Genomic DNA, 72089 nt, shown 5'->3' on the forward strand with positions numbered 1-72089 from the left:
AAAATCCCTTTTTCAATATTAATTTTTGAATTGATAAACACTTTATTTTCCAATTCCTTTTTAAGTTAATCTTTTAGTTGAGAAACGTAAAATAGGAAGGGAGAGAATATTTTAATATATTTATGGATAAATTATTAATTATGTAAACCATGGTTTAATCTAAGGTAAAATTTGGGGAAAATGGAGAGGAGCCCAATCCAAGATGGAGCGAGTAGAATTTTCGGATTATTAAGTGGGCGTTTGGCCATAAGAATTATTCACTTTATTCCGGTTTTTTTTTTTCACTTTTTAGCGTTGGCTATAAGAATTCTGAATACAACTTGAAGTTGTATTCCGGAATTCCAAAAACAAAAAAAACTTGTTTTTCAAAAATTTTCACTTTTTTATAACTATATTTCAATAAAAACTACAATTTCAAAAACTATGGCAAAAAACAACTCCAACTCCAAAATTTCAAAAAAAGTGATTTTTTTTTGGGTATGTATGTACAAACAGGCCCTAAGGAAAAAAAGAAAAGAAAAAGTTTATTTAAAAAGAAGGCGCCATGGGCGTGGCCCGGGGGTTAGGGTTTATGAGTCAGCTCCCACTTCAAACACAAAGAAATAGAACAAAAAAAGAGCGGGAGACTCTACTCCGAAAATGTCTGTTGGTGCTCGTGAACTTACCGTTCTAGGTGAATTCAAGCCGTTCGGGTTGATTGCTGAAGCTCTTGATGGCAAACCCCCCTCAGATACTACTTGTGTGGATGATTATCGGTATTTCCTCTTCAGTCCTGAACTCACCAAACAAAGAGATGACCTCCATTTTCCGTCACCGTCAAGTGACCGCAGCGATCACGAGCTTTTCACCAGAGGAAATAGGTACACTTTTATAAATGAAATTACTCGCTCCCTCCGTCCCAGTTTATGTGATACTTGAGTCAATTTCACTAAACTTTGAAGCTAATATTGGATTAGATTAACTCAATATTTTCAGATTAAAGTTTATATATTTGAAAACTACATGAAAAATACTAGTATAAGTTGCAACTTTTCTCATATCACGAGCTTTTCATCAGTGCCAATAGGCACACTTTTATAATAAGATAATTACTTCCTCCGTCTCAATTTATATGATGCTTTTCGCTTTTCAAGAGTTAATTTGACTAAACTTTGAAGCTAAATTGGATTAGAATTATTTTAAGATTAAAATTTATATATTTGAAAACTACATGAAAAAGTACCATACGTTGCAACTTTTCTCATATCACGAACTTTTCATCGGAGGTATTTATCCGTTAAGAACTTCTATTTCTCTTATTCTCAGTCAGATATTTACAGAATTGGGCTAAAGAAAACAAGTACTGCAAATATCTCAATGTTTACTCTTTTAAGTGGGAGTTTGGACATAAAATGTGAAATTTGAAAGAAAGTTGAGAAATGGTATTTGAGAATTGGAGTTGTGTTTGGACATGAATACAACTTGGAAAAATGTTGAACTTTTGTGAGTGATTTGGAGTGAAAAATGTGAAAATAGGTATTTGGAGTTTTTTCCAATTCCGGAAAATTGTAAACAATTCTATGTCCAAAGATGATTCCAGAATAAAATTCCTGAAAAAAAGTGTAAATTATCCATGTCCAAATGGGCCCGAAGTATACCAAATTGCTATTAAGATAGTCAAAATTCCCAATTTCTTGTTCTGCGAATATCAACAAGGCTTACTTGTATTTCATAACATGATTACAGGATAATATGGAGCATAGGTTCGCGAGTTTATAAGAGGTTCACATCACCCTCCACAGTGATAAAGGTAACTTTGCAATTCCCTCTGCCATTAAGCATACACATGAACCTAGCTTAGAATATGGTTTTTCTAATATTGCCTCAACATTCAGCAAAAAGGTTTTGATTCTTCTATTGCCTTATTGAGTTTATGCAAGTTTTTTGGTATGTTTCGTCCTTTGACGTCTAAATCACGGAAATGCTATGTGCTTTTAAAGTTAGAACTGACATAGATACACCTAATCTTACGGTTACCAGTTTCAAAAAAATAAATAGATATACCTAATCTTGGAAAGATATTATTTTTGTCTCTTTTATGATTGATCAAATTTCCTTGATTTGTAGGTTGTACAGTTATCAAAGGCAAAAAGTTTAGAAAGGCGCAAATTACATCATTATTAAGAAATGTGCTAATGATGAAAAATTAAAAATATATACTTACTGTAGGAAACAAATAACAATAAACACATATAATAATTATTTGAACAAAAGAATTGGAAAAACAACTATAATCAAGTGAAATATATGAAGTAAAATCCACGCCAATCATGTCAAAAACCTGTCAGATTTCTGGTTACATGTAAAAATGCAGTTTTTAATTTTTTTTATTGACTGGATTTTTTATAAAAAATTCCTTACTTTTATTTCTAATAAGTTTTTTTTTTTTTATTATTAATGTTTTGTTAACAATTAATATATCATTTCCCAACTAGTTTTATTGTTTAGTTGCCACACCTCTTAAAAGCGGGTTTATGGGTGATGAGGCCCATGCCTTTATTCTAAAGCGCCACCTAAGCAAAGTGAAATGCCCAAATCCACCCTACTTCAGAGGTTAATTGTGTCTCAGCTGAGCGTAAGTAGCACTGATCGCTTGGTGAATCAGCAAACTAGCTCAAGTCTTAGCTGGATTAATTGAGAATAAATTTTGAGCCATGTGAATGAAAATGTTTGTATCTCATCTGCAACTATTAATATTCTTACTCAAGATGCATTGTCAATGCTCAAAAATATGTGAATGACTCACTTGCTTAGACTTTTGAGATGAATCTGTGCGGCTTGGGTTATAATTACATTTGCAGCTCTTCTGTATGGCTGATAGGTGGTTACACATAAACTTATGTGTCCTCGTAGAATTCTTCAATTTTATTCTCGTTCAATTCTTGTTCTGGCAGGTCGACCCACCTCCATTTTGGTTTTTTGCTTAGCTTATGGCATATCTCACGTATATGGAACTTGATTTACGATTTTCATTCATTACTTTGTTTTTTTTCTGATGAAGTTTCATTCATTAACTTTGTTGTAATCATTTGTCATGTGCATTCCTTCCAATTCTCTAGGAGGATGTATAATCAACTTTTAATGGTATTTTAGGCATGCTGGTGCCGGATGGGTGATACCTCAGACACTGTTCTGTGCATTCTACAAAGCGATAGTTTGTCAATTTATAACACTTCAGGTGATTGAACCAGTTTTACTGCTGCATATTCTATCTTAGTGGAGCTGCTTTCCACATATTGAGTAGTCTCATTGTATATAAAGTTTTTTCTTTGAATTACAAAGTTGATTCTTGTCCCATAAAAAATAAAGTTGATTTACTTGTCCCCGTGAAACCTTACACCAATTTTTTTCTTTATTTTCCTTCCTATTGTTTGTTTGTTTGTTTTTTTTTCTTTTTAGTTAAGGAAAATCCAAAGAACTTAGGCATTAAAAATTAGCATTTGAAATTTATTGAACACTAGAGTGGATAAGCGACTTGATTGAGTTTTCCAGTGAGGGAATTGATTGAGGTGCTCCTTTTTGGAGTTCTCATCATGTTCAAATACCACATGCTTTTGAATGTGTACCGGTGCGAGATTCGTGATTGGAGTTGATAGGCCTTGCCTTCTTTTATGGGTCATAATTGAAACATAGTGAAACAAATTGGTGTCGGCTCCCCCACAGGCATCTCTTTGGGATTTTTTTTTTTGTAAGGTAAATAATTTTAATAACAATTGGGGGAAACTCCAAATACAAGTCGTATACTAAAAGAAGTGAACCTACACCAAAATATGGTTCTCAACAAAAGAGATCCAATTCTCTATACAAATTGGGACCTCGTGAGTGCACCAAAAAGAGACGAGAGACAAAACACTACTCTGTATTTTTACATAGTGAAGCTCTAACCCTTCAAATGCCCTGCTATTCCTCTCTTTCCATATGACCCACATGATTGCTAAGGGGGCAACGCTCTAAGCCCTCGGGCTTTTCTTCCCCCGTCTAGAGTCCAACTTTGCAAAGCCTCCTTCACTGTACCTGGCATGGCCCATTGCATCCCAAACAAATTGAGGCCCGCCCTCCATAACCGGCTAGCCACCTTACAATGCCAAAGAAGATGGTCTACACTTTCGCCTGTACTTTTACACATGAAACACCAACTGAAATAGGTGATTCTCTTCTTTCTCAAGTTCTCAGCGGTTAAAATCACACCCCTTGCCGCCAACCATACAAAGAAACAAACCCTCCTCAGTGCTCTAGGGATCCAAATGGAGCCATGGGGTAAAGAACATTCCTCTCTTACTAGCAACCTCTTATAATAAGAGCTAACATAGAATAGACCATCTTTGCTCTCGCCATCTCCAAACATCCGCTAGGTTGTTTGGTGTGTCTAGCCCATACAACAACTCTATCAAATTGTGAAAAACTCTTCCATCTGCCAGTCATGAAGGTTCCTTTTGAATCTTAGATCCCAGTGAATAACACCCTCATGAGATCTACAAATTTGTTGGACTGTCAACTCTCCTTGACAAGAATTGCAGTATAAATTAGGAAAGGCTTCTTTCAACTCGATCTCCCTACACCACTTATGTGCCCGAAAACTGATCCTGCTTCCGTCCCCATCCTTGAAATATATATGTCCACAAAAATCTACTCACCCCTTCATGATACTCCTCCACAGTCCACACCCAAACGGAGTTACAATGTTTCTAGTCCTCCATCCACCATCCACTATGCCATACTTTTCCATTACCACCCCCTCCAGAAAGCGTTCACCTCCACCCCAAATCTCCAGATCCACTTTCCTAACAGAGCTTAATGAGAACATTATACATAAAGTTGGTTTGGAACTATAAGTGGAACTGGAGTTTAGTACATCAGAGGGCCAGATTTGGTATTTAGTGGATATTTGACCTATTGTTGGCTAAGAAATTAGTTTTCTTCTCTAAAGTTTTGTAGATAAGTCTTTCTGGTTTGGCGTTAATTGAATATAATGGGAGAAATCTGAGACGCTGAATGGGGATTTTTTGGCAGTTTAAAGAATAACTGAGTATAGAGGAGGCGAAAATAGGCTAATTTGCCTCTTAGAATTTCAATTACCAGACCCAAGTCAACCTTTTTTAGTATTTAAGTTTTCCTCTTTTTGTCCAAGTGAGTTCTTGTTGTTTTACCACTGCTATCGGTTGTTAGAGAAAACATTACAATCGTTTAGTCCTTTGCTTTGTAGGTGAAGTAACATCGGTTCCTCTTCCTCGTAGCATCACCTCCATATGGCCTCTTCCATGTGGTTTACTCCTCCAACAGGCACCTGAAGGGAGCTCGCCAGTGCATATCCAATTTTCGTCCTTGAGCCCGTTTTTAAGTGCTCGCGATACAATCCGTTCAAAAAGGGATGTTAGTCCTCAGCAGAATTATACTGCTGTACATGGTTTAGATACTACCAAGAGAGATGGGTCTTCAATGTCCTCACATCTGATATTAAAGGATCCACTGGAAGAACCTCAGGTTTACATGATGTTTTCTTTGGCCCCCCTCTGTCTCTATTGTTTTGCTTTGCTTTGCTTTGCTTTGTTTTATTGTCTATTCCTTTTCTGTTTCTGATCCTGGGTTTTGGTAATAATATACTGTAATCCATTTGTATTCCATTTGTCAGCTGAAGAGGTAGAATTTTCCTCCCAGCTTTCAATTTGAATTTGCTAGTGTACCTTTTTTATTGTGATTATCACAGCCAGCCTATATTGAGGAGAGGGGGAAATTAAACTATATTAAAGAATTTGATGAAAGGACCATCTGGACCGGAGATTGTGTCCCCTTGATGGCGTCATACAACAAAGGTTTTTCCTATTTATTTTAACTGTTAGATTGTCTCTTCTTTTCTGGTGGACGAAAGAGATAACAGAGTGCATTCGTTGTCTCTGCATTACTTTGCAGCTAAGCTTCAGCATTCTTTATGGGTTGTTGAAATCATCAACTCTAACATTGAAATGGGAAATTCTAGATTTCCTGATGTTCCCCTTGGAGTGCAGACGAAGCAATTTTCATTCCGGAGGATATGGCAAGGAAAGGGTTCACAAACAGCTGCTAGTAAGGTGTTGATTATAATTGATTCTTTTGTTGCTTGATGAAAAGAATGTCATGCTTCTTGCTTTTATTGGGAAATGAATTTAGTGAACCATGTATATACATTTTATAGTTCCAATTCGTGGTAAATAATATGTTTTCAGAGGACTGGAATTGAAGGTCCACAGTGAATCATAGCGATCTAATCTTGAGTACTAGTTGAAAAGCTAAGAACCTCAGCATCAGGTGATCAAGAAGAAGTGGCCACAATCTATTGTCACAATCTCATGATACCTGTTCTGACTTTGTATGATTCTAAGATTTATTATTAGAAAGCTACTAGGTATTGGTAACTATTACAACAATTTTTGACTTATGCTTCAAACTGATAAGGGTAACTTTTGACGTAGAACAGATGGAAGCTTTGGAAACGATCCTTGGGTGTCGTAGTTTGGCATATTATTCTGAATTAATAAAAAGGTCATTGATGTCTAACCAGACCCCACCTGTTGGAATATACTGGGTATGTTGTTGTTGTTGTGTCGTTGGTGTCTAAATAGAAGTTACTGTAGGTTTGATGAAAGCCTAGTTTGTCAAGAAATGTCATGGGGCCTGGTCCTGGCCAGGGAAACTTCGAAAACCTTGGTTTTCAAATCCTTAGTGGAGTCATTGAAAACTAGTCCATGACCTGTACCGTTTGTCACTAAACCGATGTAGTGGATCTTTCCCTCAGCTTCATCAAACTACTGCAGCCTTAGCATAATGCAATCTCAATTTTCACTCTTCTGCTTGATGGGGCATATCTCCAAGATGTGCACATTTCAGGGTTTTCTTCCTAGCGTCCTCACTCTGGTTGTATGTAGCATAATAACATAGGTGAACTACAGTATTTTGGCAACTAACTTCCATGTTTAAAATCATATCTACATGAACGATTTTATATATCTGTGTCCTTATATATGTGCCTGTCGTTTTTCTCAGGTATTTCTAGCAACTGATCACGATGCATCACCCATTATTTGCTTTCTACTCCAAGAGCAAAAAAAGCTGTTGTCTCTGCGGCTTCAGACTGTAGAAATAAATACCGAAGTTATCTATGATATTAAGCCTGACATGAGTTGGAGCATACCCGCAGTTGCTGCAACACCAGTTGTTGTTACTCGACCAGGGTTAGTTTTTACTATATATTTTGGTTTTCTGCAGCTATGTTACTACTTTGGTGTCTTGACTGCCAATTCTCATCTTCAGAGTTAAAGTGGGCGGACTTCCATTTGTGGACATTGTCGTGCTGACATCAGAAAACACTCTTCTTCTATATGTAAGTTTTATGGCTATCTTAAATAACTGGTCCTGCTAGTAGAAGAAAAATTCTAGGCCATGACTTGCATTCCTCTTGTTTTCCCCGTCAAAGTGGAGGACTTCCAGTTGATGCATCCTAAAAATTTTGCATCAGGAATATGTCTACCCTCTCTGTGTTTACTTTGCTACTGGCTGAACTCTGAAGATATTGGTGACTCTGCTTTGCAAAAGTTATTTCTTTGTATGCTAAACGCCAATGTTCTGTTATCTTCTCCACACAAATTCTTTGGTTGAAACATTAAACTTTTATGATATCTGGTATGTTTGCAGCAAACATTGTTTTGCTCTCTGAACTCCTTTTGTCCTTTTAAATTTTTGCATGACTTGTTAGGAATTGTGTAGCTTTTTTTATTTCTTTCTTGTTTACAGTTGGTATAACTTAATAATGTTCATCACTTCTGATGAAGAATTAAGATTAGGTGGGGCAGATGGATAATTGGCATTGTCAAATACATTGCAAGAGGTCATACAAGTAAAAAGCTTGAATTTGGATGAAAGGATATTTTCTTTTTTCATTCATTGCGTAAACGATACATATGAAGGAGCGATTACAAGCATGAGAACACTGAGGAGATAGATATAGCGGAAGTTTTCGGTAACTGCGGGTTTACACCAAGTATCTGCCTTGAGCGCTACTTCTTTACTCTAGTTACAGATGAGCTAACCAATAATAGATGTATGCTATTTGCAAATGATATTGTGTTAATCCATGAAATTCACAAAGGAGAAAACCAAAAGTTAGAATTATGGAAAACAATCATGTTAAGAGTTTTAGAATAAGTTGAAGTATGTAAGAGAGAAAATATGCACTACAAATTTAGCCACTGTAAGAAGAATGATGGTGAAGTTAGACTAGAGGGGTGTAGTATCTAAATGCAGACAATTCAGATTTGTAGGCCCAGTTTTTCAATCAATAACATGACAGAGTAGTCGAAATTTTGGTGTCTATATGTTTAGTCTTTTAGGAAAATGATGTGATAGATGATGTAACACATCTAATAAAAATAAGATGCTTGGAATGAAGGAGTCCAATGGGACGCTATGCAATATGCCGATACCTAACAGTGTAGGAACCCCTTCTTTGTTTTTTTTTTAAGGGATGGGTTCTAACTTTGTCTTGAAAAAGCACTAGCTTAGTGCTAGATTATTGATTATCAATAAAGTTCTTATTTACCTATTCAAAATAAAAAAGAATCTTAGTGGACTGAGTTACCCGGTACATATATTGTCGGAGAATGCAGGTACCCAGTGGATTCGTTGAGGTATGTACAAGGTGGTTTGAACACCACCTTTATATGAAAAAAGATGATGTAGATGTAAAATCACATGAAGGTAAATTGTTTCAAGAAAACATATAGTCTCTCGAAATTAAAGCAAATTTAGCTAAAAACAGAACATAGTTGAAGCGAAGGACCCATAAAGACGAATATGTTGCTTGGACTCTTCAAAAATATCAACGGCTGCGTGTTAGATCCTCCAAAGGTAGTGCATTTTTGGAAGATCCAACACGGGTGTGGCAACATATTTGGAGAGTCCGAGCAACATATCACGATCCTAACTAGCTAGTATTAAAAGCTTATTTGGATGGTTGTTACCATTGTTTCATAATGTATTGTTTTGTACTGTTGTTTTGTAAATACAATGCTTGTATAGTTTTTTGTGGTTTAATTGTGTCTTTATTGTTTGGTTTGACTGTGTCGTATTGTACATTTAACAGATGAGTTTACTAAAGTGCCCTTAATTGATTTAAATATTAGATTTTTCAACAGTTACTCATAAAAATAATCTAAGACGATCTCTTTATCCTAATTTATCTCCAATTATGCCTTGTAAAAATATTAAGTTATTAAATTCATATAGCTCCTAATGAAATTAATCAAAAACAAGATATTAATCTAAACAAAAATAATATGTGAACTCATTTCATAATTTATAACATAGATAATATTTCCTAACAACATGCATTATAACGCATACCATAGAATGGATAGTGTATTATTTTCAAAAACTGTATAATTCATATTGTCCATTATATCCTCAACAGTTATAAGAGAAATTCATAATGTTTTCCTCCATAAGTAAGGGCATAATGGGAAAAATAAGTAAGGTAACGATCAAATCACACTAAATCTGTTGTTACATAAAATGGGCCTTTTCAAGGTTATGTTAAAAAACAAATTTAACAATACAATAAAATGTTTGATACCAACAATACAATACAATACAATACAATACAATAAAATTTAATCACAATCAAACAAACGTTGTATTTGAAGTAACAACAGTAGGTAACAAATGTCCAAACAAGCTACAAGGCTTAGTTATTATTACAATTGCATTAAATCCATTGTTTGCTAGAAGCCTTTTGTTCTGGTTGAACTCGTATATCCATTTATGGATAAGTATGAGATTTAGAGAATTTATAGATTTGGAGAACCCCTAATTTGAATTAACATGCAAATTAGTATTTAGTATTGGAATGAAATAGACCTGAATAGAGTGCGATGGAGACAAATGATTATTCATATAGCTGATGCCCAACTAAATTATTGGGGCTTAAGTAATTGATGGATTGATATTCATTGAGTCATCTATTGGAACTCATCAATCAGATTCTTCTGTTGAAATTTGAGCTTAGAGTAAATTCATTCTCTTTTTTAATTTTACTTGGGTAGGGTCAATGTGGAGCAGCTTTAAAATGGGCGGAAAATAGGACATCTTTTGATTGTCCTTCTTTCTTTTTCCCCCTTCTCTTCCTGCCAGAATTTTACAAATCCGGGGCATGTAACACTTGTACTTGTTTAGTTATCCTCATATTTTCATGCTTGACATAGATAGTCATGGTATATTTTCCATGAAACACATTTTGGCTTCTTGAGGAAATTTCAACTTTGGCTTGCCACAATGTTCACATGGGTGTAGCCTGTAGGACATGACAAGGATATTGTAACATTTTAATCTCATACTGATCCAATGTGAGCATGTCCTTTTGTGGTTCTGTCGTTCTGATATACTTTATTGAACTCAGTATAGGAAATAGAACTCCTATGATCATCCACATTGTGATAAAGAATATTTAGACTTTTTCATTTTACTTTTTTTTTTTTAACCATTTCGAAATTTGGAAGTTTATTTTCTAAGTTTATGTGGAAAGATGTCATCATCTTTGCGCATCACTTTCACTTACAGGTAATGTTTGATTTCCTCATGAAATATGATATGTGAACTTTTAAAATTGCAGTGCGGGAAGCAATGCCTTTGTACGTTCAAGTTGTCTCACCTTGGCAAAGATCAGGTTTTGCATGATACTAGAATTGTTGGGTTAGCAGATGCTGTTGAGGAGCGTATCAATGTGATTGTGAACAGTGGACGGGTATGGTTGCTGACTTTATTTGGCTTTTGTATTTTAGGCTAAAGTAGTGTGTAGGTTCCTCATTGTAACTGTTGCATTCCGTTTTGTGACTGTTAACAGTCATGGGACAAACATCAGATGATGAGATTGTAAGTCTGTATCAGGTTTACCATGTTGTCTATAATTCTCTGAGCTTTAGATGACTAGGATGAGGCCACTTAATTTCTATATCACATAAAACAATGAAATTGTTTGTGCAAAAGATAAGTACTGAGAACTTCATGCTATTGAAAAAAAGGAGTAGAATGGTATATTTTCCGTTCTGATGGCTAACAAGCTACAGGGAGTCCTTTCTTATGAACCTTGGGCGTAACTCAACCCCAAAAGCTAGCTCTTGGGGTTGAGTTAGGCCCAGGTGCCATATTTTTACATGGTAATAGAGCCAGGTCATCCTTGTTTGGGCTCCCGGTCCACGCTCCAGTTGGGCCTGGGCGTGAGGGGGGGGGGGGGGGGGGGCGGTGTTAGAGTGGGTTAGCGTCCCACATTGGTTGGGGAATGAATTGGTGGTCTGCTTATATGGACCCGGGCAATCCTACCCTCATGAGCTAGCTTTTGGTTTACAAGTTATTATCCTCAATCTGTTATTTTGATAACCATATGTAGTCTGATATAGGTCTGTTGAGTTTCTGATCAGGATGGAATTACGATTCCCTGCTTTTTTTGGTACTTCAGATTTACCGATGTACTTGGCGACGCAATCCATCATCGTCCTTGGCAAATGATTGTATCACTGCAATGGCTGAGGGGCTGAACTCTACTTTGTATAATCACTTTCTTGTTCTCCTTTGGCGCAATGATGATCAAACATATCTGAGTGGGACAGATCTGACTGCTGATTCTGAGTGGGAATCCTTTCAAAGTGTAATAACGCGAATATGCAAAGAGTCTAGTCATACTTCTGAAAAGCTTTCAGATTCTGTTTCATGCTCTTCATGGGAGTTTCTTATTAACAGCAGATATCATAAGCAATACAGCAAAAGTTATCCTATATCTGGATTTTCAGAAACTTCAATTGATCAGCAGGGATTGTATTCACCCGGATCATCCAGGGATACCTCAGATAATGCTGGAAATTCGTTGTATGCTGAATTAGTGGCTGAGACCCTAGATACACTGCATACTGTATATGAAAGTTTGAAACTAGACAATCTCCGTAAACGGTAACTTCCCTATTCTTACATTTATTGTTTCATCAGCTCATTGGTCATGTTAAACCATCTCCTATGTTCATTTTTCATCTGGGCTAGTAACACTAGTTCTTTATGCCTCTTCACAAGTATTATTGCTACGGAACATTTTGCTCTCTCTGCAAAGAAAACAATTGAAGGGTAAAAGCATATTTCAAGTAAAAGGAGACCAAATCTGGAATTTAATATTTCATATTTACAGCCTACTACATATCCTCCGATGTTTATCAAAAACAATGTTGTTCTATCTGTGTTACCTGAAAAAAGAAGAGGCAGAGGGGAAGAAGAATCAATTCCAGCTTATCCTCTCACATTTGACCTTGGAGCTAATGTCTTCTAAATCTGACCGCACATCTATTGTTAAACTCAGCTTTGATGCCCTTTGTCTCTCCAACTATTGTACTTATACAGTGAGCCGTGATGCCCCTTCTCACTGCACATGTTGTAGATCTTTCTGTTTGTCCCATAAGAAATTACACGAACACCCTCTTGATATCCTTTTACACATTTAACTGAAATTTGGAGCCCTTCTTCAGGATGCATAAGATGGCAATAAATATTTGGTGGTGCCTTTATAGTATCAGACTGATGTCTGTGAAATATAATTCAACGGTGACCAATGTCAAGATGTTTGTATCATTATTTAAGTTGGATAGGATGTATACTGAGAAAGTTTTGAGCTCTTCTGCTGATTTAACTTTCTTTGTATCTTTAAACCACTTTTTTTGTAATGCTGATCTTGAATTGGAGAGGCTAATGGAGGACACAGTGGCTAGAGATTTAGCTTATCTGCCACCGGAGTTAAATTAGAAACTTGTAAATTATTAGCTCTGAGTAGAAATATTCTAATTTTGAAATTGCGTATGCTTTTTTCTCAATTTCATCATAGTTCTGGAGATACAGATTGACCAGATGCTATAGAAAGTGATCTGCATTGCTCTTGCAAATAACCAGGAAAAAAAAAAAGGGAAGATGGTGTCACATGACATAGGTTGTTTGGGGTTTCTGTTGGTGTTCTTTGGTTTTTTCATTTACTTTCAATGATTTGTTTGCTATCCAATAACCAGGTAGTCGTAAAAAGAAAAAAGAGAAGATGGCGTCACATGACATGAGTTGTTTGGGGTTTCTGTTGAAGTCCTTTGTTTTTTCATTTACTTCCAATTATTTGTTTGTTATCCATTAACCAGGTATTCGTAATAAGTAAAATTGCAAGAATATCTGGAGATGAGCTCTGTTTGCTGTAATATGATGTATTTGGCTGAACTTAGGAGGGCCTTCCATGAGGCCCTGATCCCTACCTGTATTGCGTACAGATAGCTAATGTTACCTCAGAGGATCCATAAGGGAAAAAAAGAAAAAAAAAAAAAGAAAGAAAAACAAATGAGCAAGTTGTGCATGAATTTATATCTTTTGGTCTCGTCGGCTTGCAACTCTAAGGTTGATATGTTGTCGGGGGTAATTTTGAATCAGAACTCGGGTTGTTTCAGTTAAAAACTTTGTTTAACATCATATGTTTGACTTTATAAGGCGTCTCCCTTTGCCAGGGTAGGGAGGTGAATGTCTCTGTTCTGGATAATTGAGTTTTTACTTTCTAGTGGATAAAGTATATCTTGCCAATAAATTGGCACTGTGTTTAGGACTTGGTGTTAACTGTTTGACATATATTTGTAGATTATTGAGCTTTTCTGTTTCATGTAAACAATTTTTTACTGAATTAACACATTGACCTTTGCAGTTTTCCTGATGTGACTGATTAAAACAAAGTTTTCTTGATGTGTTAGTAAAATTCTTTTGCATACTGTGGTTCCATAATCTCATGTTATTCACTTAATATACTTAACTTAATGCAGAGATATGGGTCTTCTGGTGGTTCTATTATGTGATATTGCAGCTTTCCTGCGCGAAGATTGCTACTTGGATCATTATATACGCGACTTTCCTTGCCTCTCAAAAGGCCATGAAGTATCTCTGATCTCATCCTCCAAGAGAATTCCTCCTAGTTTATTCAGGTGGCTTGAGTCCTGCTTGAAGCATGGGTGTAGTTCTACTAGTATTAGTTATCTCCCATCTTTGATCTTTAAAGATGGAAGTTCTGTTGTCAACTGGGGACGGAAAATTGTATCATTCTATAGCCTGTTATGCGGCGCTGAGCTTTTGGGAAAGAGGTTATCTTCTGGTATTTCTTGTGCTGTTGCGTCTGGATCGTTTAATACTCCGGAGGAACTAACTGTCTTGTCAATGGTTGGAGAAAGAGTAGGTCTGCAGCAGTTAGACTTGTTGCCTGCTGGAGTCTCTCTTCCTCTGCGAGATGTAAGTGAAGAGCTAAAAGAATTTTACATCCAAGGTTTCCCATCCAAAATAAGGAAGTGCAAAATTTAGATATTCTGATCTATTCACTTGAACACACAAATATGCCAATGGAAGGGTGTTAATGACATCTATGTACCCTTAATGGATGTACAATCTTCTCCTTTTAATTGCAGCAGTTCACGTTACAAAATTATACCCAGATGTTTCCATGCACTCAAGATCCTTTTTTTTAATTTTTTTTTATAGAAAAGGGCAGCCGGTGCACAAAGCATCCCGCCTTAGCAGGGTCCGGGGAAGGGCCGTACCCAAGGGGTGTGATGTAGACAGCCTACCCTAATGCAAGCATTAGTGGCTGCTTCCACGGCTCGAACCCGTGGCCTATAGGTCACACGGAGACAACTTACACGTTGCTTTTTTTTTATTTGACTTATTTTTTAATTAAAGAAGGGGTGATTTTGTTCTTGTGCAGGCATTGGATAAATGCCGTGACTCTCCTCCAATGGATTGGCCTGCTGCTGCATATGTTCTTCTCGGTCGGGAGGATTTGGCTTTCTCACGCTTAGCATATTCAAAAAAATCTGTGGAGCTTGAGCCCCATATGAGTGTAAATATGACATGTATGTCCACTCCTTACATGTTGAACCTGCATCCTGTGACGATTCCTTCCTCAATATCTGACACAATACAATCAGAGGATAACAAGCTAGAGGATGTAGATTCTGTTGAGGGATCTGTGGCTGATGGGATGGAGCATATTTTCAACTCTGGCATCCAGTTGCGGTATGGTCGTGATCTGAGATTGAATGAGGTAAGTTTTTAATATTGTGCATGCTGAAAATAGATGTTTGCAGGCACTGCTTTGCAGTAAATACAACCCTGCCTCACTTTTAAAAGAGCTAACCATGAGTTCCCACTTACCTGATTGTAAAGTCATACTAAAAGGCTCTCCAATTACTCTTGTCTGAAGAGTCAATCCACATCCATTTCGTTATGGAAACCTGACTGTCATGTCAGTTTTATTTATGATGAGCTTGACCTCTGTGTAGTATCCTAGTGCTTAATTTGTGATTACTCTTTACCAAACATATGCAGCTCCAATAATGATTTTTATATAAGAAGAAAATTGATCTTTCACAATCAAATCCTTTGCTCATTTTTTCAACATTCTTAAAGTCAAACCTGGAAAGTCTTAAGCAAAGCACCACATCGTAAACATTTATGGCTAGGATGTGAATTCTTTTTCCTTTGCCCCTATTATGTTTTGATAAAGGTAATGGTTTTATTAAAAGATGGGGAGAATACTGCATACAAAATGTGAACCGCGTAGAGAACCTTACAAGATGACATGATTCTCTATTCAAACAGCATCCGATCGTCAGTACTAACCGGAATTTCGAAGGTGCAAAAATATACTGAAAACAAAAGTAATCTTCTAAATATGTGCAAAAGAATCAAACTTCCTTCCGTTCCTTCCCCCTCTAGTGTCCAAATGACCGCTAGGAGTGCTGCCTCCGTGCTCTACTTCTTATGAGTTCCCATCCTGACATTAACACCTTTACTGTTCTTGACATTACCCATTGCTCTCTGAATCCAAACGGTTAAAGTAAGGAAGCTCTCTTTTTCCCGCTTCAGCAAGCTGTTTTAGAATGACTTGATAATGAAGACAATATCCTTTTGTCTTTCCCATGTTCACTAGTCTGTATCTGTGAGTTGTGTTTCTCGGATCCATCAAAAGTGCCGCCACTCATGTTGGATCCTCCAAAAATACGACATGGGTGCAGCAACGTTTTTGGAGGATCTGAGCAACATAGTCTGTGAGTAAAACCCTATGCTTGTAAAGGAGCTGAAGAAATCTGCTGAAATCCTCCCATCTCCAGTCCTAAGAGTTTCTTCTAAGGATCAAATCCCAGACTACCTCTCCCCCCCGTTATTTTCTCTACTTGTATGTAGGCTCGATATACTGTACATGGATGAAAAGGCTTCACATAACAGGGTATCCCTAATCCCTTCAACATCTTTGCTTCCAAATGTTGAGTCCTGCACATGCTTGAAAGTTGAAAGTGACATATCTATAGAAGTCATTCTTTGATAATGCACTTCTGAAGGGCCACCATTCGACGTTCCACAGGTATAACTACATCCAAATGTGTAGTCCCCCTTCAAAAGTATTACAGCTTACACTGCCTTCCTATTTCCACTAAATTACAACCAGTCAATAGCTGTTAAAATATTTACTGTTTGATCTAACATTTCCTGTTTACACCACAAATAGTAAATAGCTAAACAATTCATCTTCGTTTTCTGCATGCTGCTCTGCTTATCTTCAAAACATCTCTGATTTCTCTCCTTCCAAACTGTCCGCCATATGCTTGCTGGGACAATCTTCCATCTCTCCTCCTTCTTTGGTGCATTACCATCTTTGTTCCAACACTTCATTACTTCTTTTATACTTCCTGATTTCACCCAGTTCATTTTTTATCTTGAGAAAGAACTGCCACAACTGGTCTGTCACTTTGCAATGCAAAAAAAGATGGTTGACTGTCTCTGCTTGTTCCCCACATAAGTAACATCTAGAGCATAGGTGAAATCCTCTTCTGTTCAGGTTCTCATGAGTTAGCACTGCTTCTTTTGCCAAAAGCCAGGAAAAATAGTTTACCTTGTAAGGTATTTTGGTTTTCCGTATCATCCTCCAAGGCCATCTTGCCTCCTGATTTGTTTGTTGAACACAAGTCTCTGTATACAGATTTAACAGTAGAACTCCCTTTACTATCAGCTTTCCATTCCAAAGTATCCCTCTCACCTGTTAAATTGTTGAAATGTGCTACTGTGTTGTAAAAGGCTGCTATCCTTGGCATCTCCCAATCATTCAGATTCCTTCTTAGGTGTAGATTCCATCCTTGTCCTGTCCATATTTCAGCAGTTGTGGCTTGTTGAAGTTGGCATAAGGTGTAAAGATCTGGGTACATTTGCTTTAAAGGTTCTTGGCCACACCAACTGTCATCCCAAAAGGACACCTTCAAACCATTCCCCACTTTAAATCTTGCTCTAGCCAAAACTAAAGGCCATAGATTTCTGATAGATCTCCACAAACTGCAACCGTAAGGGGTTGTTACCACTTCAGTCATCCACTTATCCTCCATCCCATATTTGCAGTGACCACTTCCTTCCAAAGTGAGTTGTCAGCTGTTGCAAATTTCCACAACCATTTCATCAACAAGCTCTTGTTCTGTCTGGTCATGTCTCTGATTCCCACCCCTCCTACTTCCTTGTTGATTGTCAACTCCTCCCACTTAACTAGATGGAACTTCTTCTTGTATTCATTACCTTGCCAGAAAAAGTTTCTCCTTAGAGTATATATCCTTTTAACCACATTCACTGGTATAGGAAACACAAGCGTCATATAGGATGGGAGAGCATCTAGTACAATATTAACCCGTATCAATCTTCCCCCCAAAGACATGTATCGACTCTTCCAGTTTGTCAGTTTTTTTTTCCACATTTTTCTATCACCCCATTCCATATACCTTTAGACTTGCTTTTTGCTCCCAGAGGCATGCCCAAATATGTTGTTGGCAGTTCCCCAACCTTGCCTCCCAACTTCTCTGGTAAGGACACTAACTCTGTTACATCATTGATTGGATAGACAAAGCTCTTCCCCCAGTTAATATGTAGTCCTGATACAGCTTCAAAAATGATGAAAATGGCCCTTAGAATTAGCATGTGTTCTTCCACTGCTTCACAGAATACTAGGGTATCATCAGCATACTGCAGATGAGTTATCTCCAAATTATTTCCTGCCCTGTTTTCCACCTGGAAACCCCTTATCCAACCCCTCTCCTTTGCTGTGTGAATCAAATTACTCATCCCTTCCATTGCCAAGATGAAGAAAAAAGGGCATAAAAGATCCCCTTGTCTCGGTCCCCTCTGAGAGGGAAAAAAACCAGCAAGATTTTTATTGATCAAAACTGAGAATTTTACAGTACTGATACATTGCTTGATCCATTTAGTCCACCTGGTTCCAAATCCCATCTTCTGAAGCATGTTCACTAGAAAGTCCCAGTTTAGGTGATCGTAAGCTTTCTATATATCAAGCTTGCACAAAATGCGTGGCTTCTGACTTCTCTGTCTGGAATCTACACATTCATTTGCTATCAGTATTACATCCATTATCTGTCTGCCTTTAATGAAAGCCATTTGTTGTCTGTCCACCAGCCTGTGTATGACTTTGTTCAATCTTTCTGCCAAAAGCTTTGCAATGATCTTGTAAACCCCCCCCCCCCCCCCCCCCAAGCTAATTGGTCTGAAATCATTTAGCTCCACTGCACCCACTTTCTTAGGGATCAATGTCACAAAAGTAGCATTTATGCTCCTTTCAAACACTCCTTCCTCATAGAAGTTCTGAATTCCAGCAACTAAATCTGCTTTGATGATCTCCCAGCACTGTCTGAAAAAAGCCATAGAATAACCATCTGGAACTGGGGCTTTATCCCCTGCACATGCATTGATACTTTCCAGAATTTCATGTGGTTCAAATGGTGCCATCAGTATGGCATTGTCTTCTTCTCCAATTCTTGGAGAATTCCTCATGTCTAATTGAGGTCTCCATCCTTCTGTCTCCGTGTATAGCTTCTCATAGTAAGCTACAATCTCCTCTTTCACCATTCAACGTTATTATCTGACTTCCTTCAGCGCCTATTTCAGTTCCATATTCTTTTTCAATAACCTTCCTCCATAAAGCTTGGTCCTCCCTCCAAAATCTCCATAGCCACTTTCCTAATAAGGCCCTACTGAATACCCTCAAGTCCCTTATTCCCAGACCCTTCCCTTTATGGTTGAAGTGACCGTTTCCATTTGATTAAGTGTTACTTCTTTTCCTCTGCTCCTGGTGTTTACTTATCAGGTGTTGGACATTTCTGTGATTGCTGCTTTATTTATTATTGTTTGGGCTGCTGCTGGCCAGGGAAACTGAATAGGAACAAGTAGTTTTGTGATTTTGAGGGATAAAGCAGAACCTGCTTATTCAAAGTGGCAACTAGTGTTTGTTTTATTAAAAATGATGATGTTTTCTTCTGTCTGTGTATTTGGCTCCTGAACTTGTCATGCAGTCTGAATCAGTATCTTTTGGTCTGGTTGTCCTGTGGTCTTTTATGAAGCTTTGAAACTATAAATTACTGATGAGTATCCATGTATACTCCATCGTAGGTGAATTTTTGATCAATATTCTGGTGTGAAAATCATAGTATATACTTGATGATCCCATCCAGTCAATGACTTAGTAGACCATTAACTTCATTTCTCAGGCATACCTTATCTATGCATTTGCTAATTTCATCATGCAGTTCCTAGCACAGTCAAGTGCTGCACTTGTGTTATTTGCTTAAGCTTCTTTGTTATCACTAACAATGATTTTGACTCGTAGGTTAGACGTCTTCTATGCTCTGCTAGGCCTGTTGTTATTCAAACACCTGTTAATCCAACTGCGTCAGATCAGGACCTCCAACAGGTATACTGTTTCAATAATTTGGTATGTGCTACATGTTATTACCAGGACTAAAGAACACACTACCTGTTTTCCCCCATGCTATGTAATGATAAATATGTTTTTCCTTTAAAATGTCATGTGGTTCTTGTTCTCCTCTTCTAGTTGGTTTTCGACCACTGTTCACCTCTTGACCTTGCAACTTATATGTCCATACACCGTCATTGCTTGTTAAATTACTGATTTAGTAGTGTACTGTATATGCGTTCTTTGTAAACAGAATTTACTATAAGGGTACACATTAATTTGGTAGGTGTTGGAAAGCCAGCTAACTGATTGGGGAAGAAAAAAAAGAAAACAAACAAGTAAAGGCATTGCTAAGACACATTTTTTGCCGATGCTCTCCTTGGGATAGTGACATTGTCAAAGAACGTGGACACTGCACCGTGCACCCTACTTTTTTTACAGTTATGAGCTTTTATTGCAGCACCAAATGCCTCTTAAGGAGGAAATAAAAGCTTTGAACTGAAGCTGACTTGCCTGTAGTAAAGACAAATGTAGAACCTTGAATAGATTAACTAGAGAGACTGTACATTGTTACTGTAACATTGATGACCATATGCACATTGTATCCTTTACACCTCACATGTGGTTGCAACTCTACAAGTGTTTATCTGTCACATTGATTCTCTTTTTTTCTTTTCTTAGGCTCAATTATGGCAGCTTGCTCAAAGGACTACTGCCCTTCCCTTTGGCCGTGGTGCATTTACACTTGCTACAACCTGTACTCTCTTGACGGAGGTACCATCCTTTACTTTCTTCTACAATTGGAATAGATTAGCATAGTCTTTGATTGACAATTTAGCAGTTAGTCCTTGTGGTGTTTTAAAGAAGTTGTTTTAACGTCTGCAGGCACTCACGGTCCCCAAGCTTGTCTTGGCAGGTCGGTTGCCTGCACAGCAAAATGCAACGGTAGGTCTGGAAAAATTCCAGTGGACATCTAATTCTGTCTATGTATGTATTTCTTTTAAGTGGCAGTTCGGTCTTCAGATAATTGATTGGAGCCAGGTTGATTCCTTTTACTTACTGAATGTACACATGATTTTGGCGAATACTTTTTATCCTTGAAGTTTGTTCCTTTGCATGATGTTTAGTAGTTTTTCTGCCAAACTAATGTGGTACATTTTTTTCTGGCATTGCCCACATTTGTTTTTTGGATGACAAGGGAACCCGCAGCTGCTACCCTTCGGGTGTGCATAGGGTAAACCCCGCTCCTGTGCGCATTGCCCACATTTCAGCATTATGATATTTGTTGATTTTCTTTAGGCACTTGTGAGCAGTCCCCTAACCACCCATATACCCCTCCCCAGGTCCATGTCTACCTTGCAGCAGTTGTGTGTTTGTGAAGTTTTGCTGTGTAAGTCTTGCCTCTTGTGCTTGTTTAGGTTAACTTAGATCCAAATGTGAGGAATGTTCAAGAACTCAAATCTTGGCCTGAGTTTCACAATGCAGTTGCTGCTGGATTAAGGCTTGCTCCACCTCAGGTTCAGTTTTGCTCTTGAAATACTGTATCTATTTGCATGTGGCTTCATCCCGCTGTTGTTGTCCAGTGTCTTATTTAGATACTTCTCTAAGTTCGATTTGCTTACTTGATGCTATTTCTTCACGTTTTGATGCATCGTCATGTGCTTATGCAGGGAAAAATGTCAAGAACATGGATATTATATAACAAACCCGAAGAGCCCAGTGTTGTTCATGCTGGACTACTTCTTGCTTTGGGATTACATGGACATCTTCGCGTCTTAACTATAACTGATATATACCAATATTATTCTCAGGTTGTTTATTTCTTTCAGGACCGATCTTGTTTTAATCAAGTGCTTTCCCCTCCTTACTAAAATTACGATATTCTTTTCTTTCATATCAACGAACTTTACTCATCATTCTTCTATTTGTACTGCATATGTAACATATAATATTTCCTGCTCCTATGGGGAAAAAATGGAAAAGATTAATGTTAATAAAGCTACTAAAGTAATTGTTAGATACCGTTGACTTGCATTGAAGCTAGAACGTTGTGCAATTACGCAAAGTAGAATTTATTTGGATGATCATGAAGGTCGGAAGAATAATTACAGCCTACATAGTTGAAGCTCTCCCCTTGGTAAAATGAAAGATTTTTTTAGTGGCAATTAACTCGTGTCATGTTTGTCTGAGTGACTATACTCAGGTTTCAAAATCCTTTTGAGTATATTACAACTATAAGGTTGAGAGATTCGGTTAGCAGATATAGTAAAATAGGTGGAATTTAACGAATTATTAATCTATGAGACATATGCTTATTTTCTGCATCCGGTGATGTCATCCCTTGTAGGAACATGAAAGTACAACTGTTGGATTGATGCTTGGCCTTGCAGCATCATACAGGGGAACTATGCAGCCAGCAATCTCAAAGGTAAGGAATATTTCCTCATTTTCTCCATTGCCTATTCGATACTTGTCTTTCTTTGCTCCACCTTCTGTGAATATCAACTGCTGTAACGAAGAGTATTTATTTTCCTCTGGTCTCTGAATCATCTAATTAGGAGCTAGTTGCTTCGTGGCCTATGCATATTTTGATTACTAGATGGGAGTGCCCGTGCTATGCATGGGTGCCTGATGTACTTTTCCTATTTTAACACAGATTAGCATATACGTTTGTTGCACTTTAACATGTGCTTAATTAGGAGTAAGATGCCAAAATCTATTGTCATCAAGATTAATTTACACAAGAAAATGCTGCAAAATTTCTCCAATTCTCTCTTTGTTGCTTTAGCTGATGAAAGGCTTGATTAACTGTGCAAGACAAAAAGACACAATCAGCTCACAAGTATCTTTCGAAATAGTCCAATCTATATTATTGTTCAATTTAATTCATTTGCCTGAAATAAAAAAGACACAGTATACTACTGGATTGATAATTCCATACCTTTTTTAGTCAATTTCAAATTTGACCATCTAATATCATTTTATACCTTTTGTCACTGATATTGCAATTGGAATCTAGTAACGATAACTTTCAATCACTAATACTTTATCATATGTGTAATGCTTAAACATTAAAGATTGGATGTTCATTGTACAATTTTTCATAAGCAGCATCTTTAAATTATAAAAAAAAGTAGAATGAGAGTGCACACTAAAGAAAGGAACGAACTGTTTATTGGGTCAGCCAATGAATCACTTTCACTCCTATCAACTAATAAACGGGTTTTGTTTGTTTTCACCATTTATCATGTGAAGCAAACCAGCCATTGCCAAAATTTTATAATTTTGCAAGTCTACAGCTTCAAACGTATATACTCCTTGTTAGGATTTGAATCCCAAATCCGACCTTTGTAAGCAGGTTCCCAGGAAAGATTGGAGGGTCACAGCTGGACCACTTAAATACCAACCTCCTTAGACAGAACCTACTTACGTCGTGATGTAAGCGAAGAATAAATAACACACACAGATTTATAGTGGTTCACCCTCAATGTGAGAGCTACGTCCACGTTGCTGCTGCAGATCTTATTAAAGAAGAAATATTACAAGTGTTTACAACACTCAACCTCACAACCCCAATCCTAATTACACTCAAGAATTTTTACTAAAAATACTCTCAAAGACTTCTCTTACTTAAGCCTTTTCACTAAGAGTATTTCTCTTAGATTTTTCTCTCTATGGGATATGTTGTCTTCTTCAATTTTTGGTGTATCTAGCAAATGAGAAAGCTTCCCTATTTATAGGTATGAGATGAACCTATTGATGTCATTAGTGACTCAAGCAAGCACTTGACAATTTTCCAAAGACAAGGAAGATGTTTTCTTCCTCAAAATAAGGGAAGTGTTTTCTTCCTCAAAATAAGGGGATGGACCCAACAAATCTCCCACTTGAAGGCTAATTTTAATTAGTCTTCACACTTTGATCGATGCAGCAGCTCTTTCCTAGTTTCATACTTCGTGCAGGCCAACTGAAGCTGAACATAGCTTCAGTTGTCTATCGTCACTGCCTTTGTCAGCATGTCTGCTGGATTCTGACTCCCTGCGATCTTCTCAAGCACTAACGCTCCATCTTCCAAAGCTGATCTAATGAAATGGTACCGGAGTTGTATGTGCTTCGTTCGAGCATGGTAGACCGGGTTCTTTGCCAAATGAATGGCACTTTGGCTAGCACAATATAGCACACTTCCCTCGTGGCTAGCACAATATAGCACACAATATGTAGACCAAAATATCATCAATGAACACAATCACAAAATGGTCTAAGTATGGCTTGAATACTCTGTTCATGAGGTCCATAAATGCTGCGGGGGCATTAGTCAGCCCGAATGACATCACCAAAAATTCGAAGTGCCCATATCTTGTCCGAAAAGCTGTCTTTGAGATGTCCTCAGTCTTGATTCTCAGCTGATGATAACCTGATCTCAAGTCGATTTTGAAAAAATGAGTAGCACCCTGCAGTTGATCAAACAAATCATCAATACGAGGCAATGAATACTTATTCTTGATAGTCGCCTTGTTCAGTTGCCTGTAGTCAATGCACATTCTCATCGTGCCATCCTTCTTCTTCACAAATAACATAGTTGCACCCCAAGGCGATACACTAGGCCTAATGAACCCCTTATCAAGTAGCTCTTGGAGTTGAACCTTCAGTTCTCTCAACTCGGCGGGAGCCATACGGTATGGAGGAATAGAGATAGGTTGAGTCCCTGGAACTAAATCAATGCTGAACTCGATTTCTCTCATCGGGGGTAGGCCGGGTAAATCTTTAGGAAAAACATCCGCAAATTCGCGAACAACAGGAACACTATCAATAGTAACATTCTCCGCTCGAGTTTCATGAACGGTAGCAATAAAACCCAAACACCCATGATTAATCATTCGCCGTGCCTTTACATAAGATATTATTTTTCCTTGAGTCACAGGAGTCATGCCTTTCCACACTAAAGTTTCTCCAGGAAAATTTAAACGTATAAGCTTAGCATAGCAATCAACCGATGCATAACATGATGCCAACCAATCCATGCCCATAATCACATCGAAAGCGGACATCGGTAACACACATAGATCAACTACGGTGTCCCTGCCCTGAACAGATATCACACAATCTCTATAAACTCTATCCACTAATATACTTCCCCCCACTGGGGTTTCTACCACATACAGCACATTAATAGACTCAACTCCCCGTTCTAAGAATATAGCAAAAGAAGGAGATACATACGAATACGTAGAACCAGGATCAATAAGAGCATATGCACCATGAGACCCAATAGTAATAATACCTGTGACTACTGCATTAGATGCCTCGACATCCTGTCTGGTCATAGCAAAGAATCTCGGCGGTCCACCCCCCTCCCTGAGCAACCTGTGCACCCTGTCGACCCTGTCCACGAGCACCCTGTGGAGCGGTCCTAGCTGGCTGAATCTGACCCTGTGTAGCTGTAGTAGTTCCCTGCGGCTGTGTAGTAGCTCGACTAGCACCAGAATTTCCTTTATGACAGTATTTAGCAATATGCCCCCTTTCACCACAAGTAAAACAAGCCCCATCTGCCCCAAAGCAACGACCACTGTGATTTCTACCACAGTTAGAACACCTCGGATGATAACCTGACTGATATGAGCTATTACCCTTCCGTTGCATTTGCTGCTGGCCCTGTCTAGCGGAATAACCACCAGAAGACTGCACCACTGATTCTGACTGAGTAGATCTGGACTGCACACGATAAAAACCAATCTTGCCCCCAGATGGAACACCACTAAACCCACCTGTGTTACGTGGCTTTTGCTTTCACGCTCAACTTTGTCCATCTCTAGATAAGACTCGTAACGGAGAGCAGTGTCAACTACATCTGAATAGGTACCATATCGCACATCTCGTACCACAGGACCACGATAGCGATGCTCAAGTCCATCCACAAATCGTCTCACCTTCTCTCTCGGATCCTCTACCAAATAAGGTACATACCTGGATAAATCTGTAAACTTGGCCTCATATTCTGTAACGGTCATAGTTCCCTGCCGCAGATTATTGAACTGACGTCTCATGTCATCTTGCTTGCTTAATGGAATAAACCTGTCCTTAAACAGTGCTAAAAATTCTGACCAAGTAATAGGTGGTAACCCTACTTGTCTACCTCTCTGAATCGAAATCCACCAAGACTCTGCAGACCCTGAGAATAAGAAAGTGGCAAATTCCACACCACGAGTCTCCTTCAGCCCCAACGTAGTCAATATCTTTTCACAACGATCAATGAACTTCTGAGGTTCAATAGAATTAGGTGAAGCATCAAACTCTGGTGGCTTAAGATCCATGAAATTCTTAAACTCCTTAGATTGCCCTGCAGACTGGACAACCTGTTGAGGGGCCAACTGAGGTGTCTGATTAGCTGCAACATTCAACTGAACTTGAGCTTGTGCTTGTGAAGTGGCCTGAGGACCTGGAATTCCACCATGATTAGGTGCCAATGCCTCCAACACATTCAATAATCTGGTCACCACCTCTGCGGGCATAGCAATAGTAGGGGCGGCAGCTGGTGCCGGTGGATTGTTCTGAACCACTTGTTCCTGCACTTGCTCTGACGCAACTCGGGGCTGACTCCCATTCACAACTTCAGGCTGAGGAGTGGCCTGAGTCCTAGTCTGAGCTCTAGTCTGATGAGCACTAGCTTGGCTACCACCGCGGGTAGCACTCTGTCCAGCACCACGTTTTGCAGATGAAGATGCGCGTTTCTTAGCCATCTGCGAAATAAATATTACAAGGTTAAACTTGATTCAACTCACGCACGAACACGGAATGAAAGAAGAGAAAACTTCCTAGATGTCCAGTAGCCTCAAGGTCATAAGTATGGGCGCCTACATACCCATGAACAAGACTCTACTAAACACTGCTCCATGGACCCGGGACTTAAAGCCTAAGCTATGATACCAACTTTGTCACGTCCCAAAATACCCCCTAGACGTGACTGGCACCCAGCAAACACCACCCGCCAGGCGAACCATATATCATACTCTTAATCATTTACAAAAGCACTAAAAGAAAATAAGTGCAGGTCCAACAACGTTATTAATGATAAAAATGCGAAATAGTCGCCAATCAAATCCATAATCGATTTATGAAAATCAACCAACGCTAAGATAAAAAGAATCTCTAGCCCACATCCCACGCTAAGACCATGGAGCATCTAACAGAGTTACATGAGTTTGAGTGTCGGGCATGTAAACCCAAAATAAAAGAAATAACTAGAAATAAACCAGATAAAGCTGAAATGGCTGCCTCCACGAACAATGCGGTGGCTCATCTCAGCAACAGAATCCACTCACGAAGTCTTCAATTACCAGCCTCGTTCTCAACGACAGTATCTGCATGGACATGCAGGTAAGGAGTGAGTTATACATAAATATAACCCAGTAAGATCCTCGACCCGCCACTTCAAATACCCCTGGAACAAGTGTTAGAAAATACATACACACAACAAGCACAAAAATATTATGCACATGAATATATCATTATATAATAGCAACCAAGGTCCAAACCATTGCTTATCGAATATATTATATATCTCCACACCATTTACACTACGAACCGTCATAAGTGGCAGTTAAAGAATTAGTCAACACTATGAATCCACGGCAACATACACAATGCTAAGGGAAGCATACACAATGCTATAATCAAGAAGCATACACAATGCTAAGGGAAGCATACACAATCATGGCTCACAGCCGTATCACATTACGAAACAACTTATAAATAGAGTTTTAGAGTATTTGAAAATAAAGTATATGCGGCTGGCCTTAAGAACCACCGATTCTGCCAAGCACACGCTTGCCCCAACACATGGACCAGGCAGACAAAACATATTTTTAAAACGGATTTTGAAAAGCAAGTACCCAAAGCTTAAAGTCTCACTTACCTCAAATTCACAATTCAAGCACACTTCCCAAAAAAAAATCAAAACTGCGTTCTCGGGTCTCCGGATTGCCTCAAAATACACAAAAACGGATTTAGAATGGTCAAAACCCTTAGGGTAAACCACTTCTATATTTTTAGAGGCTTAAACGGTTAAAGTCAAATTTTAAAGGACGAAAACGCCCTCTGGTCAATGTGTTCAAAATCCGACAAGACTTATGTTTTCGGAAAGGCCTTAACGAGAGGATTCCAACGATATATAGAAGTCTAAAATCCGACGCTATTTGCCCTTTCAAATTAATGATTTTAGTTGAAGAACCCTAGAACTAAACTTTCTCAATTCCTCAAAATATCCCCATGTTTTCACCATAAAGATTCACCCATAATTATGTAATAAACTTAGATAGAAGATCAGAGGCATTACCTTGATGATTTGGGTTGAAAATCCTTATTTTTCTCCCCTCTTTTTCTTCCCTTCCTTCTACTGCGTTTTTTTTCTTGTTTCTGCTTCTATCGTTTCTGTTTTCTGTTTTCACGTCTGATGCATCAGACTTTTATTCCTTTTTCTCTTTATTTTCTTTTTCTTCTTTTTGTGGGCTTGGCCCACATCTCTTTTTCCCCCCTTTTTTATTAAAGGACCCTTTAATCCTCCTTTTCTTTTATTTTGTACCACTTAATTCTTCTATATATATATATTTTTTTTTTATTTCCTTCTTTTATTTAAATTACCAACTAAGCCTAAAAAAAAATATGGGTTATTACATTCTCGACCTTCAACTCCCTGCCTGCATTTGAGAAGCTTACTCGCTTTTGTTTTCCGAGAATGCAGCTCTCACACGTATGAAGGTCCACCGTCTTCAGCTCCGGAATTAAGCCATTTGTCACCAACAGCTTCATCCCCTTCTGGCTGATATGTCCCAGCTGACAATGCCACAAATCTGTCTTCTTTGTGTTGTCAACCACAGCAACAGTATCACGACAGCTAGTCGTCATGTAGAGAGTGCCAATCTTCTTTCCTCGGCCAACTACCATAGCACCTTTCGCCACCTTCCAAGACCCATTACCAAAGTTGAGATCATATCCCTCATCATCAAGCTGACCTACTGAGATCAGGTTTCGCATCAGCTTTGGAACATGTCTAACTTTTGTAATCTTCCACGAGGATCCATTTGACATCTTCAAATTAATGTCTCCCGTGCCAACAACGTCTAGCAGCTCTCCATCGGCTAAATAAACTTTGCCGAGATTCCCAGCCACGTAGTTTGTCATTATATCATGATGTGGGGTGGTATGAAAGGACGCTCCTGAGTCAAGCACCCAAGAGTCTATCGGGCTGTCAACCGATAGCAACAACGCATCGCCAATGTCTTCCGTAGCAGCGTTGATTCCAGCCCCCTTGTTGTCCTCCTTCTTTGGCGCCCTGCAGTTCTTCTTGAAGTGACCTGGTTTTCCACAGTTCCAACACTCAAGTGTTCGTCCTGGTCTGGATTGACCCCTGCCATTCCTTGACTTCGATCTGCCCTTATTTCGGTTGTAGTTTCTATCATAATTTCTGCTTCTGTTTTCAACATTAAAAGCAGAACTCGTCGATGCCTCTCCAGAATCTGTCCTGCGCACCTCAGCAAGGATACGATCCCTAACATTGTTGAACTTTAGTTTGTCACTGCCGACAGAATTACTAACCGCTGCTCTCATTGGCTCCCAGCTATTTGGTAGGGATGCCAACAAAATTAGAGCTTGTACTTCATCATCGAAATCAATTTTTACCGATGACAATTGATTTACAATGGTATTGAAATCATTTATGTGTGCAGCAACATGAGCATTTTCCATCATCTTTAGATGAAATAGTTTCTTCATGAGAAATACCTTATTATTTGCCGAAGGTTTCTCATACATATCAGACAATACCTTCATCATTTCTGCGGTGGTCTTCTCCTTTGCCACGTTGTGAGCAACGTTCTTCGACAGCGTTAGCCGAATGACTCCCAGAACTTGTCTGTCGAGGAGATCCCAATCTGCTTGCTTCATCTCCTCTGGTTTCGGACTCAGAGGTTCATGAAGCTTTCTGCCATATAAATAATCTTCAATTTACATTCTCCAGAACACAAAATCTGTACCATCGAATTTACCGATGCCGTGCGTCGTACCATCTTCGCCTCCCATCGTTTCTAAATCACAACACAACCTGTTGCTTTGATACCAGTTGTTAGGATTTGAATCCCAAATCCGACCTTTGTAAGCAGGTTCCCAGGAAAGATTGGAGGGTCACAGCTGGACCACTTAAATACCAACCTCCTTAGACAGAACCTAGTTACGTCGTGATGTAAGCGAAGAATAAATAGCACACACAGATTTATAGTGGTTCACCCTCAATGTGAGAGCTACGTCCACGTTGCTGCTGCAGATCTTATTAAAGAAGAAATATTACAAGTGTTTACAACACTCAACCTCACAACCCCAATCCCAATTACACTCAAGAATTTTTACTAAAAATTCTCTCAAAGACTTCTCTTACTTAAGCCTTTCACTAAGAGTATTTCTCTTAGATTTTTCTCTCTATGGATGTGTTGTCTTCTTCAATTTTTGGTGTATCTAGCAAATGAGAAAGCTTCCCTATTTATAGGTATGAGATGAACCTATTAATGTCATTAGTGACTCAAGCAAGCACTTGACAATTTTCCAAAGACAAGGAAGATGTTTTCTTCCTCAAAACAAGGGAAGTGTTTTCTTCCTCAAAATAAGGGGATGGACCCAACAAATCTCCCACTTGAAGGCTAATTTTAATTAGTCTTCACACTTTGATCGATGCAGCAACTCTTTCCTAGTTTCATACTTCGTGCAGGCCAACTGAAGCTGAACATAGCTTCAGTTTGTCTATCGTCACTGCCTTTGTCAGCATGTCAGCTGGATTCTGACTCCCTGCGATCTTCTCAAGCACTAACACTCCTAATCCTAAAACCTTATATTTATTCGTTTTTAGTTTACTTAACCCTAAACATTTCAAGACAAATTGTATGGCACCTGAAAGGTAACACATTACTTCCACAGTAGAAATCACTAAATTTTGAGCTCAATTATAGGATAGCATAATTTTCAATATCAGCTAAATTCATTTCGCTGGTAAAGTTCTCTCCTGAAGCTATGGGGGTTCCTTCCTGCAGTTATTAGGTCGTGTGCCTGTGAAGCCAGTACGTACCCACCAACTTCTTTCCAAGTTAACATAGCTAGATTCAACCCAAAAAAGATATAGTTACAATCTAAGTGATATGAAAATTTGTACTGAAATGTCAAGCTAAATATAACAGTGTTGTTAGACCATCACTCGTACAAAACCAGATTAACTATAAACTTAGAGCAGCGAGGACTTGCAAGCACGGTGGTACAAAGTCGTCATTTCCCTTCCACCACATAAATTTAGGGTTGAATGATATTTGCCTCCTTTCCAACAAGCAATAAGAAAATAGAGAGTGGACCCGACCAAATTTTTGACGTTGATGCCAGGGACTTCAAAGTAAACTGTTTATCTGGATTGGACTTTTACTTTTTGTCTATTTAAGTTTTTAGTTGCTATCTTGTTTTACACAGAATATGTACAAGAAGAATAACCAACAGACTTTTGTGGTGAAAAGACTACTTCATTATGTTATTGTGCTGCAAGATGATACTTATTGTAATATATTTTTAAGTATCAATTCCTAAATTATTTATTAAAAGGAATTATTCAGTGATGGTAAAAGATTTAGCGAAAACCTTAAAAAAAAGGATCTGTTGGAGGTGTTATTTTAAACTGCAAGTAATTTAAAAGTGCATACTCCATTTGCTAGACCTGCATAATACATAGTGCTTGACATATGCCAGCCACGAAGTTTAGAATCTGCGAGGTCGCGTGGATCAAAAGGTCAAGCTTTCATGCTTCTTGGAGTATAATGTTTTTATCTTAGCTCATTCTTAAACTTGAGGTGCACAAGCCTCATACTTACTACACACATCATATTTCTCATACTAATAGTCAGAAAATCTATCTCTTACAATAAGATTATCATGCAAAACTGCTCCTAGCTATTATCATAGTTGCTATCAATTATACCATCACATCATAAGAGAGATAATGATCAACATAACTAACAATCAGATCCAGCGTAATACAAATATAACTCAAGAATTGACTCACCTTCTACCTTCAATAGATTTCTCCAATGATTGGAAGTGAAGAACATGAAAACCTTCCGATAGAACATTTTTTACTAGGAGAAAGATTAACATTTTGAAATTTGTCAATACAAAGAATGTGAAGCATCTACCAGGAACTTGTATAAATACTCAAAATAGAGGACCTTGGGAGGATTTCTCAAAGAAAATCATGTCGCATCTTCAAGCTGTGAAAGCCAAGAAGTATAACTTCATAAAGAAACTTCTCACCGCATAAAATTATTCAGTAGGAAAAAACAATTAAAAGATGTTGGAAATAATTTTTAACCAGGAAATCCCTAACTTTTACAAAGTAAAAAGTGGCAACTGATAACAACATATCCAATTGCCCAAAAATATGACATCTTATCGATTTCTTCAAACATCACATTGAGTGCAAATATTGTTCTGGTGAGTGAAATTAGATACCCGGCAAACAAAAAGAGCATATCATAATATTGTAAACTCAAAAAATGCCAGCAAGAGAAATAATTTTTTTATGACCAAAACATTCAATGTGACACCAGTAAATATTGAGTACATGATGATAAGAAGGTGCCACCAAAACTTAAGGGCAAGTTCTACAAAGTGGTGGTTAGACCGACTATGTTGTATGGGGCGGAGTGTTGGCCAGTTAAGATCTCTCACGTACAAAAGATGAAAGTTGCTGAGATGAGAATGTTGAGATGGATGTGTGGCCACACCAGGAGTGACAGGATTAGGAATGAGCATATTCGGGATAAGGTGGGGGTGGCCTCGGTGGAAGACAAGATGCGAGAAGCGAGATTGAGATGGTTTGGGCATGTGAAGAGGAGAGACACAGATGCCCCAGTGCGGAGGTGTGAGAGGTTGGCCATGGATGGTTTCAGACGAGGTAGGGGTAGGCCGAAGAAGTATTGGGGAGAGGTAATTAGACACGACATGGCGCAATTACAGCTTACCGAGGACATGACCTTAGATAGGAGGGTTTGGAGGACCCAAATTAGGGTAGAAGGCTAGTAGATAGTCTCGTTATCCGTTCTTATTAGTAGTCGCAGTATCGCAATATAATTTCTTGTGCTCCGATTTATGCTATTATCTGCTATTTCCTATGCTTTGATTATCCTGTGGTATCTGTGTCGATTGCATTATTTTATTTTATATTATTGCTTTTCCATGTCGCTTTGATTTTCCTAGCCTTATCTGACTTTTTTTTATGCTTTTATGCTTTTCTTGAGCCGAGGGTCTTTCGGAAACAGCCATCCTACCTTGGTAGGAGTAAGGTCTGCGTACACTCTACCCTCCCCAGACCCCACGATGTGGGATTTCACTGGGTTGTTGTTGTTGAAGCAGAAGAAAAAGATGAACAAACAAAATTTCAACAAAATGCAATGAATTTTCCTACCTTGGTAACTACTGCTCCGGAATCAAACCTTTGGAAGGTTTAAATATAACATATTGATACTTCACTTGGAAGTAAACCAGTTCCGCCAGGAATTACAATTTTACCAACGGTTTTAATTCCTGTTATGATGTATCAATTGCTCGGTCCAACTCTTAGATGAAATTTTGACTGAATGCCTAAAACCCCAATTTCAATATAAGGTAAAAGAAATTACCTACATGCAACAATGTAGATCAGCACGGGGTGCTTCGCCCCCCCTCCGTGCGTCTCCCTCCCGTCCCCGGCGTGCGTGCAGGAGGACCTGTGCTTCTTTTGAAACAAAAATGATTCTCGGCAACGGATATCTCAGCTCTCGCATCTATGAAGAACGTAGCGAAATGCGATACTTGGTGTGAATTGCAGAATCCCGTGAACCATCGAAGTAAGCAAAATCAAACCAAGTACAAAGAAAGAGGTGAATAAAGAAATAGAAAATGAAGAAGAAGTGGAGAAAACCCAAGTAAATGAATGAAGAAGCAATGAGAAGGCTGGAGCAAATAATGAAGTGGAAGCGTCGGTGATCGTGGGTTTGATAAATGGACAAAAAGACAATATTACCCTTGGTCGTCCAAGAGACTCCCACTTATTATGTAGTTACATGTAGTGTTTAGGAGTTGTCAAAATCTGTATGCACATGTCTGATTGCTGTTTTTTATCTTTTGTCTTTTATAGTTTGGTGGTTGGGGGTGGGGTTTTTTTTTTTTTTTGGGGGGGGGGGGGGGAGGGAGTGGAATAAATAGAAGGTTGTAGTTGATATGAGTCTCGTGGAAATAAGTCAATAACCTATGCTAATGGTCAAATTAGGCATTGGGCCTACACCCCAAAAGCTAGCTCAAAGGGAGGAGGATTGCCAAAAACCTTATAAGGAGCCCAGGATTCTCATCCGTCACCGATGTGGTATTTCTCTTCACTAATGGGTTTAACAGAAGTACTGCATGAAGTTCTTGATTGTACAATGGATCTTAATACCCCTATTAACTTTCAACTTGCTTTGGCCCTAGGCCCTATTATTGTTGAGATATTCTGTAAAAGCATCCTTACACTTCATTTGTTGTTCTCCACAACATGTAACTATCTGCTGCCAGATTGTTTACTTTTGGAAGCGTAGGAGGATAACAGAAGCGAAGCCTTGGCGTAACTGGTAAAGTTTTGCCATGTGACCAGGAGGTTACGGTTCGAGCTGTGTAAACAACGTCTTGCAAAAATGCAGGGTAACGCTACGTACAATAGACCCTTGTGGTCCGGCCCTTCCCCAGATCCCGCACATACCGGGAGCTTAGTGCACCGGGCTGCCCTTTTTTTAAGCGTAGGAGGATAACTCTTAATAATTTGACGAGTACAGTGCCTCTTAATATCTTCAGATATAAAGTTGCAGAATTGTAGTTGCTAAACTGAGTTAGTGTAGCTTTGATTCTCGTATCTCTACACATTTTCCGGTTTGAGCACTCCAAATCTGCCCTTTTCAGTTACTGAATGATAATATCTACTTAACAATCAGCACTGGTATTCAAAGGTCCCTTATTGTTGTGTGCATTATTAATTTAGTAAACTATTATCTAGTTGCAGTTTATTGATTTGTCATTAGATGTGTTTTTCTCCTTTTCCTTCTAATGAATCAAGAATTTATTGTGATCTCCATGCAGTCTCTCTATGTTCATATACCATCCCGTCATCCATCTTCCTTTCCGGAATTGGAATTGCCAACCCTGTTGCAGGTAATTGCAGTATACATTGTGAATCTGTAAAAAGGTTAAATTCTTGTAGAAAATTGGTCTTCTCTATGGATTTATCTTTTATTTGCAGTTCATATGGTCATTAAACTTTTACTTCTGTTCTATTAAGACTTCAATGTAGGTGACGAATTTGAGAAAGAAGAAGAAAAGACTTCTGTGTATTTCAGTTTGTGTTTACATCCATTGAGCACGGTTATTTATACAAAAGGTCCTATGACTAATCTAGGAAAGGAAATCAACTACAGTAATTACGCAAATTAATTAGAATAAAGATCTCCTACAACCAAGCTAGTAAACAATAGGCCTGTTTGACGAAGTGCTGTACTGATCCTTACCTCTTAATTTTATCATTTTCGTCTGGATAATTTCCTCTTTGTCCCCTGGCAATTTTCTTGCTATGTCAACATGCTTGTTAGCAAATCAGAGGAGGCAATACGTTCAAATCTGCCATGATATCCTTACTCCGATATGATTCTGTTCTTGTTTCTTTTTCCACTTATTATCCTCTAGAAGAGTTAATGGTCTGTGTTTGACTCCTCCATGTACTTGCGTGAAAGTGATGTTTGCTTTATTGTTTCTTTTTGGTAAATAATCCGCGTCCTTAATGAAGTATCTTTGTGTTGAAAATGATTGTTCTTGCGATTGGATTGCTTTTCAGTCAGCAGCTCTCCTATCTGTTGGGCTTCTATACGAAGGATCGGCACATCCCCAAACAATGCAAATTCTTCTGGTACTTTCTCTAAATCTTGGAGGTCTATACTCATCTGGAGTTTTCTTGGATCATCTGTTGATTAAGGGTTGAATAGCACGTTGTATTATTGGGTAGTTCGTCTCGACATGTTAAGATGTGTACAAGTGTTCACCTTGTTCAAATATATGAAAACTTGAGTTCTTATGTCTGGTGCATGACTGAGTTTCTGCTTTTACTGAAAGCTAACTGGAGTAGTGGGATAATTCATCTAAAATAAATTTGTTCCCCTGGAAGTTTGGTGTAGGGAAATAGCAGATTTATTTGTATCTACTTGTTAGTTCTGGCATTAAAGTGAAAGCATTAAGTGATTTTAGATAGTCCAGACTAGTGCTTGCAAAATAGATAAAATATTAGAGTATCCGTCCTACTTGCCCAGTTAAAAACGGGTTTGGATCAATTCGTATAACCCACTGTATAAAATGGATTATAATACAGACTGCGAGCGATACCGGCCAAGGAGAGAATGGTGAGTTGCATTTATTTATCCATTTAGCGCCCCTACACCCTTGTAAATGCCGCCTCCATGTGTTCTTTCCTCTTTTGTCTTTATTACTGTTGTAAAATGTAAAGGGAGCTGAGAAATGGTTACATGAAGAACCAAAAGGGTATGGCGGAGAAATAGATAGGTCGGAAGAAGACCAATTTTTTTGTTAGAACTTAGTGTATCCTAAGAATTTTTAGTAGCTTCTCAGCATATAGTTTTATTTTTAAATGAAAATATCAACATTTCAATAGATGGGATCAATCCAACAGTTGACAATTTAACCTTTAATAATAAGTCGATTTTATTTCAATGGACAGAGAAAATAACTCAAATCCTAGATTATTGCTTCTGGAAAAAAATATCTATGTGATTACACTCAAATATTTTTATGCATTTGTTTTCACAAGAGATGCACTCAAAATTTTGATCTTGTAAAAATCATGGATAGAAGTACGTCATGCAACCAAATTTGAACCGTCTGAATATGGGTGGGTCGGATACTTTATACGTTTTTAATAACACATTTTTAACCCGCTCATATCCGATCCGACCCGTCCATTTGTTAACACTAGTCCATACTGATCTTGCTTGCATGCAAGAAGCGATGGTTTCATGTCTGGCCAAAATTGTAAGATAGTGTTAATTCAAGTTTTATTCATGCTTTTCATGAATTCAACCACTGATAACCGGTTTGCAGGGTGAAATAGGTCGTAGAAGTGGAGGAGATAATGTACTTGAAAGGGAGGGATATGCAGTTGCAGCTGGGTTTTCACTTGGATTGGTTGCCTTGGGTATGATTGAAAGGTCATATACATTATTATGGCTTACGTCTGTTTCTAAGTTTTTTTTTTTTTTTTTTTTAAATGAAGGTCGTGGAGAAGATGCTCCTGGCTTCGTTGACTCTTTGGTTGATCGGTTATTCCAGTACATTGGCGGAAAGGAGCCTCAAAACGTAGATGCTTGCAGAATTTGCCTCCTGTTTTATGCGATAAGATTCCAAAATTATGATTTATGACTGAAGTGTTGTTCTCATTTTTTGAATAAATTCTTTAAACTGATCTTCAGGAGACGTTCCCTCTTTTTGTTCCATCTATTGATGAACATAATCGGAGTGCAGGACAGGTCAGGTCGTCTTGTCACTCCACAGATATTATATTACTGCTATTCTTATCTGACTTAAAGATAAAGTACCAATCATCCGAAACTGTACCATTTCTCTTGCAGATAATGGACGGCACTGCAGTCAATGTTGATGTTACTGCACCTGGAGCCACCATTGCCCTTGCTCTTATGTTTTTGAAGGTAATTTTATACATAATATTACTTCTTCTTTAGAGATAACCTCCTAGACAACTATCTTCTAATCATTAATGTTGCTCCCAACCCATTGCAGACAGAGTCAGAGTTGGTCTATTCTAGGTTATCTGTCCCTCAGACACATTTTGATCTACACTATGTTCGACCTGATTTTATAATGCTCCGTGTCATTGCTCGGAATTTGATAATGTGGAGCAGGTAAAACATGCTCCCAACACTTTTCAATCAGCAATGACATTTATAAGTTGCTTCTCAGGTTTAACTATGGTTTAATTTCTTCTAGAGTTCATGCATCTGAAGAATGGATTCAATCTCAAATTCCGGAGGTTATTCAGAATGGTGTTAAAGGCCTTGGTGATACCATGCGTGACACAGATGAGATAAATGCTGATGCATTTGTTCAGGCGTATGTTCACATAGTGGTTGGAGCCTGCATTTCTCTTGGTAAGCCTAAGTTCTAAAAGACAGCTATTGCCTCTTGCCTGTTGAAATTTAACTTCTAGTTAAGTTGCTATGTAATACTTTCTTCCATTTTATGCTAGACATGAAATTTTGGATATCCAACAGTTTCACTAACTTATATACATAACAATATGCTTTAAATGGTTTTGAATTGTGAATTTAAATGCATTACCACCAATGGAATCAGTAGTATTTAGAATTCAAATGCAGTACCAACGATGGGTTTGATACTATCTTCTACCATTGGAGTCATAATATGCGAGTCAAAAATAGCTCTTCATCACCTTTCCTTTCAAAATTTAAAATGTGTCAAGTAATGTGAGTGGAGAGTTCATATAAATCACTGCTAAGGGAGGTTGCATTGAATTTGATGAGGGAGGGCAGATCAGCTATCACAGATGTCAAAAATAATGTTAATTATTGATGAGCAGAAAAATAGCTCGGTCCCAATTTGATTTGTGAATGGACCTTGAGCCTAACATCTGCATTAGAGTTCAACAGAAACTGTTAGGGGAGACTGAATGTGTATTATTTTTAACTACTTGGAGGACTATCAAGTATCAATGCTCCATTTTATATTTGAGGGACGCATTGAGTCAATGCACAAAACTTAACGGACTATGTTGATCCTCTACACAGACAAACTCAGAGAAAAGACCCAGCTGCCCTTAGTGGTTTGCACCAGAAGAAGGATTTAGTGCAGCATGCTAAGTCTTTTGCGTCATGTAGCCTTAAATTTTCCGCTTCTGATTCTGAAGCTTACCGGGTCATACTAGAGGTTGCGGAAGCTCTTCTTTTTCTTCATTAAAGCAGTCTCTTCTACGGCGTGTTAATCTTACCGCGCCATGGCGACGGGATCTGGTACTGCACCAGATTGCAATTCCCCTCTCTTTTTTTTTTAATGACATGTAAAACAGATCTAGACCGTATTTTTTTCTTTCATGATGTGTTGCCAAATTTATTCGAATTCCAAGAGCTCTGATTGAATCGTATTGATATACCAATTCGATCTGAGCTCTCTTAGTAATAATGCTCGTTGAAATCAGTTTTTATTTTCAATTTTTAATTGAACTTTGGATACTATTGTTTCTTTTCCCCTTTTTTGTCTTCTATTTCTAGGAACACTATTTTGAGAAATTGTGGAGAAGTTACTTCTTGTCTTAGCTGTTTGCAAAGTTCTTTGGAAGGGGAGAAAAGAACAAAGAGTAGAACCTGTTGAAGTGTATGATCATTTCACTTAATTCAAGACGATGAAAGTGAACAAGGAAAAAAGAAGTTGGTTGCAGACAATGATCAGTAAACTAGGAAGAGGTTTGTTAGAGTCTCTCATTGGTGTAGAATGGGGTTGTTTGCCTCCTTTTGTGGTCATGGACAATCTTCACTTCAAGAGCTAGCTTTTGTGGTTTAGTTAGGCTCAAGGTCCATTTCTTCACATGGTATCAGAGGCAGAGCCATCTTAATTCTTGGTTTACCCGATGTTGGATCCCTATATTTTGTTATCCATGCTCTAGATGTCCAATCCTAGGTGTGGGAGTGGGGAGTGGGTGTGTGTTTTAGAGCCCACATTGGTGTGGGTGGGGATGGTTTGCCTCCTTATATGGTTTTGGGCAATCCTCACTTCATGAGCTAGCTTTTGGGGTTGAGTTAAGCCTAATGTGCATGTCTTCGCAAGGTTCACCTCCATTGATGGCTTCCTTTTGTGTTGTCTTTAGCACTATCCTCAGAAAGGTTCATCAGTAATCTACAAGTCATTTAACAGATCGAGACGAGAATGAGATGCTAACTATGAGGTTTTTTTGCGCTAGATTTGCTTGGACTGAATGTTGGCAGAACACTGACAATTGTTGTTTCGAGCTTAACACCGTCTCTTCAATTATGAAATGCCATATGAAATGCAGTTTTGATATCGAAAGATGCTTAATTCATGCCATATGAAATGTATCAGATTCCGGGCATATTCTTAGAGACTTAGTTGTCTTTTAGAGAGCTTTTTATGTTTATTACATTACTCCCTCCGGAGCAAAAAAAGAGTCCACTTAGCCATTGCACACCCCTTGAGAAAATACTAACTCCTAGACAAAAATTTGGTAATTTGACTAAACTACCCCTAATTAAATAGACATTGGGATTTGATCATATAATTCTTAATAGGGGCAAATCTGGAAAACAAGTTTAATTCTTTCTTGATTTGATACGTGGACACATTTTTTGACCCAAGAAAAAAAGGCTAAGTGGACACTTTTTTTGATCCGGAGGGAGTAATAAACTTCTAGGCCTGAGGTGAATTGCATTTGATTCCTCATCAGATCTGTTGGATGTTGTATTTTTGGTTATGCTTAATTTGCAAGCTATAACTCTGGCAGGGTTAAGATATGCTGGTAGTAGAGATGGCAGTTTACAGGAGCTGCTCTACAAATACGCCCTATACTTCCTTAATGAGGTCTGTCCTTCACCGTAGTGTGCTGATTCATATTTATAATGCTGTGACAGGTTTACTTTAACCATGCAGATAAAACCTGTATCTGTCTCAAGTGGACATGCATTTCCAAAAGGACTATCTAGATATATTGATCGTGGCTCATTGGAGACATGTCTTTACCTAATTGTTCTCTCTCTATGTGTGGTAGGTATTCAAATTGGTTAAGTTTATCATTAGGCTTCTATTCAAATCCTACTTGTGCAGGTTATGGCGGGGTCTGGACACCTACAAACATTCAAGCTGTTAAAATATTTGCGTGGTCGAAATTCGGCAGATGGGCACTTGAGCTTCGGTAATCAGATGGCTGTAAGTATATTGTCATTTTACCACGAGTTCTTGAATTACATGATTATTCCAGTGGTTGCTTAGTCCCACGAGAGATCAGTCTGTGATCCACCAGCAAAATACTGTGGATTAATCATCAAATTTCCAATAAAAGGAAAGATACCATAAACCATTTCTTTCATCAACCAATAAATAATAGCTAGGACATGTTCATTTTAGATCCGCAAGCATCTGATAATAGGTCATTGGTAAATCTGCTGTCTGTACTTGATCGTTCAAATTATTTGCATTATGATGCAGAAGATATTGTGGATTCAATTTGTAGTTTCTTCTATGACCATCTTTCTCATGCATTGTCCTGAAAATTGTTTCAGGTAAGCTTAGCCATCGGTTTCTTGTTTATTGGGGGTGGAATGCAGACTTTTTCGACTAGCAAAAGTTCTATTGCTGCTTTACTAATAACACTATATCCACGATTGCCGACTGGACCTAATGACAATCGGTGCCACCTTCAGGTAAATGAATGCATAAGTGAAATAGTTCAGTAAAGTAATATAACTCAGGTTTGTAGTGTACCCACAAACCAATGTATGAGATAGCCGTCTTCATCAAGGTCAAATGGAATCTATTTCTACTGCCTATGCTTTGTCCGTCCAAAATTTTCTTTCACTGACCTGATATATAGATCAGTTCCATTTGATGTGGTGTGCATATTAGGTGTTTTTTAATTGAGAAAAAGAAAAAAGGTAAATGGGGTATTTCCTATTAAGAACCGCGAAAAAAGCTTAGCAGGATGATTTTGAAGTTAGATGCTGTCTAAGTGAGTGCGTATGAGAGGCTTGTTGTTACTGAGTAGATATTGGGAATACTGGATGTCCCTTAACACTGGAAGTAGTCTAGTAGTTGACACTTGCTAGACAACTTTTCTCATGGGATTTCTGTAGATCTGCCAAATGTAGGAGTACCTATTAAGAATGTTGTAACTTTTATAGAGGACTGACAGTTGAAATGAGAGAGAGAATCATTGCTTCTGCAAGAGCTATTCAAATGAGGGAAAACACGAAAGGCAAACTAATACTACCTGCTTTTGACAAACTCATGACACAATCACCTTAAATAACAAGGACTTATTTGAGGGGGACAAATGAGTTATTAGGCTATGTGAACATTCAACTGAAGAGTGCACATGAATGCACCTGCTATGGAAGGAGTTGTCTCTTGTTTGACATATTCAGCTACCATGTGATGCAAAGGAGAGGACACATGTAGCTATCTACTAAGACGTGTGATGTGACGTAAAGTCGGTTGAGAGGTGGTAAGTTCAAATATGAAAAATGCCATGGAACAACTAGACACCGGCAACTTGCTCATGGTATTGATCTGAAAGGTAGTGTTGTACGATATGGTGCCTATTAGTCTAGTTGGAACCATCTACAAAATAATTTCTAAGGTGCTTTCTAATAGACTTAAGAGAGTATTGGATGAGACTGTTTCTTCTTCGCAAAATGCTTTTGTCGAAGGAAGACAGATCTAGATGCAGCTTTGGTGGCTAATGAAGTGGTAGATTCGAGGAAGAAACAAGGTGTACTGGGTGTTTTGTGCAAGTTAGATCTTGAGAAGGCTTATGATCATGTAAATTGGAAGTTCATTGATTTCGTTATGTTGAAGATCGAAGATGGGTTTTGGGGAGAAATGGAGAAAGTGGATGAGCTTTTGCATCTCATATGTGAGATACTCAGTGTTGATGAATGGTAATCTGTGTGGTTTCTTTGGTAGTTCGAGGGGTTTGAGCCAGGGAGATCCTTTATCACCTATGCTTTTTATTTTAGTGATCGAAGCTTAGAGCAGGATGATGGACAGAACTGTTGTAGGCGGACTTATCAAGGGGTTCAAGGCTGCGATAGGGGGTGGCGGCATGATGTCAGTCACCCATCTCTTATTTGCTGATGATACTTTAGTGTTCTATGATGCAGATGAGATCCAGTTGGACTACTTTGGACAAGTGTTGGCTTGGTTCCAGGTGGTATCAGGGCTTAAAATCAACCTCTAAAAATGCGAGATCATACCTGTCGGTGCGGTGGTCAACATTGACTTGCTTGCCGAAGTTTTGCATTGTAGGGTAGGGGCTCTACCTACTACCTACCTTGGGTTACCTTTGGGCTCGGCATACAAGGATCTTGGAGTGTGGAATGCGGTCATTCAGAGGGTAGAGAAGAGGTTAGCAGGTTGGCAGAAGAGATACTTGTCCAAAGGAGGGAAAGAATTACTTATCAAGAGCACTTTATCGAGATTCCTACATATTACATGTCCCTTTTCAGTGCACCCACCATTGTCATAGGAAAGTTGGAAAGGTTACAAAGAAACTTTCTTTGGGATGCGGCGGATGGTGCTAAGAAGTTTCACTTAGTGCGATGGGAGACTGTGACTTCTCCTAAACGGAGGGGAGGACTTGGGGTTAAAGACTTGAAGGTGTTCAACAGAGCACTTTTGGGCAAATGGTTGTGGAGATTCCGGATGGAGGAGAAGCTTCGTGCAGAGAAAGGGGGAGGGGGGGGGGTGATAGCGGATAAATATGGAGTTATGGAAGGGGGCTGGAGAACAAATGTGGTTATTATGCCTTTTGGGTGTGGTGTGTGGAGGAATATAATGAAGGGTTGGGAAGCCTTTAATGACAACATTGTTTTTAAGGTTAGGGATGGGAGTAGAGTTATTGGGGTCAAAAGTGGTGTGGAGATGTGGTGCTAAAGGATGATTTCTCGGTTTTGTATAGGGTCTCTTGCCAAAGGGAATTGTCTGTTCACAATTTAGGGGAACACAAGGGGATGGGACTTTTTGAGATTTGAGGTTCAGGAGACATTTCTAAGATTGGGAGGTGACCGAACTTCAGAGATTACTAGCTTTACTTCACAAGCAATGCCAGTCGACTGACCCGATGCTTTGAGTGGGGAGTTGGGGAATAATAAAGTAAACCCGATGCTTTGAGTTGGGAGTTGGGGAATGATAAAGTGTTCTCTGTCAAGTCCTTCTTTGAGAAGCTTCTGTCTAGGGCGGAAGATTATCTTTCCGTTTGATTCGGTATGAATACATTAGGTACCGAGGAAGGTGTGTTTCTTCTCGTGGTTAGCTACTAGAGGGGTGATTTGACGGCGGAGAATCTTAGGAAACAAAAGGTTCTTTGCATAAGTTGGTGTTTTCTTTGTAAGGAGACATGTGAGGATGTGGGTCATGTTTTGTTCCATTGTAAGGTAGCCACGAGGTTATGGTGGGATATCATTAGGTGGTTTGGCGTTTCCCGGGCTATGCCAAGATCCATGAAGGAGTTGATGTTCAGCTGGAAGAGTGGAGCTAGGAGAAGAAGGCACAATACCTGGAGTGCTACTCTTGCTTTAATGTGGGTCGTTTGGAAAGAAAAATAGGAGAGCTTTTGGAGGGGTAGAGATGAGCTTAGCTCAATTAAGGAGTAGTCCCCGATCCCTTATTTTCTTTTGGTGCACCCATGCAGTTCCTGTTTGTTTAGAGGATTGGGTGTCTTTTGGAGAGAAGCATAATTTGTAGGTCCTCCCGTTTTGGTATACTTCTTGTGTATGGCCAAGTTGGCCTTGTAATTTTCAATGAAACCTTTTACCTGATCAAAATAAAATAAAATGGTGGATTGACTCTGATTTGAAGTTCACTTATCTCGAAATCACCTTTCTGGATATGATTGATTGATACTACTAATGCAGAAATTGAAATTGTTCAACATCTTGGTTTCCCTGTTTCAAATTGTCTGGTTATTGACTATTTCCTTTTCCCCATTTATGGAATATCTCTTTGCAAACTCTAATGATCTTACTTTCTTTGATCTCATTAGATGTCTTCGATTTTGCTAATATTCTAAGTAAACATCTTACACTATCGTTGTATTTGCTTCTTCCCATTCCATTGCCTGTGATTTATCAGTAAATACTTTTATAATATAAATTTGCATCAGTACAGGCTTTTCGGCATTTGTATGTTCTTGCAACAGAAGCTCGTTGGGTTCAGACAGTTGATGTGGACAGTGGTTTACCTGTCTATTGTCCATTAGAAGTTACTGTTCGGGAGACAGAACACTATGCAGAAACGAGTTTTTATGAGGTCACCCCGTGTATTCTTCCAGAACGTGCTGTTGTAAGTTCTGGTCTTCTGTACAAGCAAATTATGCTGTACTTTTAAGATTATTGGACACATGAAACATTAGGTCAAGCCAGTTTTTTTCTCTTTTGGCATTATAGTTGAAGGCTGTTCGTGTCTGCGGTCCTCGATACTGGTCACAAGTCATCAATCACACTCCAGAGGGTAAAGTTGACATTGGTTTTCGCTTCATCTAGTTGGACATTGAGGCTGAATACTTATCTTGTTCAATATTATCTGCAACTCTTTTACAGAAAAACCATGGAGCTCAGGGGACAAGAGTGATGCGCTTAGTTCTGGTATCCTCTATGTCAAGAGAAAGGTTGGAGCGTGTTCCTATGTGGATGATCCTGCAGGGTGTCAGTCACTGCTGTCACGAGCAATGCACAAGGTTAGTTCTCATTTACCCAAAAAAAAAAAAAATCAACTCTTTTTTGTCTAGTTGTTACATCAAATTTTGTTTGCTTTTATCATAGGTGTTCGGTTTGACACGTTTAAGAGCTGCAGCCGCGAGTAGAGATTGTCGAGATGGTGACATGGTAGATCAGTTGATCAGTACTTTCTCGTCTAACCCAAGCTTAATTTCGTTTGCCCAGCTCTGCTGTGACCCTAACTGGAATAGCAGGCAAGTTTCCGTATATTCATTGCTGATTCTTAAGTCAATACTCTAGCGATTATTTTCCTGATTCAGTATCTAGTCATTGTTGTGTTTTTATTTCCTTTTTTCTTAGTTCCGAATTCTGACATTTTTGACTGACGGAGTCATACACATGGATCCCACAATTAAAAAAAAATGAATATCATAAAGCATGAAACTAGAAATTGATCTTTTTTTTTTATGACAAACTCAGTTTAACACTTTTCTTATTGAACTTCATGTGAATGTAATGTTTAATAAACCAAGAAAGCTACTTAAAATTAAGTAGTGGGAAAAAGAAATTTTCCAAGCAGAAAATATTTCTTTTTCCTACTACTTGAATTTAAGTACCAGTTTCAAAAAAAAAATAAAAAATCCTAGAAGACTTGGTTACAAAATAAATCACCCTAGAAAACTGTGATTGAAGAAATTCTTGTTCTGTCTCATTCCGACAAACAGTTATCAATCCTGATCCATCCTGGCTGTTGAAGTGTTGGAGCTGGATATGTAGTCTAAGGCTTGCCTGGCTTGTATTACTGTTATAAAGCAGGATAGGAGCGAAAAGGCTAATTTTTGGAAGCTGGACTTCGGTCACTCCTATGGATTCTTCTTTACGTCATGAATCCTGTAAAAGATGCTTCTTGGCTATGTTGCTTGGAGTCCCCAAAAATGTTGCCACCCCTGTTGGATTATCCAAAAATGCACTACTTTTGGGGAATCCCACACGCACCCGTCGACATTTCTGAAGAGTCCGAGCAGCAGCTTCTTGGTCTTCTAACTAAGGGTGTTCATTGTTTGGCTTGAGTCGATTTTCTCTTAAAGAAAACCAAACCAATTAAGTCGGTTTTTCAAATATTAGAACCAAACCAAACCAAACCAACTTAGTCGGGTTTCTGTTGGTTCAGTTTTTGTCGGGGTTTTAGGGTTTTTATCGGTATTTTTTTTTCAAAAATAAATATGTGACATACATTAACAAACACATAATCCAATTACTATAGTCCAACATAACACTACTATGCCAATTATTCTTGATGATAATAGAATTAAACAATGATGAATAATTAAGGACTCAATTAAAGACAATTTACTTTTAATATGAAATAAATTCTTTGATTTATCAAAATAAGACTATAAATCACACTAGAATGTAAAGGCAAAGAAACAAAATTACTGTAAATTGTAAATGCAAAGAACTAGACTAGAGAACAAGAATGCAAAAGATTAAAGATGTACCATGCAAACTTTTAATATGAAAATATAAATATGTGTAATTATACTTTTTAAATAGGTAACATATAGTCGGTTTGATTTGGCTTTTTTCGGTAGTATTTGTCGGTTTTTAAAATTAAAAATCAAAACAAAATTGTATCGGGTTTTTTCTTTCGGTTTGATTTGGTTTGATTTTCGGGTTTGCGTGAATACCCCTACTTCTAACTCCTCAAATGGTGAGCAGGGATTGCCTGGTTGCGTCTATCTGCCAACAATATCAATATTTTGCTTTTGTCATTGTTCATGATAACCGTTGTATTTTGTCATTATTATGTACAGCTAGAATATTAGTCATTAGTATGTACAGCTAGAATATTTCCTAGAATATTATGTACAGCTAGAATATCTCCTAGAATAAGGTAAGTCTCTTGTATATATTGATGACAGAACATCATAATTAATCAAGGAATTGATTTCCTACAAAATACAACGGTTATCAGTTCATCATGCACTGCATCATTTGTTTTCCTTATTGACTGATGTAATGGTCCTTTTAGTTGTCTTTTTTTGTTTGAGTGAATGGAGACAATGCATGGCATTTTTTTTTTCAAAAAAAAAAAAAAAGGGATGGGTTGGGGTAGGGGAAATTGGAAGCTGTAATATGTTTTTTTTTTTTTTTTTTTTTTTTTTTAACAATTTCACTGTCATATTTGTTTCTGTGCTAATTGCCCGTGACTTGATAAAAGAGGATGTGTTCTTAGTTGGTTGCAATTACTCTATGACCATTCCTAAAATTTTATGATGAAGTTGAGTAATTTTGTTCTGCCCTATATCCTCACTTATTCCTGATGCTTGGTTTTCCTTCTGTTAGTGTGGAAAAGGAACAGCTGTAATCTAGACTTGATATATCTGCATATTTCATGTAATTGTTTTATTTATCTCGGTGAAGTATGATTTTTTTGTTCAAATGTAAGTTGCTATCCACTGCGTACTGTGTCTGTTTTCTACTTCTCCATCCGATTTTCTTTCTAAAAACTGTTCACTGTTTTCAAGATTCCACTTCACATGACTTTGCTTTTGGGTTGAATTGCGCCAAATTATTGTCCAAGTGTAAGAGCTTACGATAATATTATGAGAGATCTAAAGTGTTCCACTTCACTTTCCCGAATAAATAATGTCAAAGTTCTATGCGCCCATTTTTTAACCCTCTTAGAGCAATCCATTTATTAACCTCTAACTCAGTATCACTAGCTAATGGTTCCCTTTCGAATCGTAACGTTCAATTTGAAAAGCAGGGACTATTTACATGAAATTGCAAGTAACCAACTAAATTATATAGCAAGATTGTGTGAAAGATTTGCTTTTGATGATGTGAATGTAGCAAATTGCGTGAAGTCCTATCAAACTTGATTAATGGATAATAAAAGACTAGCCTCCAAGATGTGAATGTAGCAAGATTGTCTAACGTCCTGCTGAAATCTTGTCTTCTTATTGTAATCATGAGTTGATAGTAAAGACTGTATTGCACGTTTGCAGATCTGACATTGACTTCCAAGAATTTTGCTTACAAGTATTATTTGAGTGTGTAAGCAAGGACAGGCCAGCCCTATTACAGGTGATGATTCGTCATGCAAATGTTTTTTAACCTTTATACTTCAAAAAAAAAAAAAAAAGAACTCTTAAATGGCGGACAATAGATGCTACATCTTTGAGCCATGCTGTTGTGTAGTTACTGTTAAGTTCCCACATCGGTTGGGGATGAGGTCCTTGGTCTCCTTTTTCTTTTGATAAGGTAAATAATTTTATTAACCATTGGTGAAACCCCGTATACAAGCCGTATACCAAAAGAAGATAACCTACATCAAATATGGTTCTCAACAAAAGAGATCCAATCCTCTATACAAATAGAGACCTCGACAGTACACCAAAAAGAAACTAGAGGCAAGACACTACTTTGCATCTTTACAAAATCTTGTTCCACCCCTTCAAAAATCTTCCTATTTCTCTCTTTCCAAATGACCCACATGATCACAGCGAATTTATATGTCAAATAAAACTAGGTATTTTATGTGTATATTTTCTAAAATTGGCATAATATTAACAACTGACACCCATGCTACAAGAGTGCTAAATGGTGGACTTGGTTGAAGGTTGAGTTGTTTTACCTAGAGAACTAGGGATCGATTCCCACTAAATACAATTTTTCCTTCTTTTTTTTTTAGTGGTGCACCCATGTTCTAGAAATTCTAGATTCGTCTTTGCACAGGATTGCTAAAGGGGCAAACCTCCATGCCCTTCGGCTTATCTTCCCCCTCCCATGAGACCAACTTTGCAAAGCCTCCTTTATTGTGCCTGGCCTCACCCATTGCGTCCCAAACAAATTGAGGGGCACCCTTCGTAACCGACTAGCCACCTTGCAGTGCAATTGGAGATGAGCTACACTTTTGCCTGCACTTTTACACATAAAACACCAACTAACATAGACAATCCTCTTCTTCCTCAGATTATCTGCTATTAAGATCACACCTCTTGCCGCCTGCCAACAAAAAAACATACCTTCCTCGATGCTCTAGGGATCCAAATAGAATTAAGAGAGAAGATACATTCCCCTCTCACGAATAGCCTCTTAAAAAAAGAGCTAACAGTGAATAAACCATCTCCGCATGCCTGCCAGCTCCAAACATCTGATAAGCTGTTAGGTGTGACTAGCCTAGCCATACAATAACTCACACACATTGTGAAGTTCTTCCATCTCTCAATCCTGAAGATTTATTCTGAATCTTAAGTCCCAATGAACAAGCCCCTCGAGACACCTACATATTTGTTGGATTGTTATCTCTCTTTGGCATGTAACGCGATATATGTTAGGGAAGGCTTCCCTCAACTCGTTCTCCCCACACAACTTATGAGCCCAAAAGCTAATCCTACTTCCATCCCCAACCTTAAAGAATACATGTCCGCAAAAGTTTTCCCACCCCTTACATAATACCCCTCCACAACCCACACCCAAACGGAATTATAATGTTTCTAGTCCTCCATCTCCCTTTCATTATCCCATACTTTTCCACTACCCCACCCCTCCACAGAGCATTCTCCTCCACTCCAAATCTCCAAATCCACTTTCCTAACAAAGGTTTATTAAATATTTTGAGGTCTTTCACTTCGAGACCTCCCCATCCTTTTGAAGATGTGACAACTCTGCAATTCACAAGATGATGATGCTTCCTAATGCCCCAATCGTTTAGGTCACCGGATTATTTGTTGATTGACATTCTTTCTTTATCCAGAAACATCTTGACATAGAACTTCACCTTGATTCATTTCCAACATATACAAGCCATCATGCACTCTACCACTGCCAATCCTCTTCTCTGTTTGAAGATTTTGAAATGATCAGGAAAGAACTCAATTGATGCAGTTTAGAGCTTTGGTGGTGGCGCCGACTGATAAAAGGTTAACTGGAAACTGAGGACATGAAGTACAAAAGATAGCTTAATATTGGGAGCGCATAAAACAGAACCTGTTTCAGCTATTGGGGAAAGAGAACCATCGGCTATTCTAACATTGTATGTTTTTAGACACGGAGAGTAGTTAAGAAGTTCTTTAGATGAGCCTGTCATGTGGCTATTCGCAACAGAATCACTAATCCATGAATTAAGATGAGCAGTAAAAGCAGTACCTGACTTCACCAAATTAGATGTTGCACCGGAGGAAGAGTCAAGTTGAGACAAAAAGGACTTGAGATGCTTGAGTTCACTAGGAGAAAAAAATTCAACTGAGGTTGTATCCTTAGATCACTCTATTGTCTTTGACAAATTTGTGTGAGCTCTCATTGAGTAGGCTCATTTTCCTCCACGACCTCTAGAGGGTCGATTATGTAACTTCTAGAAAGTTTCCTTGGTATGTCGCAGCTTCGCACAATAATCACAACATAAGTGATCTTTATCATAATTGGTAGCGTTGATCGCTTTAGGTGCTCACGAGGATCACTAGTATTCAATCCAGACTTCTCAAGTTGTGTAATCACTAGCAGTCAACCCAGACTTATCTATTGGTGTTGTTAGAGCATAACCTCCTGCTTTCTTCCCGCTGGACATAAGAATAGGCTTCCTCAACAAAAAGAAAAGGGGTTTTACCAAGTACTTGAACCCTTATTTGGTCAATTCATTGTTCAAATGGCCAAGAAATCATGGATCCGCTCCTTTTCAACCAGTGTCTGGAACTTTACTGCATCCTTAGTACAATCTGCTTGGAAGTCTTGATAATAATCTAGCTCTTGCCACAAACTACTCAATTCAGAAAAATACCGAGAAATTGACATTTCACCCTGCTTTGTGCCATGAACTTTGTTATGGATCTCAAAGTTCTGAGCATCATTCCCCAAGTGTGAGTAGGTGAGCTCAGCAATAGATATTGTCTGGTAACCTGTGGTTGCATATAGTTGATAAGCCATGACACGACAAGTGAATTCTCTGAGTCGCACTAGTTGTAGTTGGGATCAGAGGAAGCTAGTTTTTTCTTATCCCCATTCATGTACCCCTGCTACTTTTTAGCTTTGATAAATAATAAACTGGATCTAGACCAAGCAAGATAGTAGCACTAGGGCGGGGCATAAAACACCGAAAACCGAATTCCGAATTACCGAACCGAACCGGGGATTTCGGTATTTCGGCATTCGGTATTTCGGTTTTCGGTAATAAAATTTTAAAAAATCGGTATTCGATTTTGGTATTTGGTATTCGGTTCGGTAATTCGGTATTTACCGAATATCGAAATAGTTATTAAATAGAGGGCCATTAAATTAATAGTCCAGCCCATCTGCCCATCAACCCATGCGTCAATTGCAAGTTAGCAACAATACTCATCAGTTTAGAACATATTGTGGAAATTTGACCCAATCTTTCAAGAACGAAACACCACCGCCTCTGTATACAAAACAATTAGACAAATCTCTCACACCCACCTCTCTCACAAGTCACACCAACACCAGTGACCACCCACCGGCCACCCTCACCGCTTCTCTCCCTTACCATCTAGCTCTATTGTCGAAATATATATTCCTCTGAAATCAAGCAATCAATTTTCAAGGTATTGTAACTTGTCACCTTTTTTGTATTCCTTAAGTAGATATTTTTATTTCAGTTGCTTTTAAATGATTTTAGTTCCCTTGGCTTGTCCAATATTTGTGAGTATATTAGTATAATGAATATAGTTCTGCTGTGTATGGTATGAATGGAAAGGACATTGTGGAGTGTCTACCGAATTGGTTTAATGCAATTTAAGTACACATATCCTAAAGGATATTATTCACTTCTTTGCTCTTTTTCTTTGTAACGTTCAGTTGATGTGATTTCATGGGCTTCATTGATTTGGGAATTTTGATCATTTCTTAGTTTTTTCCTTGACTGAAGTTCACCAATTCTTGAAGGGATTTGTTGTATCATTTTTCTTCTAGCATATCTTCTATCTATGCTTGTTATCTAACCATTGATGTAATACAGTGAACTCGACTTAATATGGTATTACCGAATACCGTACCGAACCGAAGTTTGATTTACCGATTACCGAACCGAAGTTTGAAAGTTCGGTATCTGGTATCTACTTGCAATTACCGATTACCGAATTATCGAACCCGAACTTTAAAAATACCGAACCGAATACCGAACGCCCACCCCTAAGTAGCACTACTATCAAGTTTGTGGATTAGTTTTTGACATGGTGGCAAGAAAACGGCTAGAACAAAGGAAAGCCAGAGAAAAACTTTACAGCGGCTCAATAGTGCTGGTGAGGGGAACTCTATCTCCTAAAAAGGCACGAGCTCTGATACTGTGCAGACTTTGAGAAGAGAGATTTTATTAATTCTCAAGTGTATCTATACAGCCAATTACAGAGGTATTTATACACAAAACCGAAGCCTAACTAGGAAATATACAATTAAGGAAACAGAATAAAATCTCTATAATTCTGGAAACTAATTCAGATAAGAATCTGCCTAATTAGGATTTGTTACCTGACCATATCAGAATCATATCAAAATAAGATCAGGATCTGATTAAACCTGAACAGAATCAGATTTATCAACAATATTTGATGCCTTGGCTGAATCCCTCTTCAAGGAGCTCCAAAGCCCTTCCAACTTTCTCTAGAATTTCTCTTTCCCTGATTGCCTGGTATTTATAGCACAGGTTGCCTCATAATGATGCTCGCAAAGCAGGGCCCTTGGATCTGCCTTGGGGAGTTATCTCACGATCTCCCTGCAACACGCCAAACTTTCATGTCCCCTGTAAACTCTTCTCTTGCCCAGGCCTCACCTTCTCGTGACGAGCTCCAACCACAAGCTCACTTGGGTGACCGAGGCCAGAGTCTTGCGATGGGCTCGTAATGGCTGTAACTCTCCCGTCTCATGTTCTTGGTAGGGGCACCTCTTGTGACCCTAGGAGATCCCAAGAGAGCCTATAGCTTGCCCTCTTTTTTTTTTTTGATTAAGCACCGGGTGTCCGGGTCTCTTTGAGCCCCGACTAATCCCGGGGGTGCATAGGCCCTCGGCAAGGAGTTTCCCGCAAGTGCACCACGGGTAATTCAGGGTTTTACCCCAGTCCGATGGCCCTCAGAAATTGTTTGCACCCAGTGGGTTTCGAACTTGAGACCTTGAAAGGGAGCAAACCCCAAGGCTCAAGCCAATCACCACCAGGCCTATAGCTTGCCCTCTTTTCTAACGTCACATTTTTATCCTTCCTTGATCTTTTATCAATCTAAACCACTTCCAAATCATAAAATGCATATATTATCATTTCACCACCTTCATGTGAGTTCGTTAACATTTAATCGCTGCTAGGGTTGTGATTCGTCAAAATTGATGTTTAAAATTTACGGGTCTTTATAGTTGCTTCTCGTGAAGGTTATGTTGCTTGTTTCTCGTGAAGGTTATGTTGCTTGTTCTCCTTGTTCAGAAGCTTATGTTAGTATTTGGAGACAGTCATATAAAATTTGGAACTCTGCAGGTTTATCTATCATTATACACAACTATTGGTTCCATGGTCGATCGGGTTACTAGAAGTTCCAGCAATTTACAGGACACACTATTCATCTCAAGTTTGAAGGTATCTGTTGTTTGCTTTGTACCTGAGTAGCTGGCTGTACCTATGTATTTTTTTAAAAGTGATCTTGTTTGAGACTCAATTCCTTTTTTAACTACCTGGTTAGTGCGTTTAGAACATTTAAAATTTTATTTGAAAGAACTGAAGGGTTTCTTCTCCTTACTTGATCCTGGTCTTGTTTTATACTCGAAATTTGATTGGACTATTTGTATAGTGCTTTGGTGCATGCTTTCTTTGTATACATGTCTGCTGTAGACCATCCAAATGCTCTTTGAAACAAGTGATGAGAAGTCTCCACAACATAAATCAAGTAGGGAGGTCAGTGTAATTTTTAAACTAGAAGTTAGTGTATCTGATATTGCTGAACTGGCGGGGAGCTAGCTATGGTTTCTCTAAAAGTTAATATGATCAGTATCAGAGACATCTATTTATTTATTTTCAACTTTATTTATGAGCCAATTATTTTTCCATTTGCTAAGCACATGAAAGTATAATGATGGCAGATAGCGTTGAGATTTCTGTGCAGGTGTTTTACGTGTTGAATTATACGCTTCTGTGTAGATTAGGATGATAAATTGTTTGGTTACATGCGTGAAGTAATATATCTGGGAGTTGCAGAGTATGTGGGCTTAGATATAGTACCAAAACCTGATGACCATTAATGAAAAATTAACATTTCTAACATCATAAAGCCCTAATACCATCTTTAACTTTATTATTTCCTCTTTATGAAATATAACTTATCTAACATAAAAAAAGTCAATAAGACGGATGATTATTTTCTTCTTTCCTAAAAAGACCGATGATTCTATTGTGGCAAGTTTAGATCCTACCCTTGGTTGATGACCGTTAGTGTTTCTAACACTGTAAAGACCTAATACATTCTTCAAGTTTATCATATCGTCCTTGTGAAAACTGTAAAACTTATCTAACATAAGTCAATTAGAGAGGATTTATTGTGGCAAGAATAGATCATACCTTTAGCAAAATGTTGTCAAGCAATGTCACCTAATTAACTAGTGATAGTTACTTGCCTTATGTTATATTTCCCTTTTTCAAAGAACAAACTCCTGACTGTGTTGGATCAAAATCTATTTGAAAATATTCTTAAAAATGAATGCCTGTTGCTCTTAACCTGGTGCTGGTTTCCTGATCGCACATATGCTTTACTGAAGCTGAGCGATAATTAATCTATATGCCTTTCCTGCTAAACTGCATATTACTTTTAATTACTGTGCTCGGTAATGTATCCTTAATTGATTATTGTATTCCATTCTTTGCGTACAGATAGCACTGGCCTACAATAATGGTTTGCTAAGTAAAAGATCAACAAGTTCAAAGGAGGGAATCGTGCAAGCAACTTTTCTTGGTTCAGTCCAGAAGCGGGTTGAGGAGATTCTTAGTTCATCTCTCGAATTTCAGAAGGATTTCTCTACGTACATGAAATCTGGAAGATGGCCGCCTGAAGATTATGCAACAAGGGCCACAACTCTTCTTTCTTGGTATGTACAATGGTACAATGTGCCATCACCATTCGAAGTTAAAAGAGCTTTGGACAAAATCAAGGCAATTAGCACATCCTCTTCAGTCCCTCTGTTACATTTGGTGTTCCCGACGACTGATGTTACTGGCCTCAATGAGATCAACAGAGTAGGGTTTTGCTCCCGGGGATAAGCTTAGGATATAATCTCCAAATTTTATTGTTGTTGTATCTTGTAAGTCTATTCTTAATTATTAATTTATAACGCTAGTATTGAGTTAGAAGAGGATAATTAAGATTTCATTCTTGTAGGATATGGCGACTTTCATAATAATAAAAAATTTCAATATCTAGAAAATATACATTTCCATGCAGCTCAAAGTTTTATACTCCCTCCGTCCCAATGTAAGTGTCTTTATTTTTTTCTTGGTCTTTCCCAAAAGTCTTTCTATATTTAAGATCACAAGATTTTAAAGAACTACGCACTTTTTCAATTTAAGATCATACGATTCAAAAGTCTCCTTTCGTTTTTTAAACTTTGTGCTCAAATCAAACTAAGTCATTTAAACTGAGACGGAGGGAGTATAAGCTTTCTTGAAATATAGACAAAGGGACATACAGGTGAATGCAACTGAGTTTTGGAGAAATTGAACTGCACAATAATCAATTGTCTGTCGGAAATAGTCTCCTTATAGTCTGCATATGCTTTACCCTTCTCAGATCTCACATTGTGGGACTTCACTGGGTATGTTGTTGTAATTCGTAAATCAATTTGGGAAAAGGATACAGTGTGATTGCAAGTAGGGGTGTCAATTGTTTTCAAAACACTGACGTAACCGACCGAATCGTACCGTATCGAATTGATTTTAGGTTTCCTTTAATAAAATCGACGGTTTTTTTTATAAAAATTTATAACTGTACCGAATAATTGGGTTGGTTTTAAATTTTATAAAAATAAATTGAAAAAATACCGAACCGTACCGAATACATTTATATGTGTGAAATATATTCTATATATTAGATTTAAATATAATAAATATTAAAATTTTCGTCTTGAGTTCGGGATGATGAAATAATTAACACTTAAAGTTCCAACTCTAAAACCTATTATACTACTCCTATTGACATTAAATTAGTTTTAGCGTTTCGAATAGTAACTAGCTACTCTTATTGGATACTTAATCTTAGTAGTCTCAGTTCTTGAGTCTCATCTTGATTGATTTTTGCCCCCTGGGGCGATATAAATTATACTTTTTGTCTTTGCTTAAATAGTGAGATCAATCTTTATTCTTGTTGTCTTTCATGTTTTCTTGATTCATCACCTTTTAAACAATAAAAATGTCTAGAACTTTAGCCAAAGTCCTTTTGAAGTATGCATGATATTGACTCTTTAACTTTTACTAGTGACTATGACATTATGTTGCTTTGTTTTAAAAAAAAATCAAAAATTAATCGAACCGTACTGATACCGAAGAAAAACCGAGATGATGGGGCAGTTTCGAAAAGTCTAATTCTGATTCTACAAAGTGAAATAGTCTATTTTTGATTCTACAAAGTGAAATAACCGAAAAATTAGTATGATATAAATTTTATAAAATAACCGTCCGAACCGTACCATTGACACCCCTAATTGCTAGCAATTTAAATGGGAAATTATACAAATACAAGATTTTAAAAAGTAATTTCAAAAGTTACAACTACCTTCAGAAAATTACATATATACAATTTATGTCATTTTAAACTTTTAACTATATTATATACAACCTTTCATATTCCTAGATTATCTCCTAATTAAATACTGTCACGCCCCGAATCTGGACCTGGACGTAACACGGCACCCGGTACCTGACTACATGTGACCGAGCGAACCAATTGGCTGACTGAATCAATATGTGGTATCATAACATACTGAATGCGGAAAATAAACTAACACATGCTGATATACTGAAAGTCTAAATGATACATAATCAAAGTGCGGAAAAACTAATACAAGTCTGAAGCATAACTGATACAACCCAAGTTGCATCAAGGCCTTTCACAAGGAGCCAAGCTCGTGAACTTCAAGCAATGTGTTACACCTCGTAGTTTCGTCCGTTGAGATTCGTTAGGCATTAGTTATCCTAATCGTGGAAATGGGAGTTACCTTAGGCTATATGAGATTACATGTTCTCATATTATGGTTATGGGGGTTTAAGCCCATGAAATGAGCTATGGAAGGATTTAAGAACAAACAAATAAAGGAATTGAGTTGGTGGGAACTTTGGTAAAACTTGGCAAAATTTTCGGACAAAATTTTGGTCCAAATTGGTGGGGGCATATCTCCTAAAATATTATGATTTTTGGTGTGTTCTTTTGTCCAAATTGAATTTCATCGAGTCTAGTTTCCAACGCAACAAACCGCTCGTCAATGTGACGTCTGAGTAAAAAGTTATGGCCATTCTACGATAGACTGTCTGAGCAAAAAATTTCTGCGGACCATTTGATGGCCCGCAGGAATTTTGACGCCCCGCAGAAAATTCTGTGGTCCGTCAAATGGACACAGCCCAGCGTCAAATGGTCACAGTGACCCATATTTGACTGGGCAGTTCTACGGACCATTTTGACGGCCTGTAGGAATTTATACGGCCCGTCAAAATGGGCGCAGAATTGCCCGACGGGAGTTTAAGTTCCACTTTATAAAATTCTTTCCACTTTATTTGGACATATTATTTTACCAAACCAGATCCAAAGGCTCTCTAAAAACCCTCTCTTCCACTCCATAAACTAATCCAAGCCAAAATCCAAGAGAGATTAAATATCAATAAGCAAGAATCAAGATATCCATGTGCTAGAGGTCTTGCTAGGGTTAATAAACTCCAAAAATTCTTTGGATATTGAAGCTAGGGTTTTCATATAAGTTGATAGCTTGATCCAAATCTCATTCTTATGAGATAAAATGTTAGTTTTCATGCTTATTACATATTATCAAGAATGTTTATTTGTTGAACAATTGGGTAGAAGGAAAAAGTGGAAGATAAGTTCTAAATGTAGTTCTTATGAGGTTTTTGAGTAGTAAGCTAACTTGAGTTATGATTCTTAGTATAATATGGGTATAATATTGCTATGGAAAGTAATAATGGTGATAAAGACGGATTATATGAAAATGTGCTAAAATGGGTATGAAGTTGCTAGCATAAGTTGAACACAAGGATGAATTTTGAAGGCTAAATCGAATGTGAATACTTGATTATGATATTGTGGATATTATTGTGGTTGTTGGGAGTTATTTTGTGATATGGTGGAAGTTGACGAAATAGAGGAAATGCTGCCCAATTTTCATTAGGTCATGAATTATTCTAGTTTGAATTTAGGAGTATCATTAAGGCTTAACCATGTTATGAATCCTTCCAAATGTAGATTATTCAAGCTTCAACGGGGAACGTTAAATAGTTAAGGAGACAAAGAGGTATGTAAGGCTAACCCTTCTTTCATTAAGGCATGGTTCCCTTGCTATATGTATCCTTTCATGAGTTCCATAATGTCTTCCAAATGACTCTATCTCTAAGGTTTCCAAAGCTAATGATTCTCGATACGTTCACAATTCTATTGCCTCTTTTATATAATAGTTGATCCTCTAAGGATAAATATAACAAAAATGATGATGTCAATGATGACGATGATACTCATGAACTCCTATGTATACGGATTTAAGTATGTATGACTACTATATAACACCGAGCTTATATGGCCGGGTATGGCACCTATCGCGTGCACACCACTGCAGTTGGGTACGAATAACACTGAGCTTTGGTAGGGCCAGGTATGTATGACGCCGAGCCTTGTCATGGCCGAGTATGTGAAACCACCGAACCTTCATGGTCAGGTACGCTATGGGTACGAATATGTATATGAATATGGATGCGAATATGTATATGAATATGGATACGGATATGGATATTTGTATATGTATATATGTATGTACACGAGCACGCACTAGAAATGGAAGGTCCCTATGAAAGACAAGTAAGTAATTATGACGATGGCTCTACTACTCCCTGATTCCCCCATCCTATGCTATTTCTTGTGCTGTCTTTTATGCTCATATTATGATGTTGATTATGCTTTACATACTCATTACATTATTCGTACTGACGTCCTTTTGTTTGTGGACGCTGCGTCATGCCCGCAGGTGGACAGGGAGACAGGACTGATCCATAGACTTCTCACTCAGGGACTACATAGAGAAGCTCTATTTCATTCCGGAGCTACAACTTTTGGTATTATTATTTTGTGTACATACCCATGGGAAAGACGGGGTCCTGTCCCGCCTATACGATGTGACATACTCTCCTTAGAGACTCGTAGACAGTTGTATTTGATTAGATGTCCTTAGCCTTGTCAGCTCATATTTTGTATGTCATTTTGATAGCCTCGTCGGCTTGTGTATATGGATATGGGAATTATTATTGATGATGATATAAATGTGTTGTTGCCCAACGAGATTAACACTATTGATGCATATAAATTATAAGTAAGACATGTGGCTCACCTAGATGTGAATATGAGAGTACGATAAGAGGTGTCCGGGTGGGTTAGCACCGGGTACCTATCATGGTCCTCCGGTTGGGTCGTGACACAATGCAAGGGTTATTCATGAAGAGGGACGTACTTGAGTACACTCTAGAGCCCTCCCGAGGATTCCAAGTGTTGATGATTGCATGGGAGGACGGATTGGAGAAGAGTGTTGAAGATGGCTATGCTTGCAATGAGGCTATTACTTAAAGGCTAGCATTTTCAAGTTTCATTCACGAGGAAGACTAACCAAACAAGGCCCTTACTTCATTAAGGGTATAATTGTAATAGCTTAGTTGTCTTCCTTAGCTTTCTAGTATAAATAACTTGTCTAAACATTTCCTAGGGTAGATTTTGATGCATATTGAAATTACTAAACTCATTGAGAGTAGAGAGCTTGTGAAGCTTTTGATTGTGAACCTTGTAGAGAGGATTGGTTGCTTGGGATCACAAGTTCCTTGAGGTCATCCTAAGGGTTTGGTGCTCTATTTGATTACAATTTGAAGGTCTTAGTTATTATAGAACTTTGGTTGTCAAATTGTGTCTTTAGTTGTGTCAATCTAGTTATCCTTTGTTTTCCTTGTCATTTTCTTGTCCTTGTTATTTCCTTTATTATATCATTTGGTATCAAAGCCTAATTTAGGTTTGTTCCAACAAATCTAACCTTGGGATTTGATTCTTACAAAAAAAAAAAAGAAAAATCGAAAATTAAAACCCCAAAAATTTCGTGTTGTTTTTTTGATTCTAGTGTTAGATCCGAGTTTCTTAGTGTATTAGGGTTTCAAATATTGAGTTTCAAGTCATTTGAGTCATTTTTGAGTTTTTCACCATTAAAGGACCTTGAAGGTTGAAGAACTCAAAGTGGGTTTTGTAGTAGAACTCGATATTGAAGTTTGAAAGTTATTGGGTGGTGTTTCCCTAGTGAAGAAGGTTTAGAATCCGAAATTTGGGACAAAAAGGAGTTGAGATTTTAAAAGTTCTTGGTGTTCTTGAAGATCTTCAAATCTTCAAGAGGAAGAAGAAGGCAAAGAAGGTGTTTGATCCCAAAAATCTTCAAGTCAAAGGTTGAAAAGTGTTTGTGGGCCAAAGAGAAAAAAAGGGGAAATCAGAAAATTCAGTCCACTTTCCAACCCCACAAAAAAATGCCACGTCATCGATGACCTCAGCTATGCGCAACAAAAAAAAGGCCTGCACGCGCGTGCACTTCAGTTCAAAGAGTGCATTTCAACATTTAGAAAAAATTTCTAAGTGTTGGACCAAAAATCACCCCAAAATTTTTCTAAGTGTCCAAAACTTCTCCAATTTTTTTCTAAGTGTTTCTCCACTTCTTATCTACTTTCTTTGATTCTCTAAAGCTAATTAACAACTAGTAATTGTTCTTACTTGATTTTTAATTAGTTCTTGAGTCCCATTTCTTTTCGTACCAATTCTCTTCATTCTTTTCTCTTTTAACTTCGTCGAAACTTCTTGATTCAAGTCCGCTAGTTTGAATTGAGTCGTTCATTATTCTAAGTTAAACAAGAATCTATTCCGGCCAAGAGTAGAACTTGAATCCCTTGTGACTAATCGGCATTAACAAGAACACAATCATTAGCCGAAACAATTTGTGAGGCAATTCAAAAGTGTGCTTACTTGAGAGTTTGTGAGTTGTTTATCATTAACTTAATGTGTTTGCTTGTTTTGTGTGTGTTTTAATAGGTACCATGGCGAATGAAGATGAAACTCCAACTCCCACCCGGGGAGTAACACTTGATGATTTGGACAACATGATAGCCACCTTGGCTAATCGAATGGGAAATGTGGAGGGAGAGATAGGGTCTTTAAGGGGAAGTGTGAGGGAATTGTCATCCTCACCACAAATTCACTATCAAGGAAACACAAGTGGCTTGCCTCGAGCCACTTCGCTTACCTTGTCCCCCGGAACTATCCAACAATTTTACAACCATACTCCTCAAACCACCAACACCTTAAGCAATACCCCACCACCTCCACAAGACCAAATTTCAAATGAAAACCAAATTCCAAATGAAACCGAACCATGACCAAATGTCACTCTACCCCGTCAAAACCTTCCAAACCCTCGACAAGCCGTCCGAAATGTCCCACCTGTGAATGATGACTATCAAGGAGCAGTGTATGAAGATAATGTGGTTGATCCTTATGCTAATCAAGTTAGGGGACAACGAGGACAAATACAAGGTCCGTAACGAGGTAGAGGCGGAAAGAATGGCCCTATCCCTCAAATGGGTGGGAAAAGAGGATATCAAGCTCATGATGGTTACCAAGGTCGTGACTACCAAGGTTATGATTATGATGAAGAACCTTATAGGAACTATGGGAATGGTGGAGGTCGAGATAATAGTCTCAATTCCATCAAGGTCACTCTCCCAACATTCAAAGGGGGTAGTGATCCCGACGTATTTCTTGATTGGGTGATGCATTGTGATAGAATCTTCTTGAAAAATGACATGTCCGAGGTGAAAAAGGCCTCTTATTCTATTGCCCAATTCGAAGGCTTCGCCTCTACATGGTGGGAAACTTAAGTGAAAGCGAGGAGATTGCATGGACTTGCCCCTACACCTACTTGGGAAGGGCTAAAGAATATCTTGAGGCGCAAGTATGCCACCGAACGCTACAAGCAAGAGCAACTCAAAAAGGTATATACTTAGAGGCAAGGCAAAAAGACTGTGGAAGAATACTATGATGAGTTCCAACTTGTGAAGATGAGAATAGACTTTGAAGAGGACGCATTGAGTGCTATGACTCGGTTTCGAGTCGGGTTAAATGGAGAAATTGCTTCCCAAATAAGACTCCACAACTAGAGTGACATTGATGAAACTCTTGAAGCGGCTATTGAGATAGTAGGGGGTCTCAAGGAAGACAAGATCAATAAGTCGAGAGGCTACATAAGTTCATGGAACAACAACAAGGAAAAAGGAACATCTTCCTCCAATTGGCAAAAGAATAAGGGCACCATGCAAGAATTCAAGAATCCCTTTGTGAAAAACAATCAAGTTGAGAAGCAACCCCCAAAACTTGCTTCAAAAGCAGGAGGTACAAAATCTAACTCGCTCCGATGTTTTAAATGTCAAGGCTTTGGCCATATAGCAAGTGAGTGTGCCAATCGGAGAGCATTTATTATGAGAGAAGCAAGTAGTGATGATGAGGGAGAACATGAGGTGGAAGATGATGAGGGTAATTGTGGGAATGATGAACGTGGGAGTGATGAAGAGCAAGATGATATGAAGGGTGATGGAGATGTCACCGTTCCAAATTGTTTGGCAAGAAGGGTGATGACAAATATGGCCAAGCTTCAAGAAGGGGAGATCACCGTCCCTAACTATGTGGTAAGGAGAACAATAATAAGCAAGGCCATGGATTATCCTAGCCAAAGAGAGAACCTTTTCCATTCTAAATGTGTTATCAACCAAAATTTGTGTGTCATGATCATTGATAGTGGGAGTTGTGCAAATGTTGCAAGTACGACGTTGGTTGATTTCTTGAAACTTCCTACCACTAATCATGAAAATCCTTACAAACTCCAATGGCTTAATGAATGTGGAGAGTTGAAGGTGACTCGACAAGCCTTTATCAAGTTCAAAATTGGGAAGTACCAAGATGAGATCCTTTGTGATGTTGTTCCCATGCAAGCTTGTCACTTTTTACTTGGAAGACCTTGGCAATATGATAGGTCAGCCAAGCATGGTGGAAGAACCAATCTGTACACTCTTGTTCATAATGGGCTCAACCATGTGTTATGTCCTATGACGCTTTTGCAAGTTGGTGACGTTTACCACAAAATGAGGGAGTTGAAAGAGAAGGGCAAGGGTGTACAAGGAGATAGTGAGGGAAGTGGGAAAAGGAAGGAGTCGAGGGGAAAGGCTAAGGTGGCCCTCTTGGAAAATATAGGGGAGATTAGGGAGGAGTTAGAGGAGCGACAACCGGTGATCCTCCTCACTCATAGGGACTATGCTTTGCACACTAACGAACTAACCTCTTCTTTGCCTAGTTCTATTTATTCTCTTTTGCAGGACTATGATGATGTGTTTTCCACGGAGCTTCCAAAGGGATTGCCACCATTAAGGGGAATTGAGAACCAAATTGACTTTGTCCCGGGGTCTCAATTGCCAAACAAACCTGCTTATAGGGCCAACCCGGATGACACCAAAGAACTTCAAAAGCAAGTGGATGAACTTCTTGAAAAGGGGGTTGTGCGAGAAAGTATGAGTCCATGTGCCGTGCCAGTGATCTTGGTGCCAAAAAAAGATGGAACATGGCGCATGTATGTTGATTGTCGAGCCATCAACAAGATAACGGTAAAGTATCGCCATCCCATACCTCCTCTTGATGACATGCTTGATGAATTGAATACCATCAAATCCGAATGAAACCCGGAGATGAGTGGAAAACGACATTCAAGACCAAATTTGGTCTATATGAATGGTTGGTGATGCCTTTTGGCCTCACTAACGCTCCTAGTACTTTCATGCGATTAATGAATCATGTGATGAAACCTTTTCTTAGCAAATTCATGGTTGTTTACTTTGATGATATATTGGTGCATAGTAGAACCATGGATGAGCATGTTGATCATTTGAAATGTGTATTTGAAGTGCTTAGACAAGAACAACTTTATGCTAATGTGGCTAAATGCTCTTTTTGTGTTGATGAAGTTGTTTTCTTGGGTTTTTTGTTGTGAGTTCAAGGGGCGTTAAGGTTGATAAATCCAAAATAGACGCTATTAAGAATTGGCCAACTCCTAAATCCATTCGTGATGTGAGAAGTTTTCATGGATTGACTAGTTTTTATAGGCGGTTTGTTAAAAGGTTTAGTACCATAGCCGCTCCTTTGACTGAGGTAATCCGAAAGGATAAGCCTTTCTCTTGGGGTGAGGAGCAAGCAAGGGCTTTTGAAACTTTGAAACAAATTTTTAGCTCTGCACCATTGTTGCAATTACCCGATTTTGATAAAATCTTTCAAATTGAATGTGATGCTAGTAAAGTAGGTATTGGTGCCGTTTTGATGCAAGACCAAAAACCCATTGCCTATTTTAGTGAAAAGCTTAAGGGTGCGATGTTGAATTATTCCACCTATGATCTTGAATTGTATGCTTTGATTAGAGCTTTGGGTAATTGACAACATTACTTGTGGCCTAAAGAGTTTGCTATTCGAACTGATCATGAGTCCTTGAAACACCTTTTAAGTTGAACAAACAGCATGCCAAATGGGTTGAATTTCTTGAAACTTTCCCTTATGTAATCCAATACAAAAGGGGGAAGGACAATGTAGTAGCGGATGCCTTGTCTAGAAAACATGTTTTGATAAATACTTTGTCTTCCAAATTGATGGGTTTTGAAAGCTTGAAGACATTGTATCCCGAGGACCCCATTTTTGCAAAAATCTTTCAAGATTGCGAAGAATGGGAAAAGGAAAGATGGATTAGGGATAGGTGTTCTACTCCTTATTCGAAATTTGATGGTTTCTTATTCAAGAACAAGCGACGATATGTGCCCATGAGCTCTTGGAGGGAATTATTTGTGAGGGAGGCACATGATGGGGGATTAATGGGACATTTTGAAATTGATAAAACTTTGGGAATTCTCGTGGAGCAATTTTATTGGCCTAATATGCGTCGGGATGTTGCTAAAATTTGTGGACAATGCATTGAGTGCCGTGGTACTAAGTCTAGGGTCCTTACCCATGGTTTGTATACCCCTCTCCCCACCCCACAAAGGCCTTGGCTTGAAATATCAATGGATTTTGTATTGGGTTTGCCAAGGACAAAAAGGGGCAAAGATAGCATTTTTGTTGTTGTTGACCGCTTTTCAAAGATGGCTCATTTTATTGCATGTCATAAAATTGATGAAGCATCTCACATTGCATCTTTGTTTGTTGAACATGTGGTCAAATTGCATGGTATTTCCAAAACCATAGTGAGTGATAGGGACTCTAAGTTCCTTAGCCACTTTTGGAAGGAATTGTGGGGACGACTTGGGACTAAATTGTTGTTTTCTACATCTTGTCACCCACAAACCAATGGCCAAACCGAGGTTGTGAATAGGACTTTAGGTTCTATGCTTAGGGCCATGGTTAAGGGAAAATTAGCATCTTGGGAAGATCATTTGCCTTTAGTTGAATTTGCATATAATAGAGTCATTCATAGTACAATTGGCATGTCTCCATTTGAGGTTGTTTATGGTTTTAATCCACTAACCCCTCTAGATCTCACCCCTTTGTCTCAAGATGTTGTTTTGAGTTTAGATGGAAACAAAAAGGCCGAGGCCATGAAAAAGTTGTATGTAAAGGTGAGACTTCACCTTGAGAAGAAGAATCAAGAGACAGCCAAGAGAGCAAACAAAGGCTGCAAGAGAGTTGTGCTTGAACCGGGTGATTGGGTTTGGGTATATTTTTGCAAGGAGCGGTTTCCCAACAAAAGGAAGACCAAGTTGATGCCTAGAGGAGATGGTCCATTTGAGGTGCTTGAGCGACTCAATGACAATGCATACAAGATTAATCTTCCCCCAGAATATCACGTCCATAACACCTTCAATGTGTGTGATCTCTCTCCTATGGATGTGGATGATGGTGACCCTTAAATTTGAGGACAAATTCTTTTCAAGAAGGGGAGAATGATACAACCCAAGTTGCATCAAGGCCTTTCAGAAGGAGCCAAGCTCAGGAACTTCAAGAAATGCAAGGGTTATTCATGAAGAGGGACGTACTTGAGTACACTCTAGAGCCCTCCCGAGGATTCCAAGTGTTGATGATTGCATGGGAGAACGGATTGGAGAAGAGTGTTGAAGATGGATATGCTTGCAATGAGGCTATTACTTAAAGGCTAGCATTTTCAAGTTTCATTTACGAGGAAGACTAACCAAACAAGGCCCTTACTTCATTAAGGGTAGAATTGTAATAGCTTAGTTGTCTTCCTTAGCTTTCTAGTATAAATAACTTGTCTAAACATTTCCTAGGGTAGATTTTGATGCATATTGAAATTACTAAACTCATTGAGAGTAGAGAGCTTGTGAATCTTTTGATTGTGAACCTTGTTGAGAGGATTGGTTGCTTGGGATCACAAGTTCCTTGAGGTCATCCTAAGGGTTTGCTGCTATATTTGATTACAATTTGAAGGTCTTAGTTATTATATAACTTTGGTTGTCAAATTGTGTCAATCTAGTTATCATTAGTTTTCCCTGTGTTTTACTTGTCCTTTTTATTTCCTTTATTATATCAATAACTGTAGCCAACATAGCTTTACTTGAAAAGCCTGAGACTCTGTCTAACTGTGCCAAAAGTGGACTCCGGATCAAATAAGAGTACTCCGGAATAGCAAGAAGTGAAGCCTACTGCGGAGGATCACCGATATCTGCACCTGCGGACATAAAACGCAGCCCCCGAAGAAAGGGGGTCAGTACGAAATATGTACTGAGTATGTAAAGCACGGAGTACAGAATTATGGATCAAAACCGAAAGCAAATCAAATGTCAAAGTGGGGTACAACTGGTATGTCAAAATATGTATCGAAATCATATACATGTATTTTATGCAAACAAAATCATGCAAACGCTTAAGAACGTGGTCGCCACTCCGACGCTGGCGCCACACACAGCATAACACCAGAAGGTTTCAAATCTCCGTACATCCCCGAACACAAGCATAATCATAGGTGAGCGTATCGCATCACGAGCCATATCACAGCATAACTCCAAACGGAACCCGGCCCTATGGCGAAGCCTTGGGAACCGTAACACAGCATACGGCCGAATTTGTCATTAGGCGCACGAATCAAAACCGGCCCGGGAACCGGTGAACGAAGTCATAATAAGGCACGAGCGGAGTCGTGAGCAAACAAATGCAAATCGTATTTCAAAATAATGTTTCAAAACAAGGTAAATTCATAAGTCATATTAGAATACAAAATAGTCGAATACTTAGCCGACATAAAGTTTCATTTTGCAAAACGTTTCCAAAATAGTCCATATAGTTCAAAACATAGATTAGCGCATCGAATTGTCCAAACATACCCCATAGGAGGATGTCCCAAAGATCAGAAGTGGTACTTTCAACTTTATTCTCAAAGATGGCCCGAGGGGCAAATCGGGCATTTTGGGGTAGCGGACCCACCTCGAGTCGAAGTGAGGTGACGAACATATTTTTACGAGCAGTTATATGCCAAGGGTCATACATAATCATTTCTAGGTTACCCGACCACATTTCGATAGGTTCTGGACGAATAGTGGCATTCTAGCCAAAATGGAGCCTTTAGGCCTCAATTGAATTGAATGAATAGTAACGTTTCTGTGGATCGGGTTTCGAGGAGCAGAAATGCGCCGGAAGGTCTCATATCCGACTGACACACTAAGATATGCCAAATGAAGGAGCGGGAAGCTTTACATACCTCACAGACGTCGTAAGCCCTTCCAAAAGTCCCGCCCCGTTTCGTCAAAAATCTGCAAATGGTCAAAGTTACCAATTGAGATTCTTAGGCTCAAAATGCCTTTAACTCCATATTTGCCTACCGAAATTTCGGCAGCATTTCCCCTATAAATCTAACATCCCCGAGGCGTAGCTCGGCTCAAATTAACCAACCACAACAGCCCACACATCAACCAAAACAATATAAACAACAATCACACCATTCTAGCTTTAGAGTTCTACTTTGTTATCTAAGTTGGCAACTTCCATTCAAACTTTCAAAACTCCAATTCTATATCCACATAATTGTATTAATTTACCTATACAACATTAGTCAAACACATTCCAATTACAACCTAAGACATACACGAAATTGCACCAAAATCAATTAGTTTCCATAGTTCTTCAAAATATCAAAATTTCACGACGAACATTCTAACTAACGTCGTTTCATTCCGAATTCATCAATATCATTATAAAGTCATATCTAAAGTCTCTAGCACCCAAAATATACATTGATACGCATAAAGATACCAAGGATATACACTTTCCGATAGTATCCAAAATCATTTTTCAACGCCAATTTCGTTCACCAATCAATCATTTACGACATAAGGGTCACAACAACACATTATGCCAACTTAAACAAGATCAATTCAACCCATTTCTTTCTTCCATAACTCACGGCTAATACACACTACACACACACACCCACGACTTCCTATTTGCATCAAAACTATGGGATTCCCATCTACTCCCAATCCTTAACATATTCATATCAATTATATATCAATCAAGGGGCAAAATTCTTACCTTTCTTTGAAAACCCGACTTGTCGAAAACGTCGTCCTCGTGCCAAACTAATTATACCCCGTTGAAGAGGGCCTTGAGTACTTCACAATTATGTAGAAACCAAGATTTTTGAATCACCACACAAGCTTGGAATTTTTCTCTTCTTTTCCCTTTGCACTTCGGCCGAAACCCCTTTTTTTGTGAGTTCTTTGATTTTTGTTCTTGAATTGCTAAGACTTCCTAGTATATATCCATTTGGGGTCATGTGCATAGCACATGACCCTTTTAAAAATGGGCTTGGCCGGCCCCTTCTCTTTCTTGGGCTTCAATTGTAATTTTTTTATTTCTTGGGCCCACTTCTTGAAAAGTCCCGATTTGTAATTCCCGAAACTAATTTCCGAAATTCCAATTTTATCCTCGGCCTTCCCCGAGGTCTTAGCATTAAAGATTTCACAACCAACATAGTCATATTCACAAACATTAAATTTATGTCCTTCTAACACCCGAGTCATAATTATTTCTCGATTTCCAATTGTACGAAAACACGGGGCCTAACATTCTCCCCCCCTTAAGAACATTCGTCCCCGAATGTTAAACAAATATTATGAAGGCTCACAAGCATAACGGGAAAACCATTCTTATATATAGCACACATGGTCCATCCGTTCATTAATACAACAAATACGAGAATCTAGATTACAGGAGGCGTAGGGAATAAATGGGGGAATCTCTTCTTCATCTCGTCCTCCGCCTCCCAAGTCATCTCTTCCCGATTGTTATTGCGCCACAGAACCTTGACCGAAGGCACCTCTTTAGTGCGCAATCTCCTCACCTGACGATCCAGAATAGATATTGGCTGCTCGTCATAAGATAGCTGCTCCGTCACCTGAATGTCGTCAACTGGGAATATCCTGGCAGGATCACCAATGCATTTCCGCAACATAGACACATGAAACACCGGGTGTACGGCCTCCAAGTCGGATGGTAAGTCTAGCTCATAGGCGACCTCGCCTATCTTTCGCACGATCTGATACGGCCCAATGTACCGGGGGCTCAACTTACCCTTTCTACCGAATCTCATGACACCCTTCATGGGCGACACCTTCAGGAATACCCAGTCGCCAATCCGGAACTCTAACGGTCGACGTCGTCTATCTGCATAAGCTTTCTGTCGACTCTGAGCAGCCAATAATCGTTATCGAATAAGCTTTACCTTATCTACAGCCTCCTGGATCACGTCTGGGCCAATCAACTTAGTCTCGCCCACGTCAAACCAGCCAATAGGAGACCTGCATCTCCTGCCATAAAGGGCCTCGTACGGAGCCATCTGGATGCTGGAGTGATAACTGTTATTATAGGCAAACTCAATAAGCGGCAAATGATCATCCCAGCTGCCCCTGAAATCAATAACGCAGGCCCGCAACATATCTTCGAGCGTCTGAATAGTGCGCTCGGCCTGCCCGTCGGACTGGGGGTGAAAAGCTGTACTGAGACTCACCTGAGTCCCTAATCCCTCCTGAAATGACCTCCAGAAATTTGCTGCAAACTGGGTACCTCGGTCAGTAATAATAGATATAGGGACTCCGTGAAGTCTGACTATCTCTCTAATATACAATCTGGCATAGTCCTCAGCCGAATAAGTAGTCCGAACCGGAAGGAAATGGGCTGATTTCGTCAGCCTGTCAACAACAACCCAGATAGAGTCGTACCTGCGTGGAGTGCGCGGTAATCCAACAACAAAATCCATATTAATCATCTCCCATTTCCAGGCTGGAATTTCCATCTCCTGTAATAATCCACCGGGCTTCTGATGCTCGATCTTAACTTGCTGGCAGTTCGGGCACTGACTAACAAACTCAGCAATATCTTTCTTCATGCCGTCCCACCAATACAAACACCTGAGGTCCCGATACATTTTAGTGGAACCAGGATGAACAGAATACCGTGCATTATGGGCCTCGCCCATAATCTGTCGCCGTAAGCCCGCAACGTCCGGTACACAGAATCTGCCGTCATACAATAATACTCCTTCAGGCGAGATTTCAAACTGAGTCTTTGCTTTATTAAGGGCCACATCTCTGTACTGAATCAAAAGAGGATCCTCAAACTGGCACTGCTTTACCTCCTGAATAATAGTTGACTCAGCAACTGGACGAACAGAAATCCCAGAATCTCCAGAATCCACCAAACGAACCCCGAGGCTGGCCAGCTGATGAATATCGCGAACCAAATCCCTCTTATCAGATGGAACATCAGCCAGACTGCCTACGGACTTGCGGCTAAGCGCATCAGCTACCACGTTGGCTTTCCCTGGGTGGTACAGAATATCAACGTCGTAGTCCTTTAGTAACTCAAGCCATCTCCGCTGCCGCAAATTCAGTTCCTTCTGCCTAAAAATATACTGGAGACTCTTATGGTCCGTACAGATATCAACATGGACCCCATATAAATAATGCCGCCAAATCTTCAAAGCATGAATCACCGCGGCCAACTCAAGATCATGAGTGGGATAGTTTTTCTCGTGCGGTCTGAGCTGCCGGGAAGCATAGGCCATGACTCGACCGTGCTGCATCAATACACATCCTATCCCAATACCAGAGGCGTCACAATAGACAACATACCCGTCAGATCCCTCTGGAAGAGCCAGAACTGGTGCTGTAATCAATCTCTCCTTCAGCATCTGAAAGCTGCGCTCGCAGGCATCCGACCACTGGAATTTTGCTGCTTTCTGGGTAAGCCTCGTCAGTGGTGCTGAAATAGAAGAGAAATCCTCCACGAACCTGCGGTAATACCCAGCCAATCCCAGAAAACTGCGCACCTCTGTCGGTGTAGTAGGCCTAGGCCAATTCTGCACAGCCTCAATCTTCTGTGTGT

At 38.8% G+C, this 72089-nt stretch overlaps 1 protein-coding gene across 4 annotated transcripts; it reads left to right on the top strand.

Annotated features, from left to right (window-relative positions):
• The first annotated feature begins 548 nt into the window (after positions 1-548).
• On the top strand, positions 549-55815 carry LOC132609054 (anaphase-promoting complex subunit 1). Of its 4 annotated transcripts, XM_060322881.1 has the most exons (38): positions 551-860; positions 1726-1789; positions 3133-3217; positions 5243-5520; positions 5744-5849; positions 5947-6104; positions 7057-7244; positions 7324-7393; positions 10676-10807; positions 11519-12006; positions 13884-14343; positions 14813-15151; positions 19763-19846; positions 20531-20623; positions 20735-20794; positions 21048-21083; positions 21268-21366; positions 21520-21660; positions 22197-22277; positions 35012-35083; positions 35760-35831; positions 37034-37127; positions 37206-37288; positions 37402-37458; positions 37561-37638; positions 37730-37851; positions 37937-38097; positions 40479-40555; positions 40625-40738; positions 40799-40900; positions 41254-41394; positions 44858-45031; positions 45136-45199; positions 45289-45425; positions 45511-45659; positions 48417-48495; positions 53882-53980; positions 55265-55815. In XM_060322881.1, the coding sequence occupies exons 1-38, from the start codon at positions 640-642 to the stop codon at positions 55649-55651; spliced, it is 5445 nt and encodes a 1814-aa protein (XP_060178864.1). In that variant the 5' UTR covers positions 551-639; the 3' UTR covers positions 55652-55815. The 4 variants fall into 4 exon arrangements, with proteins under 4 accessions (XP_060178866.1, XP_060178864.1, XP_060178865.1 ...); XM_060322883.1 differs by lacking the exon at positions 48417-48495 and having other exon boundaries at positions 549-860; positions 55265-55401; XM_060322882.1 differs by lacking the exon at positions 21048-21083.
• Positions 55816-72089: the final 16274 nt, after the last annotated feature.

Source organism: Lycium barbarum, chromosome 9 (assembly GCF_019175385.1).
Source record: "Lycium barbarum isolate Lr01 chromosome 9, ASM1917538v2, whole genome shotgun sequence".
NCBI classification, from domain to species: domain Eukaryota; kingdom Viridiplantae; phylum Streptophyta; class Magnoliopsida; order Solanales; family Solanaceae; genus Lycium; species Lycium barbarum.

Coding starts and splice junctions, on each gene's coding strand:
- LOC132609054 (XM_060322881.1), top strand. CDS start 640: ATGTCTGTTGGTGCTCGTGAACTTACCGTTCTAGGTGAATTCAAGCCG. Junction 1,790..3,132: donor CACCCTCCACAGTGATAAAG/GTAACTTTGCAA, acceptor ATGGTATTTTAG/GCATGCTGGTGCCGGATGGG. Junction 20,795..21,047: donor CTGCACAGCAAAATGCAACG/GTAGGTCTGGAA, acceptor TTGGATGACAAG/GGAACCCGCAGCTGCTACCC.